We start from the raw sequence: 72,089 nt of genomic DNA, 5'->3' as shown, positions 1-72,089 counted from the left end.
CCATGAGATCATGTAAATCACCTACACCGGAAGGATGCTTTGATTACATAAAACGCCATTGCGTAATACGGTGGTTATAAAGATGGGATTAAGTATTCGGAAAGTGTGAGTTGAGGCATATGGATCAAGAGTGGGATTTGTCCATCCCGATGACGGATAGATATACTCTGGGCCCTCTCGGTGGAATGTCGTCTGATTAGCTTGCAAGCATGTGACTAGGTCACAAGAGATGACATACCACGGTACGAGTAAAGAGTACTTGTCGGTAACGAGGTTGAACTAGGTATGGAGATACCGATGATCGAACCTCGGACAAGTAAAGTATCGCGTGACAAAGGGAATCGGTATCGTATGTAAATGGTTCAATTGATCACTAAGTTATCGTTGAATGTGTGGGAGCCATTATGGATCTCCAGATCCCGCTATTGGTTATTGCTCGGAGAGGCGTCTCGACCATGTCTACATAGTTCACGAACCGTAGGGTGACGCGCTTAAGGTTTGATGTCGCATAAGTAGATTCGGAATGTGAGATGGAGACGAAGTTTGTTCGGAGCCTCGGATGGGATCCAGAACATCACGAGGAGGTCCGGAATGGTCCGGAGAATAAGATTCATATAAGGAAGGTTGATTTCTAGGTTTCGGAAAAGTTCGGGATTTTTCCGGTGAAAGACCAGGAAGGTTCTAGAAGGTTCTAGGGGTCCCACCAGTGGGCCCACGACCCTAGGAGGCCTAGCATGGGCCGAGGGGATGCTCCCTAGCCTAATGGGCCAGGGGCACATGCCCCCCAAGGCCCAGCCGGCCAACCCCTTAGGGTTTCCCCAAAACCCTAGGGGGATCAACTTGGGGGGGGAAGAATTCCTTCTTCCCCCCACTTGGCCGCCGTCCTTAGCCCTAGATGGGCAAGGGGGACCACCCCAACCGACCCCCCCCCTATATAAAGAGGGGAGGGGCAGGGGCGCAGCCACCCCTTCATCCCAAGCTCTGGTCGCCCCCCTCTCTCCTCCATAGAGCTGCTCCGGCTTAGGCGAAGCCGTGCAGCTTTTCTCCTCCACCACCACCACCACGCCGTTGTGCTGCTGGGATTCTGAGGAGATCTACCACACCTCCGCTGCCCGCTGAAACGGGGAGAGGACGGGCTTCATCGACACCGTACGCACGACCGAGTACGAAAGTGCTGCCGGATTGCAGCACGGACGATCGACTACATCAACAACCAGATCTAATCTCGTAGGCTTTGGAATCTTCGATGGTTAGTCTCGCAATCTTCTCGTTGCTTTGATCTTGGTAGATTAGATCTTGCTTCTTCCTACATTGGATCTTAGTTTTTGTTCATGTTCACGGTAGAATTTTTTTTTGTTTTCCATGCAACGAACCCTTCAGGTTCATGGGTTCACTTGACTATTTTCTCTCTTTTCAGTTGTAGTGGACAATAACAATTCATCCATGAGATATGAAGATGCAAAATAATAACATGTGAAAGATATAACATAGAGATGATGCAACACATCTCTCTTATACTCCACGAGAAAGAGAAAACTCCATACAATCTTGTAGTAAGAATTAACAGAGCATAGCCATAAGTACTTTGACATGATGTTTGAATATCAAATATGCTACCTTGAGCAAACAAGATCATCACTTTTATCACGTGACGAACATAGCACATGCATTCAATTTATCCCTAGTGAGCTAGAAAAACAAAACAAAAAACCATAATAGATCATGAATTTGTTATCACTATTCAATCATTAAAACTATGCGACTCCATCTAATACACACATCACCCCACACACGTTCTGGCATAAAAGTTGGATCAGAACAAATACTTAAGAACATGGTACATAATATGCATCTATCAATACATCTTGCACATAATATGATCAGATCTCATAGCACAATATCATAGAATAAGGATCCACCGCATATGTATTAAAAATATGGCCATAATCATGTTGGGCAGCTCATATGGCACTAAGAACTATGAAGAACCATGAGAGAAATAGATCAAGCTACTGCCACAAACCCGTAGTTCAGAGGTGTACTACTCCCCCTTGATCACGGTGATGATGATGAAGATGTTTTAGAAGGTGGAGATCCCTCCGGCGGTGATCCCGGCAGAGTTTGCCCCTCCAATCTTCGCTGCTGCAACCTATGTTTTCGTGTTTTTGTCTTCTGCGGCGCTCTCCTCCTGAGAACTCTTCGGGGCCATCTATATAGTGATTTTTTAGGTCAAAATACTTCAGCGAGCGAAAGAATCAAGTGATTTGGATGATCGACGGTCGAAAGAGGGTAGGTGGCGCGCCCTACATGTTTGGGCGCGCCACCAGGGCTCTTTTGGGCCTCAGGCCCATCCAGGCGTGCTTCTAGGTCCCAGGGTGCTTCTCCCGATGAAATAATGAGGCTCCAAAAATCCAAGCTCAATTTGACTTCATATAGGTCTCTGTAAGTAAAAAATACACAAAACAGGAAATTTCTGTTATGTAGAGTTATAAACCAAATAAAGGAGATCATTGGTAAATCCCCATAAATCAATGTAAACCATGGTATTATCATCATATATGTTGCAAATATGTGGAAATTCAATATGATAAAGGACAAAGTTCATCTATGCATTTTACATGCATCAACACGCTGGCTGCTATGATCTCCAAACCGAGTGCTGCGAGACATATTCGAGGGTAGTTTCGCATCTCATTCCAGGGGGAGTGACGCACCTGTAATTTGCAGATGATACTCTGATCCTTCTTGAACCCACTATGCTTGGGATTGCGAACCTGAAGCTACTTCTGCTCAGCTTCAAAAACATGTCAGGGCTCAAGATTAACTTCGGGAAGAGCAAGGCCATCGTGGTTGGGACCACGGAGCCGAAGAAGGCTAGGTGGGCTAACCTCCTCAACTATAGATTCGGAAGCTTTCCCATCTCTTACCTTGGCCTTCCTATGAGTGACAAACCTCTCTGGGTCTCGGACTGGGAGTTTTTTATCGAGAAGGTCACACATAGGGTGGAGCCTTGGCACGGGCTGTTCCTGGCCTCAGCGAGACGGCTGGAACTGACGAACTCCTGCCTTTGTAGCCTTCCACTACTGATTATCTACATGATCTTTGACGTGAATCACACGTGCTTTGATAAGGTTAGGTCTCGGTTATTTTGGGAAGGATTGAGTGGGACATTCTAGAAAATACAACATGGTTGACTTGGCAACGGTTTGCAGACCGAAGGCCTTTGGGGGTCTGGGGATCTTGAACACACGCCTGATGAAAATTGCGCTCATGCTCAATTGTGTGTGGAAGTTGTACCAGAACGCGGAGGGTCTTTGGGTAGACCTTCTCCGAGCAAAATACTTGGGAGATGAGGATGTTTTCCCCCTCCGTCTCGAGGAAAGGCTCGCAATTCTGGACCTCTGTCCAAAAGATCAAGTAGTATTTCAAGATGGGAGCTAATCACAAGATCAGTAATGGGAAGCGCTCTCACCTCTGGTTGGACTGGTGGTCGGGCTCCTCTCCCCTGCGGGAGTGTTACCCTAACCTTTTCAATTGATGTGTCTTGCCATTTCTATCGGTCCACTAGGCCAGGGATGGGGATGGGTGGAGGGTTCTCTTCCGTCGACAGTTTGGCCTTGCTAAGGTGGTTGAATGGGACAACATACCTAGGGAGTTGAGGGAGTCCCACCATGCTGGAGAGGATATTATCTCTTGGAGTCTAGATACCCTGGGGACCTACTCCACAAATTTCATGTACCTTCGGCTTTCGCAGGCGCAGGCCGTCTTGCACTTTAAGGATGTGTGGCGCACCAGGGTCCCGCCTAAGATCAAAGTTCCTCTGGCAACTGATCCGCGTGAGCAGGTGGCCAAGAGGCAGGATCCCTCGGATGGGAATTGCGCTCTTTGCGGGGAAATCGATGATTGTAGTCATATTTTCTTTGGTTGTTCTTTAGCAAAGTTCATGTGGGCACGGGTCAGGGAGGATCCTCCACTATGACTGGAACCAAGCAGGGGTCGGGAAATTTCTAGTGATCTCTCAAGGGCTATCTGTCCAGTATCGTAGACTCGTCTGGTTTCCTTTCGCTACGCAATGTTGTGCCCTGAGGAACGTTAGGAATAAGCTTACTATTGAAGGCTCGCTCATTGGTACGTACTCGCTGATGTCCTCTTTAAAATGCTTAAGTATATGCAGCAATGGCGGAGGCTAGTGAGATCGAGGGATAGAAGCTTTCTGGACGCTGCGATGGAGGAGCTCCGGCGTCTGCACACCACTTGACTTCGTGCTAGTCCTCTGGATGTTTTCCTTGTATCCCTGTTTAGGCCTGGCGTTGTATGGTGCTTGCGTGCGTTGGGACAGGGTGTCCAAACTATGGGTGTTGGTTAAAACTTGTGGTGCTGGTGTGTGTCCTGTAATCGCATGTACTCGGTTGTAGCTTTATTAATTTAAAGCTAGATCGAGGCCTTACCTCAAAAAAAAAGGACCTGACTTCGGAAGGACCCGACTTAGGAATGCCCAATCCAAACAGTCATAGGCATTCTGAAAATCCAGCTTCAAGAAGACGTTCTTCTGGTGGTGTCGACTCTTAACCTCATGAAAGATCTGACTGTGTTAGTAATCTCTGGAAAACCAAACGACAAGGCTACGACAGGTTGACCTGTGAAGTACAATAAGGAACAAGTAGAGAGGACGTACACATGACGCGTATGTACGGCGCGTGTTACCTAACATTACGAAATCCAGTTGGTGCGTCTAGCTAGTATCACTTCCAGGAGCCTATTCCAGAGACAGACACACAGACAGACGTACGTGAGAGCTAGCTCCACTTGACCTTGTTGCCGCAGCAAATTATTGCCTGATCCTACTGATTCCATGGAACGGTCGGTCTGCTCACTGTAGAAGTGTGATGTGTCATGTAACAGAAGCAGCTACTGTACAGTACATTTACTGGTCATGGATTAGAAGATCGATTAGCACCGATGGTAGCACCTTTTCAAACTACTTCCTCGGTCGACGAATAAGCGAATGTATAGCTTTTATATTAAGTTAAGCTTTCTGAAATTTGACCATAAACGGCTCCCGGTGCATATGAACTCTCTACCAAAAAAAAATATTTTAAAGTGTCGAAAAATTGTGACAACAAATTCTAGATGTATATCTCCATGATATATGTACGTTCGTCAAGTTTTGCGAAAAAATATATTTTTTGTGATCTATGTAAAAGAGAGAAAATTTATCTTGTAAAAAACCTTATTTTTAGTATTGATTTTTGTCTTTTTTACACATGCCACATGACAAGTCGATATTTCATGCATAAAACAACTTTGTAAGCACATAGCACGTGTAGAAGTACGTGCAGAATTTTTATTTCATTTTTTAACATTTCAAAATATGTATAAGATACATTTTAAAATAAAGGGAGCATATGCCCCATGTGTCAAAATATCACTCCCAAATTTGACAAACTTCTTAACGAAGTAGTTTTATAGTATAATAATAATTTAGTGTCACATATGTTGTTATTTTTACGTTAAGTTATGCAAACTATTTAATACTTTTGAGTTAAGACAAAATCTAAAATCTAAACTTATTCACAAACGTGATGAATATTAGCCGGCTTGTCTAGGCGAAAAAGGTTTGTTTTAATTCGAGAAAATCATCCGGAGTGTCATTCTTTTTTCAACAATTAATACTGTGATGTATTTATAGTAGTGAATAGTGCATGGTAAAGAACTAGAGATACCTAAGTTGTCTCTAGAAGATACAAAATAAAAAATAAAAAATAAAAAATAAGTAAATAATTGAGGTCTTTAAACTCTTTTCTTTTTAATAACATAATCTTATACTTTTTTACATGTAGCATAGACCAAATCATAGAACCGAGAATACCAACCAGGGTTGCGATTCTTTGCTCCGCTCCTTACATGCTTTATACGGTAGATAGATCAATATTTTTTGAGGGGTCTTAGGGTATGTTTGTTTAGGCTACAGCTTTTGAGAAGCAGCTGTAGCTGTTGAGCTGTGAAAAAGAAGTTGTGAAAAGTAGCTGTTGGAGGAGAGATTCGATGTTTGACAGTAGAGCTTTTAAGGTTGTTGTTGCTGGTACGAAGGATGAAATGTCTGAAATGACCCTGAAGGCTGAAGAAGTTGTATAAATGCTAATTTGATACGAATTAGCTAATTCTGACTGTTTTAACGTATTTTTATGTTTTATAAGAGTTAATTACCTTAATTTGAATTTTGATGTGTTCATATTAAATATAAAACATCACATATATTCAAAGATAATACGAGTGTTATGACATTTATATTACAAGAATTATCCATATAAACCCAAAAGAGCAGCATGTTTCGTCTACACATATATTACAAGGCTTGTCCACAATAACAGATTTACCTCAATTTACCTTTTTTTTGCTAAAATAATTATAAATACAATTTTGCATCGGAATAATTTTAGAATGTCTAGCTAGAGTTTATTATGCAAAACAAATTAACATATGAAGTCTGTCCAAGTTCAAGATTCACATATGAAGGGGGGAGCACCCTTGGCCTAGCTTTCCGTCCGAGCGACTCGCTCAATGCATATTGCACAAGCGCTTCTTACCAAGGCTTTTCTATTTTATGTTGTTTATTTGAGCTTCCGCTTTTAAACTTCGAAAAACTCCAAAAGCAGGAGCCGAAACAAAGCAGAGCATTGGTCTTAGATGTGTTTGACTCAGAAAATGGGCTCAGCTCCTTTCCACTCCTAACGAACAAATCGGGGGCAGGAAGCCAGGGACAAACATGCTCCAGGCGAAGATTGCTCCTAACATGACGGGCCACTTGAATACCAGCGGCCCATGAGAACTTTCTGCGCTGAGCTAGCAAAGCACTGCAAGTCTGCAACTACTCTATCCCTAATTATAAAACGTTTTGAAAGGTTAAAATAGTCTAACAAAATTAGAAACTCAAAGCTGATCTGGTTGCATATGCACCCGGTATATACAAAACATATTTAATAAAATGAAAAAAAAACATTCGCATGTAGAAGAACATGTTTTATGTGCACATGTAAAGTGTCCCATGAAATCGATATTTTTATACCCCGTGTAAAAACGACAAACAATGTCTCGAGAAATAGATTATTTTAGCACCAAAATTTGTGTTTTTCGCACAAGACACAGAACATGTCGATTTTTTGCTGAAACAACTTTGTGAGCATGTACATGTCAAGATATACGCGAGACATTATTATTTGTATTTTCTGACATTTTTAAATATTCTTTTTTTGACACAAATATTCTTAAAACATTCTTAAAACACATTTCAAATAAAATGAGCATATGTATCCGGGTGCAAAAAATACCCAACTAACAAGATGTCTTATTATATAAATAAGAACATAGGTGATAGCATGCATGGTTGGTTTATCTGCTACCGCAAACCAAAACGAAAAATCCCCAAACGAAGGGGCATCTTTTTTCGCTCTTCGGAGCATCTCCATCAGAAAGCAAAAAAACAAACTCCAAAAAAAGTGTTTTTGGGAGCGGAGAGAGATGGTTTCGGGATTTCATGGACCGCCTACCGCAGCAGATGGAGAAAACTGAACACCCCAAATTTTTCGATTGACTATGAATTTACGAAGATATGAATGAACCTATGAGTGCTATGGAAGTATAAATACTAGTTTCAGTTAACAAATTCAAACATAGATCATTTTACACATTAAAATAGAAATCCTACATATGTTGGTACTTCTTCGATGCATTTAGACTAGATCATACGATATAGTTCGATAACCTTTTTTGAGTAATAGTTCGATACACCTATAACAAAGATAAAGCCTACCATGTCGATCATCTGCATTTGAACATAGAAGCAACTAGTTGTCTCCTTCCTGCAATAGGCCTTCCCAATCCACACCTTGATAGAATGGATCGTCGATGTATTTTTCTTCCTCCTCTTCCTCCTTCACCGTCGAGGGGCCATCCTCATCTTGTTTCTTCTCCTCCTTGAGTTTCTTCTTCTCTGCATCCCCCACAGCGAAGAACTCTAACTCCGCATGTACATGCTCCGGATGGGTTTCTTTGAACCTTTCCATGGCGAGATCATCGGCCTCATGGGCGAAAAGCTGCCGCATGGCAAGGCGGTCCTCCTTCTCTTCTTCGACTGTCACAAACTACACCCCGGGAGCTAAGGACTCCGCCTCATGCCAGTGCTTGACGTCTGGGAAGTTGAACTCCCGCTTCAGTCCGCCGAACCTCCAAGAAGAAATGACGTAGGCCTCGATGCAGCGTTGTCAAAGGTGCCAAGACAAATCCGTTGCAATCCGACGTTATCTCCACTACTTACTGGCCAAACTCCTGCAGCCGAACACCGCGGAAGCCCGTGGCCCTCTCGTTGCGGAGGCGAGGTAGCATCGAGCATGGGCAACAAAACTAGGGATGGCGTCAGAGCTTCCCGCGGGGTGGTGATGACCGTGGGCGGCATATATGAGGGTGACAAGGCGGTACCGGCGGCGTAGGGATGCAGAATGGCGGCGGTGCGCCCGAATCGTAGCTCTCCCCATCAATTTTGTGGCGGCGGATGGAGCGCACAAGTGACCAATTCGTTACAGGAAGATTGCAGCAGGGGTGGGGAATGGTGGCGGGAAGGAGGCGGGACGATGGGGAAACCGATGACTGCCGGATTTGGCCAGAGGGCAGCAGGGTGGCGACAGCGGCTGCGGGGGAAGGAGGCGGAACGTTGAGCGCGGGAGATTGGTTTGTCCCGCCCGTGGTTTCTAGGTTTTGGGGCCATCGTCGAGGCCCTCTATAAAATGAGTCTAGGGGTGTTTTTTCTCCATCCCAAATTATTTTTGGGTTTGGGAGCTGTTTTGTGTATGACCCATCGGTTACCCACTGTTAACATACCTGGTGCAGCGCAACTGGAAGCCCAAGATAATCTGGTAACTATGAAGCATTCAAAGCCCATGTTCCTGGCGTGTCGAATAAGGACAAGCACAAGATTAGGAAACCCTAGAGTTCTTCCCTACCATGTAACCGACCCAGCCACGGTACCTGAGACTTAGCCTCCTAGGAAAGACTAGGAGGGGTCGCCGGGGAGGCTCTCGAATTCACCCTAATCTGCCCTAGGCAAGAGAGACGACCATGGAGCATCACCATAGTCATCACGGCGAGATTGTAATCTTCATCAATAATAAGAATCAGACAAGCAGAATGTAAGATATTACCCAAAATCCAAATCAATCAACCATGAGCATTACCGTGTATACCCCCACGTCACACAGTTTTAAGAGATGAAGAGTCATTTATCATCTTCTCAAGGAGATGCTCCGAGTACAAGAAGACCCTATAATTCAAATCCTGACATGGTCATATGGACCAAAATGCTAGAAACATTATATAAACTTCACTCACGGGAACCGAGGATAATTAATTAGTCGTATGTTTAAGGCCAGGGGCTACATATACATATCGCAGTCAAGATCAAGCGGTTGGCGTAAGTTGGACAAGTGTGTCTAGTCTATATGCATGGTCAAAGAACAGGGCAGCGACGTCGTAGGCACGATGTGCGGGTCAAACAATTAGAATCAGGATTCGATCGGCGTGCAACGCATCTCCTTGCAAGCGACGCACTTGCACGTATGCATGCCCGTGCGTGTCACACTGTCACTGCAGCATGTAGCTAGGTAACTAATGTAAGCCCAGATTACGTACGGACAGGGGCTAATTATATGACTACGTGACGTTATGCGGGTCTTCTTTATCAGGACGCAAGCAATGGGTTTTCATAACTTTATTTAAATTTAGATGTATCTAGATAATTTTTAGTGTATAGATACGTTTAAATTTAGGTAAATTTCTGACTTTTTTTTATAGATGGAGTATTTTCCGCTCCCAAGCAGAGTTGTGAAGATGATGCCGAAACAGGAGAGAGAAGATCACGGAGCTCATCTTCAAGACTAATGCCAATCGGAGGAAGAAATATCTACATATGATCAGAGAATATTGGAACATACTGTATTTGAGTTCAGTTAAGTGTAGTGTAGCAGATTGGTATGAGCCATGTTGGGAATAAGATGGGATATAACAAGCACATCACGAGACTACCAACAAGCATCACCCCAAATAATAGTTTACAGTAAGCCCCTATTATTAGTAGAGCCCTTTTTACTACTCCTTGAGCAAACAAGCGATAGAGTTCTTCCCATGTGCTTTATTTTCTTCTACTTTTCTTCCTCTTCTGTATATGCACTCCAATTAACTTCATTCTCACATCACATTAGTTGAAGTTTCTATGTTTCTACCAAATACAAGTCAAAGCAATTTTCTTCTACTTCTCTTACTCTTCTGCATATCCACTCCGATTTAACTTCATCCTCACACCACATTAGTTGAAGTTTCTATGTTTCTACCAAATACAAGTCAAAGCAATTTGAAATCCATAATACTCCTTGAGCAAACTAGCGATAGAGTTATTCCCATGTGCTTTATTTTCTTCTACTTCTCATCCTCTTCTGCATATGCACTCCAACTTAACTTCATTCTCACATCACATTAGTTGAAGTTTCTATGTTTCTACCAAATACAAGTCAAATCAATTTTCTTCTACTTCTCTTACTCTTCTGCATATCCACTCCAATTTAACTTCATTCTCACATCACATTAATTGAAGTTTCTATGTTTCTACCAAATACAAGTCAAAGCAATTTGTTACCTCAAAAAAAGTCAAAGCAATTTGAAGTCCGTAACTTTTGAAATTTAAATTCGTTCTAATTTGTACGAGCGGTGAACCAAATTATGCCTCATGTTACATCCATTTTCTCAATCATCAGGTAAAAATTTCATCCAACATAGTTCTTCCAAAAGAAAAAATCATGACACCAAAAAGTTCATCCAAATTGCTCGAATGTAGAGCATCACACACTCTCACCATGTCGAAATTCTCCGTTATCATCCGCAAACTCACCAATCTTTGCTGCAAAGGTATGCTCCATGAAGCTGACAAAGGCATCACCTTCATTTTGTCAATGTGTGTTTTGCCAGCTAACAATCAGCAGGGTTACGTGCCGGGGGCCAACAATGACAACAAGGTCGGGGTGCGTTGCCTCCTAGAGCTGCTTCTCCTCCATGACGTGCACGGTGGAGCGGTGTAAAGGAAGCGGGGAGGGGAAGGAAGTAGTAGGAACAATAGAGAATTGGCAAGTGCGGCTAGACTCAAGGATGGTGTCACGCCTCCCACCGAGTTGGAGCTGGAAATTTCAGCCGTCCCAAACACACGGAGACGGTGTTCACTCTATATGGAGGGTGATGACTTAGATTATCATGAACTCATAGAATTTTAGTTATAAGGATAGTTACGAGTATTCTGCGGGGCATAGATGGGCTGGAGTTTGAGCGGAGTGGAGCCAGCTCACTCGACTCGATAGAACCCATTAAGAATACGAGTTATCTCTACCTGGTTGTTAAGATACCAAGTTTAAAATTGAAAATAGCCTGACTCATGTAACTAATGAGTTAGCTCGTTTAACTCATTAATATTTAAATAAACTAGCTTATCTCTAGTGTCGCCTCTCGTCTACGCGGACATTGGGGATGAACACACCCCATTTCTGTTGGTTAGTGGGCACGAAGATCTTCGGCCTCAACACCGCCTTTGGATCATTTCGAGGCGGAGGAAAATCATACACAAAGACACACGATCATTTTTTACCCAGGTTCAGGCCGCCCTTCTGCTAACAGTCATACGTCCTGCTTTGGTGGATTATCTTGGATGCACAAAGTACAAAATGATGAACTCTCTGGTGCTGGGAGGACGCTTTGATCAGCTCCTACACCCCCCGGTCTTCCTTTTTCTTTTCCACTCTTCCCGTTTCTCTAGTTCGAGCTAGTCCGAATCGGACTTTCCCTCTCTCACTCTGAATCTTGACCCTGACATTCTCAAGAACGAAGCCCAGGCTCTCTCTTCTCTATGTTCTCTCTCTCCCAAAGACGATCGATCTCACCAAACTGAACCTAACCTAACCAGACTAAACTGAGCCTCTCTACAAAAGGTGATCCATCCTCTTCCTCTTGTCAATTCCAGACATATATACCTCCGGAGATGATCTCAACGACCGGTCCGAGCACCGCCCAAGAGCGTTCCCGGGCTCAATCGGGAGGAGCAACGCGGGCGACGAGCAGATCGGTGGTGCGCGTGACCAAATGGATGGCCACGGGCGGTGTGCTGACGTCTGTGATGATGGCGTGACATCTCGGGCAGCGAGCTGTCACTCCTGTCCACGGCGTAGGCCTCTATCAGTCTGCGCCATGATGGCGCATTGGGGTGCAGGTGCCTTGCCTGTTCCCCACGCAAGTCTTGACTTTTCCAATCAAGCCCAGCTGTCTCGTGCTCCCTAGCCTCACCTGGCCAAGGAGAGGAGGCTCTTTAGCCCTTCCGGGGCGATCCGAGCCATACGCCTTGGCCTAGGTTCCCCGCTTCCTCGTCCTTAGCCTTTCTCCACGTGACATTCCCGGGAGGAGGCCCTGGGCAGCTCCTTGCACATCTTGTCATGTCTGTTCGTCCAGACATGTCTCCGTCTGGGAGTGCTTGTTCACCACTGGGTTGCCTACGTCAAAGGGTAAACCTTAGTGCAGTTATGCCGTTTTTACCACGAGTCATACTTGGATTGCTTATCGTGGTTGCATCCGATATGCCATGGGCTGGAGCCCGCGCGCGCCGCGGTGTAATCGTGTGGACCATGGTCCCATTACGCCGACATCTAGAATAAACAATATGAGCAAGTATGATGTATCAAAATTGTTATAATTGGATTGCATAGTGAACAAAAAAACAGAGACACAACATTCTATATTACTCAAGTACCAATGAAATGATTTCATGTCTAGATGGGTTGGGCTTGGGGACGTTGACGTTAACCGAGCTTAGCGAGTTTTGTGTAACTCGTTAACTCATAATGTTAAGCTTGGTTAGTAAACAGCCTTAGATATTAAAAGTTGGCTCGGCTTGTTAGGGAGCTCGAGCCGTGTTATGAGTTACCTATTTAGATCACAAGTTTCAACTTTTACTACCAGCCTTAGAGGGGAACCAAAAGATTTGGCAGTCTTTTGGTAATCTCATGTTGTAGCTGGTGTTATGATATTTGTCTTTTTGAGTGGGGTTTTGATGATCTTGAGGTAATGGCTGGCTTAAGAATTTATGGGCATACAACTACCATAGCACATTCAGTTTTGTTTTTCGATGGGGACTTTTCCTGAGGTAATGGACACATATTGCTCGATGCGTGTACCCATTTAGGATTACCCATGTTGTGATACTCAACAACATATTACTTTTTATAAGGGAATCTTTTATTATTCAAAACACTACATCATAACGTACAACAAAATCAAATCCAAGTTTAACTATTGGCTTAGGATTTTTGAGAAAAGGGGAAGTACCCGGCCTCTACATTGAAGTGATGCATACGACCTTTATTTCATTTATTCAACAAAAAACTTACAATGAACATACAAAATGAAGCCGCCAAAAAAAGTGACACCATACTACCAAATAGCACAATGATAGGGAAACAACGGGGCCTAGTTCCCTAGCAACAAGCATCGTTAGCTCACAAGACAAACCTAGAGAGATGGTGCCTCATGCACACGTCCCGGAAGTTTTCTCCGCCATCTTCCGCAAACCCATCTCCGGGGTATAGAACTCTAAGTGAAGGCCCTCACCAGGATAGCCACCGACAACACCAAGGTGCCAAACATTACCACCGCCCAGTGCACGATCACCTAATCATGCACACTTGTCACTGAGACCCCTCGCCACCATGCCATCCAGTCCCGTCAGCCAACACATCTTGAAGCCTCCGGAAGATCTGTCATGCATATCACATGCGAGAAACAAGCATGCCTGATAGTAGCACCTACCATCTAGGCATGACCTGACACTTCGCTTAAGAGTTCGTGCAACATGAAGCTGCTCCACCATTTCCACTGATGTACCAGTACCACAGGACCCTCTAGATGTGTTTGATTCAAAGAGGGGCATGGCCTCGATATCATCATCATTTGATCCGGGGACCGGTTCTAAGGTTTCACCGGGAGAAAATTGGGGAGGGGGGAGCACTTGATGGCACGATAATGCCTCAAGAGGGAAGAGATGCCCGTAAGCATGAGCTATCGGCTCAGGTAAAAACCAGGATCAAAGCATCGCATGCCACGTCTCACCGACATCTTTCGCTAGGTTGTTCCACCATCTGAACATTGTCATTGGCCAAGCTCGACTGACCATGGTGGCCCAATCCTTATCGCCGACCAAGCCTGACTACCCAGATAGCCCCATTATTTTGAAAAGGAGAATGAGACCTCTGACCTCTGCATCGAAGAGATGCATATGAACTTTCAGATTTTATTCAACAAAGATATGGCAAAAACATACATCAAAATATCTGAAGCCACCACTCAACACCTACAAATTTGACAATGCGTGAAGAACATGTCATCACGGTCTTCTGCCCTAACAACACAAGCAACGACCGACCAATTAATTACAAGGGAATCACTAAGTCACCCTATGGCGAAATAAGAGCATACAAACATCTGGTCTAGCACCTCATATTATCACTTCAGAATACGTCATCACCCGTAACTGTGGATCCCTATTGAGGGCTGATGTCTACGCACGCTTCTATTCCTGTAGACAGTGTTGGGCCTCCAAGAGCAGAGGTTTGTAGAACAGCAGCAAGTTTCCCTTAAGTGGATCACCCAAGGTTTATCGAACTCAGGGAGGTAGAGGTCAGAGATATCCCTCTCAAGAAACCCTGCAATTAAGATACAAGAAGTCTCTTGTGTCCCCAACACACCTAATACACTTGTCAGATGTATAGATGCACTAGTTCGGCGAAGAGATAGTAAGATGCAAGTGATATAGATGGTGGTAATATTGCAGGAAGTAAAGATGCAGTAAAACAGTAAACAAGCGATGCCAGAAAATAGCTTGCTAGCGTGGGAAGCAATTCTCTATGGTGTAACTTTCTATTCAGAAACAAGGCCTAGGGATCATACTTTCACTAGTGGACACTCTCAACATTGATCACATAACTGAATAAACAAATACTACTTTCTCTACACTCTCTTGTTGGATGACAAACACCATTCATTGTGTAGGGCTACAAGAGCTCCCTCAAGCCGGAGTTAACAAGCGCCACAACATTCGGTGTTCATATTTAAGTAACCTTAGAGTGCATGATAGACCATTGCAATTATACCGAGTACCAACGTAGCATACACACTGTCACCTTTAAGCTATGAAAGGGGGAATAGATCACATCAATACTATCATAGTAATAGTTAACTCCATAATCTACAAGAGATTACAATCATAACCTACGCCAAGTACTACATGGTGCACACACTGTCACCATTACATCATGAAGGAGGAATAGAGTACTTTAATAACATCACTAGAGTAGCACATAGATGATATTCAACTAGATCACAAAGCTCATGATCACATAAAGATCACATCGGAGAGAGAGATGAACCACATAGCTACGGTACAGCCCTTAGCCTCGGGGGATAACTACTCCCTCCTCATCATGGGAGACAGCAGCGGTGATGAAGATGGTGGTGGTGTCGATGGAGATGCCTTCCGGGGCATTCCCCGTCCCGGCGGCGTGCCGGAACAGAGACTTTTGTCCCCCGAATCTTGACTTCGCGATGGCGGCGGCTCTGGAAGGTTTTCCGTATCGTGGCTTATTCGTGTCGAAGTTTTAGGTCACGACAACTTATATAGGCGAAGAAACGGAGTCGGAAGGGGTCTGGGGGCTCCACACAGTAGGGGGGCGCGCCCCCCCCCATCTGGCCGCGCCGCCACCATGTGTGGAGGCTTCTGGCCCCTCTTCGGTGTTCTGGAAGCTTCATGGAAATATAAGATCGTGGGCCTTGATTTCGTCCAATTCCGAGAATATTTCCTTACTAGGATTTCTGAAACCAAAAACAGCAGAAAACAGGAACTGGCACTTCGGCATCTCGTTAATAGGTTAGTTCCGAAAAATGCATAAAATCATCATAAAGTGTGAACAAAACATGTAGGTAATGTCATAAAACTAGCATGGAACATAAGAAATTATAGATACGTTGGAGACGTATCAAGCATCCCCAAGCTTAGTTCCTACTCGCCCTCAAGTAGGTAAACGATAACAAGGATAATTTCTTAAGTGACATGCTACCAACATGATCTTGATCAATACTATTATAAAGCATATGAGATGAATGAAGTGAATCAAAGCAATGGTAAAGATAATGACTAAACAACTGAATCATATAGCAAAGACTTTTCATGAATAGTACTTTGAAGACAAGCATCAATAAGTCTTGCATAAGAGTTAACTCATAAAGCAATAAATTCTTAGTAGAAAGTTTTGAAGCAACACAAAGGAAGATATAAGTTTCAGCGGTTGCTTTCAACTTCAACATGTTTATCTCATGGATAATTGTCAACATAAAGCAATATAACAAGTGCAATAGGTAAACATGTAAGAATCAATGCACACAGTTGACACAAGTGTTTGCTTCTAAGATAGAAAGAAGTAGGTAAACTGACTCAACATAAAGTAAAAGAATGGCCCTTCGCAGAGGAAGCATGGATTACTATTTTTGTGCTAGAGCTTTTCATTTTGAAAACATAGAAACAATTTTGTCAACGGTAGTAATAATTCATATGTGTTATGTATAAGACATCCTATAAGTTGCAAGCCTCATGCATAGAATACTAATAGTGCTCGCACCTTGTCCTAATTAGCTTGGATTAACACGGATTATCATTGCATAACATATATTTCAACCAAGTGTCACAAAGGGTACCTCTATGCCGCCTGTACAAAGGTCTAAGGAGAAAGTTCGCATTGGATTTCTCGCTTTTGATTATTCTCAACTTAGACATCCATACCGAGACAACATAGAAAACAGATAATGGACTCCTCTTTTAATGCTTAAGCATTCAACAACAGATAATATTCTCATAAGTGATTGAGGATTAGTGTCCAAACTGAAACTTCCACCATGATTCATGGTTTTAGTTAGCGGCCCAATGTTCTTCTCTAACAATATGTATACTCAAACCATTTGATCATGATAAATCGCCCTTACTTCAGACAAGACGAACATGCATAGCAACTCACATGATATTCAACAAAGGTGTAAAAGTTGATGGCGTCCCCGGAAACATGGTTACCGCTCAACAAGCAACTTATAAGAAATAAGATACATAGCAACATATTCAATACCACAATAGTTTTTAAGGCTATTTTCCCATGAGCTATGTATTGCAAAGACAAAGAATGAAATTTTAAAGGTAACACTCAAGTAATGTACTTTGGAATGGCAGAGAAATACCATGTAGTAGGTAGGTATGGTGGACACAAATGGCATAGTTTTTGGTTCAAGGATTTGGATGCACGAGAAGTAATCCCTCTCAATACAAGGCTTAGGGTAGCAAGGTTGTTTGAAGAAAACTCAAGTATAAACCGGTACAGCAAAACTTACATAAGAACACATTGCAAGCATTATAAGACTCTACACTGTCTTCCTTGTTGTTCAAACACCTTAACCAGAAAATATCTAGACTCAGAGAGACCAATCATGCAAACCAAATTTTAACAAGCTCTATGTAGTTCTTCATTAATAGGTGCAAAGTACATGATGCAAGAGCTTAAACATGATCTATTGAGCAAAACAATTGCCAAGTACCAAATTATTCAAGACCATATACCATTTACCATATGAAGCATTTTATGTTTCCAACCAAATAGCAATTAACGAAGCGGTTCTCAACTCCGCCATGAACATTAAAAGTAAAAGCGAAGAACACTAGTGTTCATATGAAAAAGCGGAGCGTGTCTCTCTCCCACACAAGCATGAATTTATTCAGAGAATGAAAATAACAAAACGAAAATAAAAGCACACAGACGCTCCAAGTAAAATACATAAGATGTGACGGAATAAAAATATAGTTTCACTAGAGGTGACCTGATAAGTTGTCGATGAAGAAGGGGATGCCTCCCCAAGCTTAGATGCTTGAGTCTTATTGAAATATGCAGGGATGAACCACGGGGGCATCCCCAAACTTAGACTTTTCACTCTTCTTGATCATATTGTATCATCCTCCTTTCTTGACCCTTGAAAACTTCCTCCACACCAAACTCGAAACAAACTCATTAGAGGGTTAGTACATAATCAAAAATTCACATGTTCAGAGGTAACACAATCATTCTTAACACTTCTGGACATTGCCCAAAGCTACTGAAAGTTAATGGAACAAAGAAATCCATCAAACATAGCAAAACAGGCAATGCGAAATAAAAGGCAGAATCTGTCAAAACAGAACAGTCCGTAAAAACGAATTTTTCAGGGCACTTAACTTGCTCAGATGAAAAAGCTCAAATTGAATGAAAGTTGCGTACATATCTGAGGATCACGCACGTAAATTGGCAGATTTTTCTGAGTTACCTACAGAGAATTCTACTCAAATTCGTGACAGCAAGAAATCTGTTTCTGCAGTAATCCAAATCTAGTATCAACATTACTATCAAAGACTTTACTTGGCACAACAATGCAATAAAATAAAGATAAGGAGAGGTTGCTACAGTAGTAACAACTTCCAAGACACAATAAAACAGTAGCAAAATAAACACATGGGTTATCTCCCAAGAAGTTCTTTCTTTATAGCCATTAAGATGGGCTCAGTAATTTTAATGATGCTCACATAAGAAATAAGAATTGAAGCAAAAGAGAGCATCAAGAAGCAAATTCAAAACACATTTAAGCCTAACCCACTTCCTATGAAAAGGAATCTTGTACACAAATAAATTCATGAAGAACAAAGTGAATAGCATAGGAAGACAAAACAAGTGTAACTTCAAGATTCTCAACATAAAGAGGGGAAACTTAATATTATTAAGATGCATATAACCATGTTTCCCTCTCTCATAATAAATTTTAGTGGCATCATGAACAAACTCAACAATATAAGTATCACATAAAGCATTCTTATTCACATGCATAAAAGTATCATTACTCTCCACATAAGAATAATCAATTTTATTAGTAATAGTGGGGGTAAAACTACCATAACCATCATTGTAATCATCATAAATCGCAGGCATGGTATAATCATAATAACCTTTATCCTCCATAGTGGGTGGCACCAAAATACCACTATCATTATAATCATCATAAATAGGAGGTAAAGTATCATCAAAGAAAATTTTCTCCTCAAAACTTGGGGGACTAAAAATATCATGACCAGCTTCCCCAAGCTTAAATTCTTCCATAGCATTAGCAATAATAGTGTTCAAAGAGTTCATGCTAATAACATTGTTACAACTATTTTGCAAACAAAATTCCATGGGTTTTTTAATTTTCTCTTCAAACACCTCATGTCCTAATTCAAGATAAAGTTCATAAAGATCTCTCATTTTGTTGTTGTTTTCCATTAAGCCTTACTAGTGAAAACAAGAAACAAAAATATATAATTGCAGGATCTAAAGGAAATACCTTCGAGCACTCACACACCGGCAACAGTGCTAGGCAATAGCTTAGTAGTCGGAGGATGTGAATACCTTTTACCTTACCTCCCCGGCAACGGCGCCAGAAAATAGCTTCGAATAGAAAGTTACACCACAGAGAATTGCTTCCCACGCCAGCAAGCTATTTTCTGGCGCCGTTGCCGGGGAGGTAAGGTAAAAGGTATTCACATCCTCCGACTACTAAGCTATTTCCTAGCACTGTTGCCGGTGTGTGGGTGCTCAAAGGTATTTCCTTTAGATCCTGCAATTATATCTTTTTGTTTCTTGTTTTCACTAGTTAGGCTTAATGGAAAACAACAACAAAATGAGAGATCTTTATGAACTTTATGTTCAATTAGGACATGATGTGTTTGAAGAGAGAATTAAAAAACCCATGGAACTATATATGCATGCTAATGGGAATGTTATTAGTATGAATGCTTTGAACACCATTGTTGCTAATGCTATGGAAAATTCTAAGCTTGGGGAAGCTAGTTTTGATGAGCATGATATTTTTAGTCCCCCAAGTTTTGAGGAGAAAATTTTCTTTGATGATACTTTACCTCCTATTTATGATGATTATAATGATAGTGGTATTTTGGTGCCACCTACTATGGAGGATAAAGGTTATTATGATTATACCATGCCTGCAATTGATGATGATTACAATGATGGTTATGGTAGTTTTACTCCCACTATTACTAATAAAATTGATTATGCTTATGTGGAGAGTAATAATTTTATGCATGTAGCTCATGATAAGAATGTTTTATGTGATACTTATATTGTTGAGTTTGTTCATGATGCCACTGAAAGTTATTATGAGAGAGGGAAACATGGTTATATGCATCTTAATAATATTAAGTTTCCCCTCTTTATGTTGAGAATTGTGAAGTTACTCTTGTTTTATCTTGCTATGCTTGTCACTTTGTTCTTCATGAATTTATTTGTGTACAAGATTCCTATGCATAGAAAGTGGGTTAGGCTTAAATGTGTTTTGAATTTGCTTCTTGATGCTCTCTTTTGCTTCAACTCTTATTTCTTATGTGAGCATCATTAAAATTGCTGAGCCCATCTTAATGGCTATAAAGAAAGAACTTCTTGGGAGATAACCCATGTGTTTATTTTGCTACTGTTTTGTTGTGTCTTAGAAGTTGTTACTACTGTAGCAACCTCTCCTTATCTTTATTTTATTGCATTGTTGTGCCAAGTAAAGTCTTTGATAGTAGGGTTGATACTAGATTTGGATTGCTGCGCAGAAACAGATTTCTTGTTGTCACGAATTTGAGTAGAATTCTCTGTAGGTAACTCAGAAATATCTGCCAATTTACGTGCGTGATCCTCAGATATGTACACAACTTTCATTCGATTTGAGATTTTTCATCTGAGCAAGTTAAGTGCCCCAGAAAAATTCGTCTTTACGGACTGTTCTATTTTGACAGATTCTGCCTTTTATTTCGCATTGCCTGTTTTGCTATGTTTGATGGATTTCTTTGTTCCATTAACTTTCAGTAGCTTTGTGCAATGTCCAGAAGTGTTAAGAATGATTATGTTACATCTGAACATGTGAATTTTTGATTATGCACTAACCCTCTAATGAGTTTGTTTTGAGTTTGGTGTGGAGGAAGTTTTCAAGGGTCAAGAGAGGAGGATGATACACTATGATCAAGAAGAGTGAAAAGTCTAAGCTTGGGGAAGCCCCCGTGGTTCATCCCTGCATATTTCAAGAAGACCCAAGCGTCTAAGCTTGGGGATGCCCAAGGCATCCCCTTCTTCATCAACAACTTATTAGGTCACCTCTAGTGAAACTATATTTTTATTCCGTCACATCTTATGCGCTTTACTTGGAGCGTCTGTGTGCTTTTATTTTCGTTTTGTTATTTTCATTCTCTGAATAAATTCATGCTTATGTGGGAGAGAGACACGCTCCGCTTTTTCATATGAACACTGGTGTTCTTAGTTCTATCTTTAATGTTCATGGCGGAGTTGAAAACCGCTTCGTTAATTGCTATTTGGTTGGAAACAGGAAATGCTTCATGTGGTAATTGGTATAATGTCTTGAATAATTTGATACTTGGCAATTGTTGTGCTCATATAGATCATGTTTAAGCTCTTGCATCATGTACTTTGCACCTATTAACGAAGAACTACATATAGCTTGTTAAAATTTGGTTTGCATGATTGGTCTCTCTAAGTCTAGATATTTTCTGGTTAAGGTGTTTGAACAACAAGGAAGACAGTGTAGAGTCTTATAATGCTTGCAATGTGTTCTTATGTAAGTTTTGTTGTACCCGTTTATACTTGAGTTTGCTTCAAACAACCTTGCTAGCCTAAACCTTGTATTGAGAGGGATTACTTCTCGTGCATCCAAATCCTTGAGCCAAAAACTATGCCATTTGTGTCCACCATACCTACCTACCACATGGTATTTCTCTGCCATTCCAAAGTACATTACTTGAGTGCTACCTTTAAAATTCTATTCTTTGTCTTTTCAATACATAGCTCATGGGAAAATAGCTTAAAAACTATTGTGGTATTGAATATGTTGCTATGTATCTTATTTCTTATAAGTTGCTTGTTGAGCGGTAACCATGTTTCTGGGGACGCCATCAACTTTTACACCTTTGTTGAATATCATGTGAGTTGCTATGCATGTTCGTCTTGTCTCGAAGTAAGGGTGATTTTCATGATCAAATGGTTTGAGTATGAATATTGTTAGAGAAGAACATTGGGCCGCTAACTAAAGCCATGAATCATGGTGGAAGTTTCAGCTTGGACACAAATCCTCAATCTCTTATGAGAATATTATTCGTTGTTGAATGCTTAAGCATTAAAAGAGGAGTCCATTATCTCGTTGTCTATGTTGTCCCGGTATGGATGTCTAAGTTGAGAATAATCAAAAGCGAGAAATCCAATGCGAACTTTCTCCTTAGACCTTTGTACAAAGCGGCATAGAGGTACCCCTTTGTGACACTTGGTTGAAACATATGCTATGCAATGATAATCCACGTTAATCCAAGCTAATTAGGACAAGGTGCGAGCACTATTGGTATACTATGCATGAGGCTTGCAACTTATAGGATGTCTTATACATAACACATATGAATTATTACTACCGTTGACAAAATTGTTTCTATGTTTTCAAAATGAAAAGCTCTAGCACAAAAATAGTAATCCATGCTTCCTCTCGCGAAGGGCCATTCTTTTACTTTATGTTGAGTCAGTATACCTACTTCTTTCTATCTTAGAAGCAAACACTTGTGTCAACTGTGTGCATTGATTCTTACATGTTTACCTATTGCACTTGTTATATTGCTTTATGTTGACAACTATCCATAAGATATACATGTTACAAGTTGAAAGCAATCGCTGAAACTTATATCTTCCTTTGTGTTGCTTCAATGCCTTCTACTTTGAATTTATTGCTTTATGAGTTAACTCTTATGCAAGTCTTATTGATGCTTGTCTTGAAAGTACTATTCATGAAAAGTCTTTGTTATATGATTCAGTTGTTTAATCATTGTCTTTACCATTGCTTCGAATCGCTGCATTCATCTCATATGCTTTACAATAGTATTGATCAAGATCATGTTGGTAGCATGTCACTTAAGAAATTATCCTTGTTATCGTTTACCTACTCGAGGGCGAGTAGGAACTAAGCTTGGGGATGCTTGATATGTCTCCAACGTATCTATAATTTCTTATGTCCCATGCTAGTTTTATGACAATATCTACATGTTTTGTTCACACTTTATATCGTTTTGATGCATTTTCCGGAACTAACCGATTGACGAGATGCCGAAGTGCCGCTCTCGTTTCTCGCTGTTTTTGGTTTCAGAAATCTTACACAGGAAATATTCTCGGAATTGGACGAAATCAAGGCCCACGATCTTATATTTCCACGAAGCTTCCGTAACGCCGGAGAGGGACCGCAGGGGAGGCCCAGGGCCCCCACACAGTATGGCGGCGCGGCCAGAGGGGGGGCGCCCCCTGGTGTGTGGGACCCCTAGACCCCTTCCGACTCCGTTTCTTCGCCTATATAAGTCGTCGTGACCTAAATCTTCGAGAAGAATAAGCCACGATACGAGAAAAGTTCCAGAGCCGCCGCCATCGCGAAGCCAAGATTCGGGGGACAGAAGTCTCTGTTCCGGCACGCCGCCGGGACGGAGAAGTGCCCCCGGAAGGCATCTCCATCGACACCACCGCCATCTCCATCGCCGCTGCTATCTCCCATGATGAGGAGGGAGTAGTTCTCCCTCGAGGCTAAGGGCTCTACCGGTAGCTATGTGGTTAATCTCTCTCTCATGTACCTCAATACAATGATCTCATGAACTGCCTTGCACGATTGAGATCCATATGATGAGCTTTGTATCACTATTAATCTATGTGCTACTCTAGTGATGTTATTAAAGTAGTCTATTCCTCCTTCATGATGTAATGTTGACAGTGTGTGCATCATGTAGTACTTGGCGTAGGTTATGATTGTAATATCTTGTAGATTATGAAGTTAACTATTACTATGATAGTATTGATGCGATTTATTCCCCCTTTCATAGCTATTGTTGACAGTGTGTATGCTATGTTAGTACTCGGTCTAAATTGCAACGGTCTATTATGCTCTAGAGGTTACTTAAATATGAACTCCGAATGTTGTGGAGCTTGTTTACTCCGGCTTGAGGGAGCTCTTGTAGCCCTACACAATGAATGGTGTTTGTTATCAAACAAGAGAGTGTATGTAGCACAAGTGAGGAGAAGTTATTTATTTGTTATGTGATCAATGTTGAGAGTGTCCACTAGTGAAAGTATGATCCCTAGGCCTTGTTTCCAAATACTGCAAACATCGCTTGTTTACTGTTTTACCGCATCTTTACTTCCCGCAATATTACCACCATCTATACAACCTCGTGTTTTACTATCTCTTCGCCGAACTAGTGCACCTATACATCCGACAAGTGTATTAGGTGTGTTGGGGACACAAGAGACTTCTTGTATCTTAATTGCAGGGTTGCTTGAGAGGGATATCTCTCGACCTCTACCTCCCTGAGTTCGATAAACCTTGGGTGATTCACTTAAGGGAAACTTGCTGCTGTTCTACAAACCTCTGCTCTTGGAGGCCCAACACTGTCTACAAGAATAGAAGCACACGTAGACATCAAGCTATTTTCTTATGTTCCGGTAGACAGTGTTGGGCCTCCAAGAGCAGAGGTTTGTAGAACAGCAGCAAGTTTCCCTTAAGTGAATCACCCAAGGTTTATCGAACTCAGGGAGGTAGAGGTCAGAGATATTCCTCTCAAGCAACCCTGCAATTACGATACAAGAAGTCTCTTGTGTCCCCAACACACCTAATACACTTGTCAGATGTATAGGTGCAATAGTTTGGCGAAGAGATAGTAAGATGCAAGTGATATGGATGAATATGAGTGGTAATAGCTGATGCGTGCAATTAACACACGTCCGTTGGGAACCCCAAGAGGAAGGTGTGATGCAGACAGTAGCAAGTTTTCCCTCAGAAAGAAACCAAGGTTTATCGAACCAGGAGGAGCCAAGAAGCACGTTGAAGGTTGTTGGTGGCGGAGTGTAGTGCGGCGCAACACCAGGGATTCCGGCGCCAACGTGGAACCTGCACAACACAACCAAAGTACTTTGCCCCAACGTAACAGTGTGAGGTTGTCAATCTCACCGGCTTGCCGTGAACAAAGGATTAACCGTATTGTGTGGAAGATGATTGTTTGCGAAGAACAAGTAAAGAACAAGTATTGCAAGTAGATTGTATTTCGGATGTAAAGAATAGGACCGGGGTCCACAGCTCACTAGTGGTGTCTCTCCCATAAGATAAATAGCATGTTGGGTGAACGAATTACAGCTTGGGCAATTGACAAATAAAGAAGGCATAACAATGCACATACATATATCATGATGAGTACTATGAGATTTAATCATGGCATTACGACAAAGTACATAGACCGCCATCCAAAGATGCATCTATGCCTAAAAAGTCCACTTTCAGAGTTATCATCCGAACCCCTTCCGGTATTAAGTTGCAAGCAACATGCACAATTGCATTAAGTATGGTGCGTAATGTAATCAACACAAATATCCTTAGACAAAGCATCAATGTTTTATCCCTAGTGGCAACAAAGCACATCCACAACCTTAGAACTTTCTCGTCACCGTCCCGCATTTAATGGAGGCATGAACCCACTATCGAGCATAAATACTCCCTCTTGGAGTCACAAGTATCAACTTGGCCGAGCCTCTACTAGCAACGGAGAGCATGCAAGAACATAAACAACTCATATATGATAGATTGATAATCAACTTGACATAGTATTCAATATCCATCGGATCCCAACAAACACAACATGTAGGATTACAAATAAACGATCTTGATCATGATAGGAAGCTCACAAGATCGAACATGATAGCACAATTAGGAGAAGACGACCATCTAGCTACTGCTATGGACCCATGGTCCAGGGGTGAACTACTCACACATCGATCCGGAGGCGATCATGGCGATGAAGAGACCTCCGGGAGATGATTCCCCTCTCCGGCAGGGTGCCGGAGGCGATCTCCTGAATCCCCCGAGATGGGATTGGCGGCGGCTGCGTCTCTGGAAGGTTTTCCGTATCGTGGCTCTCGGTACTGGGGGTTTCGCGACGAAGACTATATGTAGGCGGAAGGGTAGGTCAGGGGGCGTCACGAGGGGCCCACACAACAGGGCCGCGCGGCCAGGGCCCAGGCCACGCCGCCCTAGTGTGGCGTCGCCTCGTGGCCCCACTTCGTTTCCTCTTCGGACTTCTGGAAGCTTCGTGGAAAAATAGGCCCCTGGGCGTTGATTTCGTCCAATTCCGAGAATATTTCCTTACTAGGATTTCTGAAACCAAAAACAGCAGAAAACATCAGAATCGGCTCTTCGGCATCTCGTCAATAGGTTAGTGCCGGAAAATGCATAATAATGACATATAATGTGTATAAAACATGTGAGTATCATCATAAAAGTAGCATGGAACATAAGAAATTATAGATACGTTGGGGACGTATCAATAGCAATCTGAAATAAAGATGGCAGCAAGTAAACATGCAGTGGAACAGTAAATAAACGGAGTTTCGATATTCGGAAACAAGGCCTAGGGATCATACTTTCACTAGTGGACACTTTCAACATTGATCACATAACTGAATAAATAAATGCTACACTCTCTTGTTGGATAACAAACACCATTCATTGTGTAGGGCTACAAAAGCACACCTCAAGCCGGAGTTAACAAGCTCCACAACTTCATAAAGGAAACACACACGATGCGCACACCGTCACCGTCACACCGTGGAGAGTGAATCCGGAGTTCATATTAAAGTAACATCTAGAGTGTATAATAGTGCTACTCTGGATAACTCTCCTAATGGAATCACTAATCGTGTAGTGGCTACAAAAGCTCGCTCGTAGTTCATCAAGTACTTGACAAACACCACTCATAGGGATATCCATGTCAAATCATAAATCCAAGATAATATATTTATCATAGTGATAGTTAACTTCACAATCTACAAGAGATCACAATCATAACCTACGCCAAGTACTACATGATGCACACACTCGTCCACTTTACATCATGAAGGAGGAATAGACTACTTTAATAACATCACTAGAGTAGCACATAGATGACATTCAACTAGATCACAAAGCTCATGATCACATAAAGATCACATGGGAGAGAGAGATGAACCACATAGCTACCGGTACAGCCCTTAGCCTCGAGGGAGAACTACTCCCTCCTCATCATAGGAGACAGCAGCGGCGATGAAGATGGCGGTGATGTCGATGGAGATGCCTTCCGGGGGCACTTCCCCGTCCCGGCGGCGTGCCGGAACAGAGACTTCTGTCCCCCGAACTTGGCTTCGCGATGGCGGTGGCTGCGTAACTTTTCTCGTCCCGTGGCTTATTCGTCTCGAAGTTTTAGGTCACGACGACTTATATAGGCGAAGAAACGGAGTCGGAAGGGGTCTGGGGGTCCCACACACCAGGCCCCCCCCCCTCTGGCCGCGCCGCCATACTGTGTGGGGGCCCTGGGCCTCCCCTCTGGTCCCTCTCCGGTGTTCTGGAAGCTTCGTGGAAATATAAGATCGTGGACCTTGATTTCGTCCAATTCCGAGAATATTTCCTTACTAGGATTTCTGAAACCAAAAACAGCAGAAAACAGGAACTGGCACTTCGGCATCTCGTTAATAGGTTAGTTCCGGAAAATGCATCAAAACGATATAAAGTGTGAACAAAACATGTAGGTATTGTCATAAAACTAGCATGTAACATAAGAAATTATAGATACGTTTGAGACGTATCAAGCATCCCCAAGCTTAGTTCCTACTCGCCCTCGAGTAGGTAAACGATAACAAGGATAATTTCTTAAGTGACATGCTACCAACATGATCTTGATCAATACTATTGTAAAGCATATGAAGTGAATGAAGTGATTCAAAGCAATGGTAAAGACAATGACTAAACAATCGAATCATATAGCAAAGACTTTTCATGAATAGTACTTTCAAGGCAAGCATCAATAAGTCTTGCATAAGAGTTAACTCATAAAGCAATAGATTCAAAGTAAAAGGCATTGAAGCAACTCAAAGGATGATTAAGTTTCAGCAATTGCTTTCAACTTGTAACATGTATATCTCATGGATAGTTGTCAACATAAAGCAATATAACAAGTGCAATAGGTAAACATGTAAGAATCAATGCACACAGTTGACACAAGTGTTTGCTTCTAAGATAGAAAGAAGTAGGTAAACTGACTCAATATAAAGTAAAAGAATGGCCCTTCGCAGAGGGAAGCATGGATTACTATTTTTGTGCTATAGCTTTTATTTTGAAAACATAGAAACAATTTTGTCAACGGTAGTAATAATTCATATGTGTTATGTATAAGACATCCTATAAGTTGCAAGCCTCATGCATAGAATACCAATAGTGCTCGCACCTTGTCCTAATTAGCTTGGATTAACACGGATTATCATTGCATTACATATGTTTCAACCAAGTGTCACAAAGGGGTACCTCTATGCCGCCTGTACAAAGGTCCAAGGAGATAGATCGCATTTGATTTCTCATTTTTGATAGATCTCAACTAAGGACATCCATACCGGGACAACATAGAAAACAGATAATGGACTCCTCTTTAATGCATAAGCATTCAACAACAGATAATATTCTCATAAGAGATTGAGGATTAGTGTCCAAACTGAAACTTCCACCAGGATTCATGGCTTTAGTTAGCGGCCCAATGTTCTTCTCTAACAATATGCATACTCAAACCATTTAATAATGATAAATCACCCTTACTTCAGACAAGACGAACATGCATAGCAACTCACATGATATTCAACAAAAGTGTAATAGTTGATGGCGTCCCCGTAAACATGGTTACCGCTCAACAAGCAACTTATAAGAAATAAGATACATAGCAACATATTCAATACCACAATAGTTTTTAAGCTATTTTCCCATGAGCTATGTATTGCAAAGACAAGGAATGAAATTTTAAAGGTAGCACTCAAGTAATTTACTTTGGAATGGCAGAGAAATACCACATAGTAGGTAGGTATGGTGGACAGAAATGGCATAGTTTTTGGCTCAAGGATTTGGATGCACGAGAAGAATTCCCTCTCAATACAAGGCTTAGGCTAGCAAGGTTGTTTGAAGCAAACTCAAGTATAAACCGGTACAGCAAAACTTACATAAGAACATATTGCAAGCATTATAAGACTCTACACTGTCTTCCTTGTTCTTCAAACACCTTAACCAGAAAATATCTAGACTCAGAGAGACCAATCATGCAAACCAAATTTTAACAAGCTCTATGTAGTTCTTCATTAATAGGTGCAAAGTACATGATGCAAGAGCTTAAACATGATCTATATGAGCACAACAATTGCCAAGTATCAAATTATTCAAGACAATATACCAATTACCACATGAAGCATTTCCTGTTTCCAACCAAATAGCAATTAACAAAGCGGTTTTCAACTCCGCCATGAACATTAAAGATCGAACTAAGAACACCAGTGTTCATATGAAAAAGTGGAGCGTGTCTCTCTCCCACATAAGCATGAATTTATTCAAACATAAACAAAAACAAAAGCAAACATACGCTCCAAGTAAAGCACATAAGATGTGACTGAATAAAAATATAGTTTCACTAGAGGTGACCTGATAAGTTGTCGATGAAGAAGGGGATGCCTTGGGCATCCCCAAGCTTAGATGCTTGAGTCTTCTTGAAATATGCAGGGATGAACCACCGGGGCATCCCCTAGCTTAGACTTTTCACTCTTCTTGATCATAGTATATCATCCTCCTCTCTTGACCCTTGAAAACTTCCTCCACACCAAACTCGAAACAAACTCATTAGAGGGTTAGTGCATAATCAAAAATTCACATGTTCAGAGGTAACACAATCATTCTTAACACTTCTGGACATTGCACAAAGCTACTGGAAGTTAATGGAACAAAGAAATCCATCAAACATAGCAAAACAGGCAATGCGAAATAAAAGGCAGAATCTGTCAAAACAGAACAGTCCGTAAAGACGATTTTTTATGGGGCACTTAACTTGCTCAGATGAAAAAGCTCAAATTGAATGAAAGTTGCGTACATATCTGAGGATCACGCACGTAAATTGGCAGATTTTTCTGAGTTACCTACAGAGAATTCTACTCAAATTCGTGACAGCAAGAAATCTGTTTCTGCGCAGCAATCCAAATCTAGTATCAACCCTACTATCAAAGACTTTACTTGGCACAAAAATGCAATAAAATAAAGATAAGGAGAGGTTGGTACAGTAGTAACAACTTCCAAGACACAACAAAACAGTAACAAAATAAAGACATGGGTTATCTCCCAAGAAGTGCTTTCTTTATAGCCATTAAGATGGGCTCAGTAATTTTAATGATGCTCGCACAAGAAATAAGAGTTGAAGCAAAAGAGAGCATCAAGAAGAAAATTCAAAACACATTTAAGCCTAACCCACTTCCTATGAAAAGGTATCTTGTACACAAATAAATTCATGAAGAACGAAGTGACAAGCATAAGAAGGCAATACAAGCGCAACTTCAAAATTCTCAACATAAAGAGGGAAAACTTAATATTATTAAGATGCATATAACCATGTTTCCCTCTCTCATAATAACTTTCAGTAGCATCATTGATGAAATCCACAATATATCCATCACTTAAGACATTCTTATCATGGTTCATGTGCATAAAAGTATCATTATTTTTGGCATAAGAAAAACTCTTGTCATTAATAGTAATTGGAGCAGGATCATTATCAAGAATTTGAACATGGTAAACAAGTTGCATACTAAGGGAATGGTTTTTGGCAATCCCATCATAACTATGACAAGTTTCATAAGGTTAATTATAACATGTGTCATATCCATCTCTATAACGATTATCCAAACCAGAATGTATAATATCATCATTTTCACTAAAAGTAAAGGTCTCAAATATAGGATCTTCAAGCACAACATCCCCAAGCTTAGAGCTTTCAATATCAACGTTTGAGGGAACATGAATAGTGCTAACATCATTACTTTCATAATCAGTACCAAAGGGATTTCCAATATCAAAGGTAGTGTGCTCTTCCAAATCATGATCACTAATATGGGTAAAGGGCATAGGAAGATCATTGTACTCAGATTCATTATCATAATAATCATTAGGAGCAACATACTTGCGATTACCTATCGTTATCTCATACACGCGGGGATATGCCGTTACCTCTTTCTTTTTATTCCCCCTCTTCTTCTTCTTCTTCGTTCCCTTCTTCTTCTCATTCTCCTCGTTCCCTTCTTTAGGAGGGAGAGGCTTGATGGAAGGCTTCTCCACATAACCTGTTTTATTTCCAGAAACAATAGAAGAAACTTGGGAGGATTCCTCCTTTTCATTAATAAGTCCAAAACACACAGCGGTCCTATCATACTTTGGCAAAGTGTCATCTTCTAAAATATTTTGTATGTAACTATTTGTATGGCAATTATCAATGCAATAAGAAAGAAACCCATGCAGGACATCATCAATATCAAGATCGTTAATATCTAACAAAGAAATTTTTCTTGATAACTCTTCACACTTCGAAAATAAAGTAAGTTCATCATGCTGATTAGGAGTAATTTCATCATCACAATACAAATTTGCAGCACTTACGGGGTTCGAATTATCATTGGAGGAGCATTGAAAATTAAAATGACCCACTTTATGGCAAAGTTCACAAATAAAAGGATAGAGGGCACAAACTTTTTCACCAAGATCATCTAGAGCCCTAGACCACTTTCTAGTTTTTTTCATTCCTATGATGGATACAATATTCATCTTCGATTTCATTAATTCCACAAGGTCTATGCATTCCACAAAAATTAACATGCTTATAGGAAATAGCATTTTCAGAAGTTTGAACGTGTTCATTGCAATCATTAATAACAGCTTTCATCCTTCATGCAAGCATCTTTAAAAGGTTCATGATACTTATCAAAATTCTTCCTAGGCAATTCAAAATGAGAGGCAAAAGCTTTATAAAGATTTGCAACAACTTGAGAGTCAAGACCATAAGTAGCACTCATATTTCGAATTTTATCAGTATCCATAAAAGTTTCAATGCATTCATAAACATAATTTATACCTGACTCTCTACCTTTGTCGTTCTCCCAATCTTCAGCGTTCTCCTCAATCCGATCAAGAAGGTCCCTTTTAAAATCTTCTTTGTTGCGCGTGAATGATCCAGAACAAGTAGTATCCAACAAGGTTTTATCTTGAAAAGAAAGTCTTGCATAGAAATTATCAATGATGATATTACCAGGAAGCTCATGAATGGGGCATTTGAGCATTAAAGACTTCAACCTTCCCCATGCTTGGGCAATACTCTCTCCATTGAGGCCAGAAATTGTATATGCGGTTTCGGTCTTTGTGAATTTCACTTGGAGGGTAGAATTTAGAATAAAATAGAGGCACAATATCCTTCCAATCAAGAGAATGCCCATCCTTCAGCAGTTTATACCAATGCGCCGCTTTACCAGACAACGACATAGAGAATAATTTCTTCTTCACTTCATCCATAGAGATACCGGCACACTTGAATAACCCGCATAATTCATGCAAAGAGAGTAAATGATCTCCAGGATGGACAGTTCCATCCCCTTCATAGCGGTTATCCACAACACGTTCAATAATTTTCATGGGTATCTTGAAAGGAATACTTTCAGTAGGTGGATTTAAAATGTCACAAGCATTATTAGAGTTATCGCATATGGGAGATAAAGCATTATCAGAGCAAATTTTCTCCCCTAAAGATGGGAAGCTAAAAAGATCATGAAAACTAGCTTCCCCAAGCTTAGACTTCTCCATAGCATTAGCAGTAATTGCATTCATACTAATAACATTGCTACTAGCATGCAAATAAGGTTCCATAGGTTTTTTAATTTTCGCATCAAACAATTCTAACTCAGGAAAAAGATTAAAAAGCTCACCAAATTTTTTGTTGTTTTCCATTATGCCTAACTAGTGAAAATAAAAACAAGAAACAAAAAGATATAATTGTAGAATCTAAAGGAGATAGCTTCGAGCACTCACACACCGGCAACAGTGCTAGGAAATAGCTTAGTAGTCGGAGGATGTGAATACCTTTTACCTTACCTCCCCGACAACGGCGCCAGAAAATAGCTTGATGTCTACGCACGCTTCTATTCCTGTAGACAGTGTTGGGCCTCCAAGAGCAGAGGTTTGTAGAACAGCAGCAAGTTTCCCTTAAGTGGATCACCCAAGGTTTATCGAACTCAGGGAGGTAGAGGTCAGAGATATCCCTCTCAAGCAACCCTACAATTAAGATACAAGAAGTCTCTTGTGTCCCCAACACACCTAATACACTTGTCAGATGTATAGGTGCACTAGTTCGGCGAAGAGATAGTAAGATGCAAGTGATATGGATGAATATGAGTGGTAATAGCAATCTGAAATAAAGATGGCAGCGAGTAAACATGCAACATAACAGTAAATAAACGGAGTTTCAGTGCTTGGAAACAAGGCCTAGGGATCATACTTTCACTAGTGGACACTCTCAACATTGATCACATAACTGAATAAACAAATACTACTTTCTCTACACTCTCTTGTTGGATGACAAACACCATTCATTGCGTAGGGCTACAAGAGCTCCCTCAAGCCGGAGTTAACAAGCTCCACAACATTCGGTGTTCATATTTAAGTAACCTTAGAGTGCATAATAGACCATTGCAATTATACCGAGTACTAACATAGCATGCACACTGGTCACCGTCGAGCTATGAAAGGGGGAATAGATCGCATCAATACTATCATAGTAATAGTCAACTTCATAATCTACAAGAGATCACAATCATAGCTTATACCAAGTACTACATGATGCACACACTCGTCACCATTACATCATGAAGGAGGAATAGACTACTTTAATAACATCACTAGAGTAGCACATAGATGATATTCAACTAGATCACAAAGCTCATGATCACATAAAGATCACATGGGAGATAGAGATGAACCACATAGTTACGGTACAGCCCTTAGCCTCGATGGAGAACTACTCCCTCCTCATCATAGGAGACAGCAGCGGCGATGGAGATGGCGGTGGTGTCGATGGAGATGCCTTCCGGGGGCAATTCCCCGTCCCGGCGGCGTGCCGGAACAGAGACTTCTGTCCCCCGAATCTTGACTTCGCGATGGCGGCGGCTCTGGAAGGTTTTCCGTATCGTGGCTTATTCGTCTCGAAGATTTAGGTCACGACGACTTATATAGGCGAAGAAATGGAGTCGGAAGGGGTCTGGGGGTCCCACACACCAGGGGGGCGCCCCCTCCCCCCCCTCTGGCCGCGCCGCCATACTGTGTGGGGGCCCTGGGCCTCCCCTCTGGTGCCTCTCCGGTGTTCTGGAAGCTTCGTGGAAATATAAGATCGTGGGCCTTAATTTCGTCCAATTCCGAGAATATTTCCTTACTAGGATTTCTGAAACCAAAAACAGCAGAAAACATGAACTGCACTTCTGCATCTCGTTAATAGGTTAGTTCCGGAAAATGCATCAAAACGATATAAAGTGTGTATAAAACATGTGAGTATCATCATAAAAGTAGCATGGAACATAAGAAATTATAGATACGTTGGAGACGTATCAAGGGCAGAGATCCGCATAGCCCTTGCGAGGCCCACCGTTGACGCCGCCAGACAGCGCCCCTGCCCTATGGCACACGCTACCGCTGGAGGCCGAACTGACTAGGACTCTCCAGCCCACCACGCCGGGAAAGCTTCCATGGTAGCCGCACAAGAAGCCACGATAACTGCTAACACGAGAGGTCGTCGCCCCTATCTGATCCACCCCACTCCTCCGCAGGTAGACCAGGATCCAGATTGTCTAACATGACATAGAAACCAATGGCTCGTGGATGAGATATCTCGTGTTAAACCGAGATGGTGCACTATAGACTATTTCTCAAGTTTATGCTCTAGTGATTTAGGTATAGGGTGATCTTAGATCTTCACGTTTGTCCCTACCGCTAGAGGTGCAGGCACCACTTGTCCTCGATGCTTAAGCATGTGCTCAGCGTTTTTGCTTCCATTGTTTTGTTTCCTCTAGTTTAATTTTGTATCTTGCATGCTGAATATTCATGTTATGCCATCTTTGTTGGCCCCGTCATGGTCCGCATCACATGTTTTTTTTGATATGGAAGTTCTTCTGATCCTGTGTCGGGTTTACTTCTTGTCCTTCATGCAAAGGAAGTTCTTTGAACCTTGCATGTCATGTCTTAAGCCACCCGTTGTTTGTTATCTTTTCTATGTGATTCTCTGACTCCATATATGTTGTTGTGTTTCTTGTAGGCCAACGGATATCGAATGCTCAAACCCTTCTTACAATGAACAAGGGCTCACTCCAGTTGTCGGCCTCCCTGTGCCAACCAAAGAGCTTATCGTTCTCTGTTCTCTCCTCTTACCATGAAGAAGACAACACCCGCCACAGACAACCCCACCAAAAAAGCACAAAATAAGATCACCAGTCCTACTATGCTACCTATTCACCACCTCCACTAGTGTACGCATCGTCTATAGGGATTCGTAGCATAGAAAACAAAAATCTTACTGCAAGAACGAATAACAAGCCAAGATATAATCTAGTAGATGGTAGTAACAAGGTGAAGATCATCATACCCTTGAAGATCGCTAAGCGTTAACGAGATAAATCTTGTGGTTGATGTAGTCGATCACTTGCCGCTTGCAAAAGCGCGTAGAAGATCTTGACGGTGCCACAATCGGGCAGCACCTCCGCACTCGGTCACACATTCGGTGTTGATGACGACGTCCTTCTCCCTGTTCCAGCGAGCAGCGGATATAGTAGATCCTCCTCGGAATCCCGCCAGCACGACGGCGTGGTGACGGTGGTGGTGGAGATCTCGGCAGTGATTCGCCATAAATACCGCGGGAAAAGATGGAGGAGGGAGTGGCTAGGGTTTGGGATAGGGGGGCACTTGGGGCGCCGGCCTTGGGTGCCCTTGGGTGGTGTGGCTGCTGTGATGGCCGCACGCTCCCCTCTCCCTCTCTTTATATAGGTGGAACCTACTAGGGTTGCCCCAAAACCAATTTGAAGTCCAACTCTGAAAACTGCCATAAGGGGGAAACCTAGGGGAAGTGGGATTGCTCCCTTTCCTTCTCCTTTGGCCGGCCAAGGTGGTGGAGTCCACCATGGACTCCACCTTCCCTCTTGGTTGGCCGGCTAGGGTTGGTGGAGTCCATCCGGGACTCCACCTTCCATAGTGATTTATTCCGGAAGTTTCTAAAACATTCTAGCGCCTTCCATAAATGCACCGGATCATTTCCAAACTTGGAAAGTGTCTTCTTATATATGAATCTTATTCTCCGGACCATTCCAGAACTCCTCGTGATGTCCTGGATCCCATCCGAGACTCCGAACAACATTCGAACTCCATTCCATATTGCATATCTACTTAAAACGATATCAAACCTTAAGTATGTCACCCTATGGTTCAAGAACTATGCGGACATGATCGAGACTCTTCTCCGATCAATAACTAATAGTAGGACCTGGAGATCCATAATAGCTCCCACATATTCAACAATGACTTCGTGATCGAAAGAACCATTTACATCAAATAACAATTTCCGTTGTCCCGTGATATTTTACTTATCTGAAGTTTGATCGTCGGCATCTCCATACCTAGTTCAACCTCGTTACCTATAAGTACTCTTTACTCGTACCGTGATATGATATCCCTTGTGAACCAGTCACATGCTTGCAAGCTAATTGGATGTCATTCCACCGAGAGGGCCCAGAGTATATCTATCCGTCATTAGGATGGACAAATCCCACTATTGATCCATGTGCCTCAACCCTATACTTTCCGAACACTTAATGCCACCTTTATAACAACCCATTTACGAAGTAGTGTTTGGTCTCATCAATGAGTCCATCCGGTGTAGGTGATTAACACGATCTCATGGTCGAAGGATTAAGTTACTATGTATTTTAAAGCTTGAAGCATAATGAACTAAATAACTTGATCATATGCTACGCCTACTATGGGTGTATGTCCATCACATCATTCACCCAATGATATGACCTTGTTATTAATAACATCTAATGTTCATGATCATGAAACTATGATCATCTATTAATCAACAAGCTAGTTTAACAAGAGGCTTACTAGGGACTCTTTTATGTTTACAAAACACACATGTATTAATTTTTTCGGTTAATACAATTATAACATGGGCTGCAAACATTTATCATAAACACAAAGATATAATAATAACCACTTTATTATTGCCTCTTGGGTATATCTCCAACAGTCTGAAGTTTATCGAACATATTTGGAACACTGAAGAGGTGATACGTCAAATCCATATATATTCATTCTGAAGTTTGATGTCATATTTCTGATGTTATTTACCGACTTCATTAATTATTTTGGCAATTGTACTGATAATGACCACGAGAATAAGAACTCTTTATACGTAATTTCTGGAACGAGAAAAATTGGGTAAGTTTGGAATCCCTTTTGGAAGCATACGAGGAAGGAGCCAGCCGAGGCAAAACCTGTGAGTTCTAAAACCACTTGGCATTGAAAGGTTCACCCGTGTGAGGAGGTCTCTTGGGCACACCATGTGTCCGCCGTCATCGATTTTGGCCAAGTGACGCAGTCAACCATAAAATCACCCTCTTATTTACACGTCATATTTCCCTGCTACGCGAACACCAGAGAACTATATGTAAAACCAAAGAAACACATACTACTGCAGCTAGGACAAGATTAGAGGAGGGTCCTCACCAGAATCATTGTCTGAGGCATCTTCACCGCCCTCATCGACACCAAGATCGCGACCCCGTAGGTCGGGGCTAGACAATGTGGTACTCCTCCATGCATAGGGAATAGTTCACAATGACTATTGGTTTATGGTAGAAGCTTGTATCATATCTCGCTATGTGCTTCGCTGTGTATAGATTAACTGAGTTGTCTTATCTGAATATAATCAGTTTTATGTATCTTTGATGGTGGATCCTTGTTCATGTGATGTATTTTTCTATGCACTTCTGTAGTATGGTTGGTTGTGAGATATTTATATGTGCATATTGTTTGCTCTGTTGTTGGTACTAGATATGATGTTATGATCAATTTAGATGATAAACAGTAGCGGGCGCAATGTGTAAGATGGGGTCAATTTTTTTTTTTGAGAATTTCTCTGTATTCATATCACGAAAAGATACAAAGTTGTTGACCCTTACAACCACAGAGAAACACAAACACAAAGGACCAAGAACACCTAGAACACCCTAAGACCACCATAACCCATGAAGATCTCCGGAGCCCTGTGTCATCATCCCATAATCTTGAGAGAAGACCTCTGCAGCAGAAGAAAGAACTACAACCAAGCGCAAGCAGGTCATCATCTTCGACCACGGTACAATTGCCACCACGCTGCTTCCTAATTCCTTGACACCAGTGCCGAGAAGGCATGGACACCAATCCAACACGCCTGCAGCAGCCGTCGCCATCTTTGGCTTTGAGAACAGCGAAAAGTGTCCCTTCCGGAAGGGAGGGAACTCGAGTCAACCGACCGAATCAGCACCGCGGCCGGGCCATCCGCCCGGGCAAACCAGGAACTCCCTCCAGCATCAGCGCCGAGGAAGAAGAAGAACAACAACAGCAAATCATACCGAGAAGGAGGAAGAAGGGTCTTTCTCCCACCAGCAGAACGCTCAACCATCTGGCCGATTTTGGTGTCGACACGTCGAACCGCCTCCTCCCCTCACCACCAAGGCCGGCCGGAAGAAACTGCACAATGTGAAAGCCGCAAACCACCAGAAGAACACAAACCCTAAAAAGGAAGATAGTGGCGCCATCTCCTTCCTCTCCCTCGCCACCACGGCCGGCCAAGGAGAAGGCAACAACATCAGCACTCCTCCGACTCCAGAACAGACTCCGCAAACTCCACGACAGGGTCGAAATTCGACGTGCCCGGGGAATCCACCCTCTCCCGATCCGCAGATCAGAGAGGAAACCAGGCCAGCAGCTCGCCGGCGCCGCCACAAGTGGCCTTGCCGAGATGGGGATCGAGCTCCAGCATCCTTATTCCGACGCGACGTCGCCTCCACCATCTTGACGCCGTCCCAGTACAGCGAGCGAAGTCTAGGCCGGGCGCTACCCGGCGCAGCAGAGGGAGGCCCCCCGCCGCCGCCACGCCACCGGGGCTTTGCCCGGCGGCGCCACCGGCGGGAGGAGGGGGTGTGGTGGGGGCTAGGGTTGGAGTCTTCTGCGGAGTTGATCCCACACCTAAGGATCTGACTATACAGTTTTTGCATGTTTTTAAGATGGGGTCAATTGAGGTGTGCAATTAGCCCAATCATAGAAAGGTTAAAATGTGTCTGATGGTAGTTTCTTGAGTCGGATCGTTAAGGATAAAAGGGTATAGGTATATCTTCCTTAGTTCCTCGACATATGCTCACGTGGATGCGGACTGTGTGAATTTATGGACTCTGATGTCTATATAGATGTTGTCATAGTTTTTTTCAATCACAATGTTTGCGTGCATGAATAAATCATTACTCATATCTATGCTTTGTTTTCTGTGTCAGTGTATATATGAGAGATATGTGAAGTGAACCCTAGAACACTGTCAGTTTCCTCCATAAGAAACCTTGTTTACTTTGCACTACGTATATTTATATTTTCCAGTTTTATTTAATACTAAAAACAAAAATACATTTATCTTGTTATCTTAGATCTTTTCAGCTCATATAATACTATGTAATTAACATCTACACTTGTACCTGTTGGGGTCGGTAATATATTTCTTTACTTTAATTTACAGGTTTCTAGATGGAGATAAGATTCTTTACCCTCGTTGATCCATAAACACAGAATCACTATTCCAGAGAAAACTAACGCTATCAACAGCACTTCACATTGGGACTCCCAACTGATATCACTCATTGCAGATATATAAATTAGATTTTTAATCACCAAATCATTTTGACGAAAGGAATTTGGGTGGTGTACTCTTTTGATCCAAAGTACTGCATTTATAAGAAAAGATTTTTGAAAATTACAGTCGTACAAGAACCCAAAACTTGCAAACTAAAAGGCATAATTATTTTAGCTTTTCCGAGGAGCATGCTTGGGGGAGCTAGATAGCAATTCGGTTGGATCCGTTTCTTTCCAAAATTCCCACAAATTAGGCTATAGAGAGCCATATAGCATACTACGTTGCAATTGCTTTAACAACACTAATTAACATGTGCTCATATGAATATATATACATAAATCATTGATTCTAAGCGACTACTGGTCTAAACCTTTTTCTTGAACATGTCCATATCTATATCTTTTTTAGGTGGTATATTTAGTACTACTTCTAACATAAAAAATTCAGTTGCTGACCAAAAGAAAACTCAACTTATTGTTGAATGTGGACTTGAATGTGGACACTTGTAAACAATGTCATTGTCCTCTAAAAAAATGCCATTATGTGTGTCACCCCTTTTTTTTTTGTTGAGTATTGGAAATGCTAATGTCAAGTTCATACTTCAGTACCAATGTATATAGACGAGTACATAAGGAAATGTAAGCTATTATTTTGTTTAAAGTCCTTCTCTTGTGGAGAGACGATATAAAGTATTTTCTCCTAGATGGGATCTTAGATGTGAAGAAGCGTGCCAATATGCCTTCTACAGCTAATGCCAAGAGGGAAAGAAAAAAACAAAATCAAAATCACATGTAGACCTGGAGTCAAAAAGAGAATCTATAAGCTGGCTAACTACAACCCTAGAAATGTGCCTAATGTTGGGGAGAGTATTTAGGGCCTTGTTCCTTAGAACATTATTAACAACTTCTACAGTACTTCAAAGATTTTTTTTATCCAAATACCACCTATATTTCAACTATTTATGTAACTACCAGTGCTAATAGTTTTCTATCAAAACATCTAAAAAATGTAAATATGAATTATTAATTAATTAAAGTATGTATATGTCATTTCAAACGTACAGATTGTTATATATGCATGATCAATACCCACAAAGTTCCCGCTATTACATGAGCACAAATAACTAATGAAAGTACTTCAATGAGAATTTGTGTTGCATAATTAAGTTGTCGTAATAAACTAGGTAATGTAAGTTTGTTATTTCCAAAATCACTTCATATATATGTACTCATCTTGTCCACCAACAACCCAGTTTATTTAAAAGTCATACCCAGTTCCCAAAACATTTCATGTGATCAATAATGACTTCCAAGATCTATTGGCTATTGCTAATTCTAATATGAATGGAAGCAGTAACACAGAGTTATTTTACACTTAGAAGATTCCAGCATTCCATATGCACAGACATACAAATAAATTAGCCGCCTTGTTAAACTATTTGCAACAAGTCAACACACATCAGGATACCTTCCAAATGGTGCAAGACCTACACTACACACATCTCGTAGTACAATCTCTCTGACAGCAGGAAGCATTTTCTTCCAGCATCTCTCTCTCTCTCTCTCTCTCTCTCTCTCTCTCTCTCTCTCTCTCTCTCATTAAGCGGCACAGACACACAACCTAGAAGACACTTTTTCCAAAGCATCTCACTTCCATCCCATGTCCGTCTCCTCTCTCTCTCCCTCTTGTCTTCATGTCCACTGCAAGGTATGCTCGGAACTCAGAACTACTTGCCAACATATCAAGCTAGCTCAGAAAAAAGAAAGTCCGTTTCGGCATAGCTAAATTCATGCACTATCTCTAGCTACAATTCTCTGCACAATTTCCTGTATTCATGGTGGATGGCAGTGTGTGACAATAGAGTTAGTTGGAACCCTAACAATGGGGAATTGGTGATCTCATGATATATGCATCTTCTTCTCCAGTGATTGGCAGCAAGACCATGAGATAGGGAAGAAGATCAAGCGGGAGTCATCAGCATCTGAGACTGGCCGGATGATGGCGGCGCGGAGGAGCAGCAGCCTGCCTACGGCGGGCGCCGGGCCTGGGTCGGCCCCATCGTTCAACACGATGACTCCTTGTGCAGCGTGTAAGCTGCTCCGGCGGCGTTGTGCGCAGGAGTGCACTTTCTCACCCTTCTTCTCGCCGATGGAGCCGCACAAGTTCGCCTCGGTTCATAAGGTCTTTGGTGCCAGCAACGTCTCCAAGATGCTCCTGGTAATGTAATCCCCATGGCCAACTCTCTCTAACTAATTCCCCCCTTTCCCTTTTGAGATCGAACAATGAATTGATTTTATGCCGTTGATGGTAAAGAGATGCAGCTTAATTGATGTCACATGTCAGAACATTTTTATTACTTAAGATGGTGTTTTCCGGAGTTTCATTTGTGATACTCTCACAAATCACAAGTCACAAGTCAGAACTCAGTAGTCAATGAAGTATTACATGTTCTGGTAGATCCAAACCCTAAATTCCAACGAATCTCCTCTCGTCCCATTCTGTTTAGAGATCAGTCACTAGATATTAATGTTTAAACTGAGTGTCATTTTTGCATCTTTTGTTTATAACAAATGAGTGTTAGACTAGAAAACTTCTCAATACAATTTTTTCTCACAAATTCCAAACTGCCGATCAAAGCCTTTCCCCACTTTCCACTTAAGACAAGTGTGCATCATTATGGGATTTTTAAATAGAAAGATTGATCGTACATAAGTACCATTTCAATTTCTCACCTGCAGTAATCTATTTCGGATTTCGGTTTCGGAAATATTTTGATCAGAACAGAAATTCATTGAATTTCATGTTTTCGGTTTGCATTTGGACCAAAGGACCGAAATTTTCACTTGAAGTTGACTGAAATCCAACAAAATCTTGATGATTTTTTTAAAATTAATTAATTTAATTACTACAGAAATGGCTGAAATATTTTGATCAAACGGCAAATATGTACTGACATTTGGTGAATTTATTTGAAAGTAACAACCTCGCGACTCATCCTGCATCAGCTTAGGCGTGCTTTGATAGCCTTTTGAGCTTTATATCACATTTTCATTTTTTTATTTTTTGTCCAATTTATGCGGCTGTGTGCATGTTATGCGGAGCTAGTACGTGTAAACTCTTTGAATTGTATCATCGCGATACAAACTTTTGAGTATTAAATCATCCTTTATCGAAAAAGATGAGCGGTGCTGGTAAAAAAATGCTTGTTTGTTACGGAGTAATTAAGTTGCAAGTTTGCAACTACTGATCCGTATGAAATCAGCACAAGTTGAACCAAAGTTTTTTTTTCTTCCACAAATTAATGCAGGAGGTGCACGAGAGCCAGCGCAGCGACGCGGCGAACAGCCTGGTGTACGAGGCGAACCTGCGGCTTCGTGATCCCGTGTACGGCTGCATGGGCGCCATCATCACCCTGCAGCAGCAGGTGCACGCCCTCGAGGCCGAGCTCGCCGGCGTCCGCGCGGAGATCACCAAGCACAGGTACCGCCCATCTGCCTCCGCAGCCGTGAATGTGCCACCCTCTTCGCACGCATCCCAGCTCCTCGCTGCGTCGGCAGCAGGAGGCCAACGGCAGGCTGAATCGTCCTTGGGAGTGGGCGTCGCTGCTGTGGCAGGGCCTGTGGCTTCCGCGTCGTCGTCGACGACGGTGTACGCCGCCGCGTCGAGCTCCACTGACTACAGCTCCATCACGCATGAAAATGTTCCATATTTCGGTTGAGGTTGTGCTAGCCTTAATGGAGAGTTTCTTGGTTGTAATTTTGTTGCCTCTTCCTTTTATGTAGACCTTGTGAAAATATTGGAATAAAAAGGCTTTTCCTCGAAAATATTGGGAACCCTGAGAGAGAAGCACTGATTTCCTTTTTTTTTTTTTTTTTTTTTTTTTTTTGAGGGTTTAAAACGGCTTTATTCATCGAAAGAAATAGTATGAGGTACATGATCAGGGGGGTTCAAAAGCCACAGACGGCGCCCCACAACATCAGAAACAGCATTGCGAGCAAGCATGTGCGCCTCTGTATTATTCTTTCTACCTTCGTGACAAATTTGTACCTCATCGAAAGCCGCTTTCCTTGCCTTGATCTCCTTTATAATTATACCGTACTTTCCCATAGATGAAGCCATCACACTCTGCACCACTTCTAGACAGTCTGAAGCTAGACAAATACGCTGCAGTTGTAGATCTTGAGCCAGTGACAAACCTTCAGCACACGCCATCGCCTCCAGGATCGCAGGGTCAAAAACCCCGTCAATCACCCTAGTTGAAGCACCAACAAAAACACCCTGCTCGCTTCTACACAAAGCACTCACTGATCCCCTTGTTCCAGTACGCAAGACAGCAGCATCAACATTAATCTTCATAAAGGATGGAGGTGGTCGTATCATTTTGGTTGATGAAGTGCTTCTACTTGCCTCCACCTTACTTTCCACCTTTGCTGGTATCAGCTGAAGATCTTTGAGATAAGATTGAATGAAACCAAAGGTAGTCATAGGACTTTGAAACAATTCTTCATGGAGAGCCTTTCTTCTAGCTGTCCAGATCGCCCACAGGCTCACAACAACAGTGGTGAAATCCTCATGACTCATGGATTCATTCAACATGAAGAGCCATTGCTTTGCATCAGGTATTTCGTTTACTGAGATATGCTCCACAAGACCCTCATCCATGAGTGCCCATACACTTCTAGCCAAAGTGCAACTCAATAAGGAATGACGCCAAGAATCAGTGGTCGCATGACAGAGCTGACAACCAACTGTGGTGGACATGTTGCGCTTATGTAGAACATCAGCCGTTGGAATAGAGTGGCGTGCCAACCTCCATAGGAAAACTTTAATTTTTGATGGCACTTTCAACTGCCACAGTTTAGTCCATGCCCCTTCTTCTTCCTGAATATTGGAGATACCCGCTTGATGATCCAACCACATCTCTCTCCTCCTTTTTATCGAGTTGATCATACGATAGGCCGATCTAACAGTGAAACTCCCACTCTTCTCAAAAAACCATGCCCATTCATCATCAAAAGGTATCGAACTCAAAGGAATCGCCTGAATATACTGAATATCCATCGGCAGGAAATGGGCTTGTAACTTTGCTTGATCCCACGAAGCCGAGGTATGATCAATGAGCTCCGAAACTTTTATAGGAGAGTTTGTCTTTCTTACGGAGTAAGGTCTGAGCCATTCCTCACGTGGTATCCAATTATGCTCCCAGATTTTTGTCAGTTGTCCATCACCAATACACCGGATCAGGCCTTGACGTAGGATACCAACGCCCTCATGCACAGCCCTCCAAACCTGCGATGGGGAGCCTCCAAGAGAAGCTGACAGAAGATCACCTTCAGGAAAGTAGATCGCTTTTAGAACCTTTGCACTGAGACTCTCTGGTGTAGTCAGAATTCTCCACGCTTGACGAGCAAGGAGCGAAAGATTAAACAGTTCTATATCCTTAAAACCCATACCTCCACAATTTTTTGGTTGTGTCATAACGTCCCATGAAACCCATGCAGGTTTTCGGGCCCCATCTTTGCTTCCCCACCAAAACTTTCTGATGATAGCATTGATGTGTTCACATAGGCCTCTGGGCAATTTGAAACAAGACATCGAAAAGGTTGGGATTGATTGAACGACAGACTTAATAAGTACCTCCTTCCCTCCGACCGATAGGCATTGCTCGATCCATCCCTGTACTTTCTTCCAAATGCGGTCTTTCAAGTATTTAAAAGCCCCACTTCTTGATCGCCCAACATCTGAAGGCATACCCAAGTATCTCTCATTTAGAGATTCATTCATGACCTCAAGAATAACCTTGCAGTTTTCTCTCACCGCATTAGGACAACCTTTGCTGAAAAAAATGGAAGATTTGTCCCTGTTTATACGCTGCCCCGAAGCTTGGCAGTAAGCTTCTAAGGTTGATGCCACGTCGTTAGCACCTTCTGAACTTGCTTGAAAGAAAAGGAGACTATCGTCCGCGAATAACAGATGATTTATAGATGGCGCCGAATTCGCCACCTTGAGTCCCTCTAGTCGGCCTGTGCTACCTCTGTGTTGAAGCAAACACGACAGTCCCTCTGCAGCAAGCAAGAACAGATAAGGAGACAGCGGGTCTCCTTGACGAATACCTCTTGAGGGTTGAAAAAATTCTGTCTTCTCTCCATTAAATAAGACTGAAAAAGAGACTGACCGAACTCCCCTCATAACTGAATCTATCCAGTTTTGCCGGAAGCCTAAACGTTTCATAATGGATTCCAAATAAACCCACTCCACCCTATCATAGGCTTTCATCATGTCCAACTTTAGAGCTCCAAAAGCTCTATTCCTGACTTTCTTCTTCTTCATGAAATGCAAGCATTCATATGCTGTTATTATATTATCTGTTATCAGACGACCAGGGACAAACGCGGACTGCTCATCGGATATAATCTCTGGAAGTACTAGCTTCAAACGATTTGCCTGTACTTTTGATGCAATTTTAAACAAAACATTGCATAGGCTAATTGGCCTAAATTGGGACAATTGACTTGGGCTTGCTACTTTCGGAATGAGTACTAGCAAAGTGGAATTAATACTTGCTGAATCATCCTCTCCTATTAAAATGCGCATTACAACCCTCGTAATTTCCTCTCCACATAAAGCCCAGTGTCGCTGAAAGAAATGTGCTGGAAAACCGTCTGGCCCAGGAGCCTTGGATGGAAACATTTGAAACAAGGCCGTTTTGACTTCCAGTTCAGTATATGGGAGTCCTAACATCTCATTCATTTCCTCTGTGACTTTGGTCGGTACACAGTCAAGAACCTCCTGCATATTAGACACCCCTTCCGATGAATACAAATTTTGATAGAAAACTTTGGCCATGTGCTTCATCTCCTCCTGATCTTCAGTTAATGATCCATCACTGCGAGTCAACTGTGATATAAAATTCCTTCTCCTTCTACCATTCGATCGGTTGTGAAAAAAATTTGTATTCTTATCCCCTTCAGAAAGCCACTGAATTCTTGACCGTTGTTTCCACATGATCTCTTCCCGATGGTTTAACTCCACTAACCGATCTTGTATTTTAATCTCATCTCTAGATGGACCAACTCTAGTAGGAACAGACCTCAATTCCTCCAGCTTTATTTTCAGAGTACGCAGCTCATGTCTAACACTGCCAAACGTGTCTCTGTTCCAACTATTCAGGGTTGACGTCAGATTTTCTAGTTTTGATTGGACATCTGCCAAGCAAGTGCTCTCTCCCGCATTCTTCCAGGCTTGTTCCACCACTGAATAAAATTCTGCATGTGTCTCCCACATCAGTTCGTACCGAAACTGTTTGTTTTGCCTAGGTACTATATCAGTCCTCTCGGGCGACAACAAGATGGGGCTATGGTCTGAGCAAGCTGCTGTAAGATGTCGAAGAGTAGCGAAAGGAAAACGACTGCTCCAGCTCGGTGAAACCAGGGCTCTATCGAGCCTAACTCTACAGTAATGCCCTCCCGCCACTTTCTTCTCGAATGTCCAGTCAAGGCCGATATAACCAATATCACATAACCCGCAGATATCAACTGTTTCTCTAAATTCCCGCATCTGACTTTCATTTCGATCGCTTACACTTATATGTTCTTCCCGCCTGAGAACCTCATTAAAATCGCCTATACAAACCCATGGAAGATCCGAGTCAGCTTTGACATGCAACATCATTTCCCATGTTTTGTATCTCATATTTCTATTCGCATCGCCATACCAACACGTGAGGCGCCAAGGATCCCCACCATGCTCAGAAACTACGGTATCAATGTGATATTTAGAGAATTTTGTGACTGTAAGATTGATATCACTTTTCCAAAAAATGCACAAACCTCCACTCCTTCCCGAACTACTCACTCCATATGCATTGTCAAAACCAAACGTACGACTTAGAGCTTCAACTCTTTTCTTGTGCACTTGGGTCTCCACCAAACACAGAACCCGAACGGCAAACTGTTTCGTGAGATCACGAACTTCTCTAACTGTCGCGTCGCTGCCAATCCCGCGACAGTTGAGACTCAAAGTATTCATTGATCCCGGCGGTACCCCCCGAGGGAGCCCGCCGATCCAGAATTTGTATTGTTCATCCCCTGACCTCCTGTGTTATCACCCTCCAGAAGTGCTATTTTACTTCTTTTTGGATCTCGTTTAGGTGGCGGACTCGGTGGAACATTAGTCAATGAGAGCTCCGATCCTTCAAACTTGTTAAGAATCTCTCCCACCTTTCCACTATTAATGTCACCAGGTACTACTTCCGGTGAAGGCAATGCACCCCGTTTGCGGTTCAGGTCTAGTAATGGATCATCCTCCAACATATCCTCAGTCTCTTTGTCAGATTTATTTCCTTCCCAAAAGCCTGGATTACCACCCTCACGGCCCCTACCCCGGCCACGACCTGATCCACGTCCTCTGCCACTTCCAGGCGTCCTCGAGCCCGGGCGCCAGTTGAAGCTTGCCTTCAGATCCTTAAATACTTCAGCCTCCAGTGCATGGATACCATCACCGTGCTCCTTGCTAATGTGGCCCAGCATGCCACAAACTGAACACCAATCAGGGATACGTTCGTATTTAACAAAGAAAAGTTCCCTCTTGCCATCACGGATGATCGAAACCACCACTTTCAGCTGCTTGCGTACATCGATCTTAACTCGGACCCTATAAAAGTTTCCGACGAAATCTACCGACGGAGGCTCCTGCTCCACATATTCTCCAACCTTGCTTGCCAAAGTTTTCACAAGACCTTTATACCCCACTGGGAGATCGTGGATTTGTATCCACATGAGAATTGTATTCAACTCTATAGTCGACGGTTTTGTGAATCCATCATAGGGAGCGATCAGCACTGATTTCCTAGGCTGTAGTACTTGCAAAGTCCATGTTCATGCCGACATGCATAGGAATATGAATTAACAATTAATTGAGAAGGTTGAGCACATGATACTCCATATGAGGTGGGTTTGGTTGACTGCATTTGGATCGCTGCATATGCATTGCTTGGGACTCTCCTCACATGCTTGTCTGTGTATTTCATTATACGCTACTCTTAAGTTTTTCTCATTTGTGTAGCATGAATTAGAAACGGGGCTCATATAGTCATGTGAACCGCTTCATTTGGACAAGTGTCTTACTGCATTACACTTAAACGGCAAGTTCACTCTGTACATAAATGTTGATAGAGTAGAGACGTTTGGAGTACCACTTTTCAAAGTCCTAAAGTGTAAGATCTTCTGTGGCGTGTGCATTGGCGTGCGCTGAGAGTCTGCTTGACTGGATGTGCTTCTCACCTGCTATTGAGCGGCTTGGGAAGGCATTTGGTTTTTTGGATGATGTGAGTTGGTGTATTGTCACCCCCTTCATTCCACTGTAGGTTTAGCGAGGTGGCTTCGAGGTTGATCTTTTGTATTGCTCTTGTAAGGTGTTGTGAATAATCTAATTTTAAAAAGCCGTGTGCATCCCTTGGATGCAGAAGCTGGGGTGATATTCCCCCATTTCGAAAAAAAAAGTGCAAGATCAGATATAATATACAATCTTAATATACCATAGAAGATAATCAGAAAAAAAATATTACAACAAAACCTTGCAAAACAAATCCACTTTTCTATATACAGAACAACTGAGCTAGTATAATTTTCACATGACTACTCAAAAAGTCAAAATTAATGTTGATGACGCCAATCCCATGAGACCTGTATTTTGTGAACAGAGTACAATTTAGAACGTGGAAGAAAACTTCATATCTGAGAACTATGAATGGCCTCTGTGAAGTGCAGTACACTCACCTGAGAAAATCTCGAGGTATTTAATTCCAATGACCTACCTCTAATGGATTTTAGCTCCTAAGCTCAATTGCAGCTGTTTTTCAGAACGTTTTAATCACACTAGAGCACCAAACAAGTCACACTTCTGAACAGTTCGGTTCAGAGACTGCAGAAGGCCAGCTAGTGCATTCATGATTAGTGAACGTGCAAAGTGCTCTCCAAATAGGAACCATCATTTTGATAGCAGGACGGGATGTCCGCAACTTATGCTTTACTGGATCAGTGAGATTTATCTGAAGCATCTAAATTTTTACCTGGAAAACTAACTTGAGTTCATCTTCATCACGCAGAAGCAACTCCAGTAACAAGTCACTGGTGTCACACACTCATTCAGTAGAGGCTTTAGAATCTTGCCAGTGGACACAAAATGATGAACAACTAATCCACTAAGAATCATACATTTTAAATTTAGTGTAAGAATCAATAGCTAGAACCGGAGTTCCAATAGCATTGCTACTATTTCCTATGCAAGAATTCTGAAGCAAAACACTTGAGCAATATTTACTAAGTTTGGAACAGAGGATGGTGTTTGGCAACAACTACTGCGGAAAAAGTATGTTGGCTCAAAGACGATCTCCCAGGTTCTTTGGAAATCAGGCGATTCACACTTTTGGGCTGACATCATGGCAACTAAAAAGCATTTTTTTTCCATTTGGTTCTTTCTCCATTAAGAATGGGACGGAGATACAGTTCTGGGAGGATAAATGGTTGGGACCAACCACTCTTTGTGAACAGTATAGTTCGCTATAAATGGGATACCTTGCAGAAGGCGTTGGAATCTTCCCCTCCCTCTATGACGTTTAGACGTGATCTTATATTCTTATTGGTCCCAGACTAGATGCTTGGAACGAACTGCTTCAAGAAAATACAAGGAATTATGCAGCCATGACATGTTCACCCGTTCTAATTTCTGAATAAGCGAAACATTTAAGCCTGTCTTGTCTTGTAGAAACAAAATCAACAATTGGACATCAGCTTTTTTACACAATTTGATAGACACAACTCTGACTAGTCTTAGACCAATAACTAGGCAATATTAACTAGACAGCTTTTAAAATACATATCTGAAATTTTTGTTCATTCACTTAACCTCCTTCTCAATATCTTGTACTGATTTACAACAGAAGCGTACCATCCCCAACAACAATGGGCAGAAAATTGCGAGAGACAAAATGACTCCAACATACAACAGTGGGACACGTGTTCTGCTCATGTTAACCAAAATCTCATGGATATCAACTCTCTTGTCACCGCAATGCATTAGTGACGGCACCAATGTAACTAAGACGAAACCAGAAATCGTCCACGATTCGCAGGGGAGGATCTAGATGGTGTTGTGGGTGTACCGTGAAGTTGTGAAGGTCACTGAGCAAAACGTCTATAGAGCTTGAGATCAACGGTGTGCATCAACAGTTGTGTAGAGCTTGACATCTGCTCTCGAACCAATCACACGTTAACAACCAATCTTGCATCTGGGCATTCTCTTTGGGCTGACATAGTATATACTAATAAGAACAAGTAGCTGGATTTCTTAACATGCCAAAGTCTGTTAACAAATCAAAGTGCAATAATCATATCGGAGACTAGATGCTTGATATAACAATGGACTTGCTCAGAAGTCCAAATTAACTAGACAGATGAGAAAGCAAGTGGCTTATTCAGATATTGCGTCGAACAGGTCAGCATCCGCGGACGAGAGGAGGGTGGTTTCCAGAGAAACCGAACCTGCGGGAAGAGATGGGCGAGGAGGCGCGTCTCCATTTTGCGAACATGCGCTGCCATCGAGAAGGAATCTTGGGACGATACCTCCGTGGGCCACCTTTCCGATGTGCCATTTCTAGTCTTGTGGTGGTCATGTGGCAAATAATAGACACTTTGGAAAAAAGTGTGGCAAATCATAAAATATTTCTGCCGAGCAAGACCTCGCCGCATCTTCTCCCCGCGCGCGGTCGCTGGTGTGCTGCTACCTCGGGCCGCCACGACCTCCCAAGAAAGTGAGGCGGGTTAAAATTTCTAGTTGTTCGGGTCATAGGCTTATTGGGATTTTATCATTTTATACATACTTTATGCTATGTTTGAAGTAAACTTTAGACACGTCATTTAGTGAAACTTCAAAAGTTTGATTGCCAAAAGTTGTTTGAATATTTAGATTAGAAACTTGAAAATTTGTTTGAATATTCAGATATGAAAGAAAAAAAACCAAAAAAAATTCATTAGTGCTGGTCATAGTTACATTTTAGACTGTCAATATCCAAAACTTTTTAGTGTTTAGATTTAGTCTGCCAGTCTCCCACAAGCTCGCAGGTTCAATTATTTTGCTTATTCAGAAATCACAACATGCACATGTCATGGCAGCATAATTTGTTGTGAAGTCATCAATCATCTTTGAATTACGCTCTTACTGTTGCTCTTGCTTGTCACCTTCCTACTTAATATTTCACTGTCAAATGCAAGACGATCATTGTTGGAAACTAGTAGGTTATCTTTTGGATGTAAGATGACCAGTTTAGATAGTCAAAATGGGTGGATGCTTTAGCTGTCGAATGCACTCATCACCAGTTATTCAAGTGTGAACTGACCCAAATAAAGTAGGGGCGTAACTGCCTACTAGCAGAGAGGGTATAGCCACACATGGTGTCATTAGCAAGCAATTTCTTCTGAACAAAAAGTCCTTATGTTATAGAGGTTATTTGTTTTCCTTTGGTGGGGAACAAGAGAAACGTCAATAATCAATTGATTCATCTATTTATCACTGGCTGTGAGATCACGATATATTGTAAGAGGATTCAATTTGCGATAGACTCAACAGTTTTCTTTTGGAGAAAGTTCTAGCAATATAGAGTAAAACAAGACCCTGTTCCTAGTGGGTAAGACCTTGCAGTTGTTAGTTGCAGATCAAGTTACTGAGCAATATTGTTTATGATTTTGTTTATGCATTATGAAACTCCTTTTTGCTTGAAGTACTTTATATTGTTACTCTCAGAAAGGCTGAGTTGAACTAAATCATTTCACTGCTACGTGTGCTTCATTCTTTTGCGAAATTAGTGAACATTGCTCAACTGGTTTCCTTCAGAATTCTTTCGTCGGAAATACTATTAGCCAGGCTACTAGAACTGGAGTTCCAGCTATTGATTTCTTACATTAAATTTAAAATTTATGACTTTTAGTGGAAGAGTTTATCATCATTTTTTGCCCATTGGCAAGATTCTAAAGCCTCTACTGATCAAGTGTGTGACGCCGGTGACATGTTACTGGAGCTTGGTTGTTCTTCTGCGTGATGAAGAGGAAGTCAAGCTAGTTTTCCATATAAAAATTTACATGCTTCGCATGTACACTTAGTTGGTGGATAAATCTCACTAATCCAGTAAAGCTTAAATTGCAGATTTCCCGTCCTGCTGTCAAAATTATGGGTCCTATTCAGAGAGCACTCTGTACGTTCACTAATTCTGAATGCACAAGCCGGCCTTCTGCAGTCCCTGAACCGGACTATTCAGAAGCTGTGACTTGTGTGGTGCTCTAGTGTGATTAAAACGCTCAGAAAAACAGCTGCAATTGAGCTTAGTGGCTAAAATCAGGTAGAGGCAGGCCATTGGAATGAAATACTTCGAAATTTTCTCTGGTTAGTATTCTGCACTTCACAGGTTCTCAAGTGGAGTACGTCACATTAAAGATCAGTTGAGGTTAAACAGGCGCCCACACAGAGTTGCATTCCGGATAGAACCGATATGCTAGTACACGTGGTCAGAAACCTCGGGCGGATGTTACGTAGCCAACGGGTCGCGACCATGGCCGCTCCAGGTGAGACCGCGCCGCCGCCGCGCTGATCTCTCTCCTCCGGCCACCTCCATCGTCTCCGCGGCCAGATCGGGAACCACCTCCGCGTCCTCTCTCTTCCCCCGTCGAAGCCCATCGCTGCTATCGCCCGGGTCGCAGCGGCCAAGCTCTTCTTCATCCATTCCTCAGCTCAATCTTCAGGAGCTTCTTCGCCGGCTGTTTGTTCTCGCGGGGAGGAGATAGCTGGGGAAGCTGGTGTTGGGCGGGCGGAGCAAGGCTCGCGACGCTGCAGCTTTTGAGGCGACTCGCCGCAGCTGTCGGGACTGCCCCTGCATTTGACTGCGGACCACGGAGCCTACGCGTCTTCCGTCCCCCATGGGTGGCCCTGGGTGAGTTCGGCCCGGCATCCAGTCCTCGGCTGGCATGCTGCCGCCCCCTCCGGCAGTCCCATCCGCTGGGCTGCCCGTCGACGGTGCTCCAGAGGACACGGCGGCAACCTCTCCACCTCCAGCGTCCTCCTTCGTGCTTGCTGCAGCTGCGCTTGCTTGCCGCAGGTCAGACCCGGCCTTTGGTGGCCACATGCGTCGCACTCGCCACTTCCGCAAGTCCTCGATGGCGAATCTTGCTGCTCCTTCTGATGGGCATCTGCGTGACCCTGGTGTGGTGGTTGAGGGGCTTGGTTCCCTGTCGCTGCCATCACCTGGGCATCCCTACCTTCCCAAGCAGCTGACAGCCACCTCGATACCCCAAGCTCCTCTACCATCGTTGTCTGTCACCGAAGGAGTTGTTTCCGGCAAAGTTCAAGGCACGGACAATATGCGCGACAATATGCGCAATGAGGAGAAGACGCCAGAGGAGGAGGTTCGTCTGCTTGATCCTTCTTCAGTGTCGACCGGTGGCATTCTCCCTGCTGCAGCAGTTGCTCTAGAAGCCGAGGGGGACTGGGAGCATGCGGGTCGTGGACGCCACTCCAGCCGGGCCACTCCCCCTGAGCCGTCGAGGGAAAGTCTTGAGCGTAGCCTCGCCTTCAAGCGGTGGGCTCGAGGAAGGTGTTTTCGTTGCCTCGAGCGTGGCCACCAAGTCAGAGCATGTCGTGAGCCCTTCAGATGCATCCGATGTCGCCATCCTGGTCATCGGGAGCGCTTTTGCCGTGCACGGTTTCCCGCCGCTCGTTCTTGCTCTCCGGACGGTCGTGCACGTTCTCCGGACGCACGTGATCCTTGTTCGCGGCGCCGCTCTCCGCCCGCACAGCCACGTCGTCCATCGGCGTCCCGGAGTTGGGTCGACGTCGTGTGCCACTCGTCGTCTCCTGCAACATCACTGTCAAGGCCCTCTCCAAGGTGTTGTGAGGAGTTCAATGTCAGCGCTGGTTTGGACTCCCGCTTTCAGTGCCAGCTTTCCTTGCTACGCATGGAGCTCACACAGTTGGTTGTTACGCGCGTCGAGGAGGCGACTCGCCCCCTCCGTGAGGAGGTGGCAAGCCTCAAGTTGTTGTTGGCACATGTTGGTGATTCGTTGGAGCCGACGGAGGCATGTTCTTCAGGTGGACATGAGCTCACCACCGTGCGGGTTTCACTTGCACTTGGCTCGTTGAGGAGAAGTCATCCGTGGTCGAGGAAGAATATCTCTACAGCTGTTTCTCTCCTCGTGGCAGCCCCGGCCGGTCGCCGCAACTCTGTTGTGTCGGCTGCCTCGGAGAGCGAGGGCATAGACGAGACCTTGGCTCCGGTGTTGCAGATCACGCCAGAGCGGCTTGAGTTGCTTGGTGATTCTCCTGTGGTGCTTCCGCTGGCGTTATGCTCTTTTGAGACCTTGGAGGTGGCCATGACACCCCCGCCACCACAGTTGGAGCCTTGCCATTCCCTCTCCTCTTTGGACCGTGGAGCGGTGTTGGCGCCTAGTTACGAGGCTCTTTTTTGCAAAAGAGCTTTGCGGCTTGCTCGCTAGTTTGGAGGCGGCTAGCCCTGGATATGGCAAGGACATTGATTGCGTCTTGGCGGGGAAGGCCTCGGAGGATATGTTCAGGAGGGTGCAGAAGTCTCTCAAGAGAGTATCTATCAGGAGCATAAGAAGGAAGAGGGCCGGTTAAGTGGGACGTTGTGCTCTTCTGTGTCGGTTCTAGTTGGTTTAGAGGTTGCATTCTTTCGATGTTTTTCTCTTGTGGGTGTGATGTTGGTATGGGCTTAGCCCTGTTGTTGTAGGTTTTCGCTCGGTTTTCTCCTAAAAACTGAGCAACTTTTTCTTAATTAATCGATGGGGCAAAGCTTTTGCCTCCGTTTCAAAAAAAAAAAAAAAACCTTGCAGCTACTACTTAAGCTCTTCGTATCCGTTACAATGTTGAGGAAATCGCTTATCGGTGTCAACTCGGTCAGCTGGCGATTAGCGATTAATAAGAAAATCGGCCGATTAATCGGACGATAAATGAGTTAATCCGGGTGATAAATGAGTTTATCGGCTAATCGGTGACCATCAAGTAGCGATTAATCGTCCGATTAATCGTTGAATCGGACGATTTTTGGAATAGTGATCCGTTATGTATCATAAGAGACATGCAAGATTGTTTAAACTCTGCATCTCCTCATACAGCGACTGATTTATATATACAGCAACAAAGGCAAACCATGCACGAATCATGTAGTCATGTGAACCGTTTATCCTCATTCTACAACAACAGTGTCTTGCTACATTACATACAAATGGCAAGTTCCCCCTGTCCATAAATATAGACAGAGTCCGGCTTGTCAGAGCCCTAAGTGCAAGATTTTGGCTATAACTTACGACTGTTATATACCGTACAAGATAATCAGAAAAAACATGCTAGAAGAAAACCTTGCAAGATGATGAACCCATGCTTTTCATATATACAAAAGAATTGAGCTATATTTTCATATGACTAATCAATATACTTTTGCATATGCTAGTAATCAGAACTCCAAAAGGTTGACTGGGCAGCGAACCTGCATATGTGGACAAACTAGAATTTAGAACATGGAAGAAAACCTCGCATTTGAGAACCATATATGAATGGTCACTGTTAAGTGCGGTACACTCACCTGAGAAAATCTAGAGGCACTTTATTCCAATAACCTACCGCTGGGCTCTAGCTGAATTTAGCCTCTAAGGGCATCTCCAGCGGCGCGACGCAAATGGTCGCTGACCGGAAATGCGTCTGGGCCCTGCTCCAGCGAGGCGACGCAAAGTGACCGACCCGTCCGCGGAGACCGGAAATGCGTCTGGGCCCTGCTCCAGCGGGGCGACGCAAAGTGACTGGCCCGTCCGCGGAGACGCAAACCTGGCCCAAATATGCGCCAGGTTTGCGTCTCCGCGGACGCTTGCCGAACGCGCCGAGCGTCCTCCATTTCTTACCCGGTCCCGCAAGTCAGCGAGAGCAAAATCGACCGCTTCGACCTGATTTCTTTTTTCACCCTCGTTGGTGCCCTAGTGTGACGCCCCCGCCCCAATCCCCGCCGTCCGCCGCAGCGCCGCAGTACTCACTGCCGGCACCGTTGTCGCCGCGCGGGAGAGCAGGATCGTACTCGGGGTTGGCTCCGGCGCGAACCTGCCGGCTGTTTTCGGGCGAAACGTTGCCGGTTGCGCCGCCCTTCCGCGCCGCCCACGACCGTTCGACCTATTGCGCCGGTAGGTTCCTTCTCGTTTTTCGGCGCGATTTGTGCGCGGCCATTGATCAACGGTTCGTATCGACGCGGATGGACGCGTGGCATATGGTGGAGAAGTTCCGCGCGGAGATCGTTGACTCCTCTTCGGACGACGAGTCCGATCGGTCCGCGCACACATTGGCAACTACTGCGGCCTCCATGATCCACGAGTTCACCTCAAACCCGGGGCCGCGGCACCGGGGCTCCGTGAAGGGGCGCTCGAAAAACCCGCCGCGCAACGAGTGGCAGGGCGAGGCCCGCCTCCACAAGGACTACTTCCACCTCACCAATCCGATCTTTCCGGAAAAATTGTTCCGCGCCGATACGAGATGTCAAGGGACCTGTTCTTGGTCATTCTACGGGGCGTCGGGAACTACGACCCCTACTTCCAATGCAGGCCCGATGCAACGAGGTGCGCTAGGCTTCACCTCCTACCAAAAATGCTCTGCGGCTATTCGCATGCTCTCATATGGAATGGCTGCCGATATATTCGATGAGTATCTTCGAATGGGTGAGAGCACCTGCCTTGAGTCCATGTACAGGTTTTGCCGAGCCGTGATTGCCGTGTTCGAAGAGTATTACTTGTAGGGAGCCAACCTGTTGAGGATACAAGGCGCCTCCTATCTATCAACGAGTCTAGAGGCTTCCCGGGAATGATTGGCAGCATAGATTGCATGCACCGGGAGTGGAAAAGCTGTCCATTTGGATGGCGGGGTCGATACGACGGGCATGAGGAGGGACGGATTGTCATTCTTGAAGCTGTCATATCTCAAGATTTATGGATTTGGCATTCATTCTTTGGCATGGCCGGTTCCAACAATGATATCAATGTGTTGCACCGATCACCGGTTTTCGAAAGGCTCATGCAAGGCAAAGCTCCCGGGTGAGCTATGAGATCAATGGAAATGCATATGACAAGCCATATTATCTTGCCGATGGCATCTACCCTGACTCGGGCCACATTGGTGAAGATCGTCCGTAATCCAAACTCCGAGAAGACGAGGAGGTTTGCCAAGATGCAAGAGGCTTGCAGGAAAGATGTGGAGCGTGGATTTGGTGTGCTCCAAGCTCGGTGGGCAATTGTCCGTCACCCGGCAAGAACATGGTCGCTGAAGATTATGCATGAGGTGATGACATGCTGCGTGATCATGCACAACATGATCGTTGAGAACGAGCGTCCTGATGGCCGCAATGAGAACCAGTGGAAATTCCAAGGTGAGTTGGTTGCGCCAATTCCTGGAGCTTCTACTTGGGAGGACTATCTACATATGAATGTAGAAGTCACAAACGATACCGTCTCCAAACAGCTGCAGACGGATCTGATTGAGCATCAATGGACCATGGCTGGCCATGAAGATCATGCCTAGAGGACTAGTATCTTATTTTCATGTAGACTTTTCAAAATTTAAATGTAATAACTATGACTTCGTTGAAATCCTATTTGTTGTTTCAAAACTTCATATTTGATGCAAACGAGGAAATGTGTCACGCCGCTGGAGCCACCCCAGGGTGCAAACGGACGCGCGGACAAAAACGGTCTGTCTCGCGTCCGCCGCGCGACGCAAACGGACATTTCGGACGTCCGAAATGCATCGCGCCGCTGGAGATGCCCTAAGCTCAACTGCAGCTACATTTCTGAACGTTTCAGCCACACTAGAGCGCCAAACAAGTCACGCTTATGAACAGTTTGGTTTAGAGACTACAGAAGGGTGGCTTACTCATTCAGAATTTGTGAATGTGCAAAGAGCTTTCCAGATAGGAACCAACATTTTGACAGGAGGACGAGATTTCTGCAATTAAAGCTTTATTATTGGATTACTGTCATTTTTACTGGCCAGTTAAGTCGTAGATAAGAGGCATGCAAACTTTTACCTGAAAAACTAGCTTGAGTTCCTCTTCATCACGAAGAAGCAACACCAAGCTCCAGTAACAGGTGACTGGTGTCACACACTCGTTCAGCAGTGGCTTCATAATCTTGCCAATGGGTATGAAACGGCGATCAACTGCTCCACTAAGAATCATGAACAAAAATATTAATAAAGAAAACATACATCAGGAACCTAGGATCTCAGTAGCCCACTCTTTCCTAAGCAAGAGGAGCTGCAAAAGAACACTTTAAGCCGCGTTGTCTACGATATCGCAACACACATGCAATGATGCACCCATGAAATGATTTTGCTTGCTTTAGTACCAAACCTTTCTGAGAGTAATGGTACAAAGTACTTGAAGCCAAGCAAAAGATTTGCAGTTTTCTCCATTAGAGCATCTCTAGCAGATAAGGCAAACCGGGCCGTATAGTGATATTTTCCGGATTTTGGCCAAAAACGGCACGAACAGAAGCGGCATCCCAGCCCACATCGGAAGACTCGATGCGGGGAACCCTATAACGGCCCGCGAAGCCAGTATATATGGCGGGCTCGAGGGTATGGATGCGGTATTCCGCATCCATTTCTCCTCCTCAACCGCCCAACGCTCAAATCCGGCCGATTGTCATCGATTCAGGTCACCATTTCCAAATCGCTGCCGCCGGTATTCTCCTTTGCACCCGCTCTACCTCCTCCCGCGATGGCACCGACCAATTCCTCACGTGGAGGGGAAGTGCGGCCGCAGCTCCGCGTCGGCTAGCGCCGGAGACCGGCCGAGCACAGCGCGCGCATCTCCGAGCAAGCGCGCCGCAACCCAAGGTCCCCCGTGTGGAACAGGATTCTACCGCGCACGCACAACGGCGAGGCGGGGCCGTCACGGGTGCTTGTTCCGGCGGTGCGCGGGCCTCCTTCGCTCCCGCCCATCGAGCTCGACAAGTAGGAGGACGACAACGCGCGGGAGGAGCGCCACCTCGCCATGTCCCGGCGCAAGTCCCTCATGACGTCGTCACCGACGTTTGGGAGAAGGCCAAGAGCCGCCGCCGAGGAGCACAACCGTGATCGTCGACTACGACAACGAATCCGACCTCCCCGACGACTCCGACGCCTTCACGTGAAGCTCCGTCCCCGTTGCCATCACGATAGCCCCAAAATCCTGGTGTAGTTTAGTACTATGACTAGCTTATTTTAGGTTTAGGAACTAGTTTAGGTTCCTCTTTTGCAAAATCCGCATGTAAATTATGCTATGACAATCGACGAACTTTCAAAAATATGGCGCGAATGTTTGGTTCCCCGATTTGCATTTCTTGTTTAGCATATCTGTTTTGTCGCGGAGTTTTTCAGTCCGCAAACATGTCATGCAGCATACCACAAATGCCATTTGGGGTTCGGGCGTTTGCGGTATCTTCTAACGATGCTGTTAGGAGAAGAGTTCTGCTCTACTCTACATTGTTAGAACATTGTCCTACAGGAAACTGTTGAGGCTACAGCATATTATATCCATATCATTTATCATCCAGAGTAACTAGTAATTGATTATGTAATCAACTAACTGTTGCAATTTTCCTTGTTTACCCCAAAATAAAACACATTCACCTCTGTAACATGAGGATTGTTTGTTCATGAGGGAACTGCTGCGAACGACACCACATCTGTCTCTACCAATTCTTCTGCTGGGTAAGCATGTCCCCATGAGATTTGGGTCAGTTGTCGCTGGAATAAATGGTGCTGAATATATTCAATAGCTAAAGTGGTCATCTATTTTGACTACCTAAACTGTTCATCCTACACCAAGCAGTAAGATAACCTACTAGCATCCACCATTGATCCAGCTGTCAGCAGAAATAAACAATAATATGGCGAGCACAAAGACCAACTGTAAGAGCACATTGTGAATAATGATGATGGTTTTAGATCAGGATGCTGGTATACCTCCAAAAATGTATTTCTAGCTGAACCCCAAAAGATGGCATTATCACTACCGACTCTGCACACAAATGGAACAGGGAAACACAATAAGAAACAAGCTTTTCATACTTGATAGTTCAAAACTTCATAATCATGTGTAAATCTCAAGTATGGACTGTGGAGGTCAGGACAAATGGATACTATGCTTTGGTGCAAACAAGAATTCAACGAATCATGTCTATATTCTGTACAAAGCCCATGCAAACATGTATCTGAGGAAGGATCCATTCACCTTTCATCACGGGTTTGTATTGCAAACATTTGGCAACCAGAACTCCAAAGGTAATACTCCACACTGATCCGAGGCATAACCCCTCCTGCAGTATTGAAGCTAGTCAGTGCTAAAATATGCGCCAGTCGTGCGATAAGCAAAAAGGCCATGCCTTTCATCACATCGAATTTTATGGATCCAGGGTGCTAAAACCTCATAAAAAGGATTATCAAAGAATCTGGTAAATTTCTTCAGTTCAATTCCTACAGTTACACAAGAATGAAACGCGCAACTGTTCTGAATAAGTAAAACTTGTGTGAAACCGTTTTTTTCTTCTCAGCAAATACTAGCTGACAATTAGGCATCTTCCAGCTCATTCTTACACAGTTTGATGGGCCTAACAATTAGACAAACAGCTAGGAGATATTTACTGAACAGCTCCTAATACTACTATATCAGACGAATTTTCTCATTCACTTAATAGTCCCAGAAATTTTCTCATGTACTGATTTAAAACAGAAGTGTACCTTCGCCAGAAATGACTGGCAGACAATTGCGAGGAGGAAAACGACTCCAGCGTAGGACAGCAGGACACGGGTTCTGCTCCTCTTGACAAAAATCTCGTGGGTATCGACTCCCTTGTCACCGCGATGCTTGTAAGTGTAAATGCCACTGGAACTGGATGCTTCTTCTCCTTTCTGTTCTTGCCCCATTGGTTCCCACTAGATGAAACAACAATTGCTGCATAGGCGCCAAGATAATTAAGACGGAACCAGAAATCGCCCAGGTCGAGCAGGAGCGGATCTAGATTGTGTGCCGGGTGTGAAGGTCCGTGGGATTGAACTAATCGCTGGATCAGAAAAATAACTCACCGGAGACTTGCGGACGGGGCGGAGACAGGCAGACAGCAGGATCTCGATGCCCCGACGAGGAAGAACGGGGACGGCGATGGCGGCGACGGCTGACGGCGTGAGAGGCGGGGGTAGGAGACGAAGGGTGGGGGGAGTGGGCCGTGGGAATGGACGGCGAGGAAGAGTCTGCACATGCACTGTTGTGTGGGCCTGTCACCCGAGCTTCGGGGGAAGTTCAGCAGTTGCCAGGCCCAGGTCGTGTGGGCCTCCAAACCCACTCATGCACTGTTGTGTGGCTGGGCACGATTTACTCTCTTTTTTATGGCCCAATGAATACACCAAGATACATACCACTAGGGATGTAAATGGTACGGATAATTTCCGCTCCGAATCCGCTTCCATATCCGTTTTTGAGGATATGGTATGTATTTTTAGAAATCCGCCGGATATGGATACGGATGCGGATAGTGATCAAGCGGATATCCGACGGATATGGTAGAGGATATGGTATTGATACTATCCGACGGATACGGATTATCCGCCATTTTTTGCGGATTATCCGAGATCTACAAAGAGGATAATCCGAGAAAATTAGCCCAACCCTAAATATTTAGACAATATAGTTAGATCATCGGCCAAAATATGTATGCTATTAGTACACAAATTGCTTTGTTGTACGAAATAGTGTGTACAGTTAGCTATATTCTATAATTACAAGCATATTTTACATAGAAAAGCATACTTTTAATTTTTTATGTGTATATTTTCTTAATAATCCGTTTCCGATCTGAGTCCGGTCCGAATCCGCTCCATATCCGTAATCCGATATAATCCGCATCCGAATCCGAATCCGCATCCGACCATTATCCGCTCCGCTCCGAATCCGTTACAAAAATATGGTAAAGGATATGGTAAGAGCAATATCCGATCCGATCCGATCCGTTTACATCCCTACATACCACTTTCAACTTTATCACTTCTTTTGTATGATTTTTTTGTTTTTGGTTCAAATTATTGATAAGTTGGAAGAAGTGGACTGATGAAAATTACAATTCATTCATTCAGCTAAAAAATTCAAATTTAAACAAGGAACTTGTTTTCTTAGTGAGATGGCATCGTGACTATGCCAAGATACATGACATGATGTGTTCAATTTAATCTTTTTTTAAAATGTTGTGTGTATTTATATATGCAGTTCCTTTTTGTTTTCATGTATTCTGAAAGAATAGTTCCACCCATCATAAGTGAACACTATAGGTTGAGCGACGCCCATCAAGGGTTTGGAGAGTGGCGGTGAGATTGTACATTACGCACTTAGCTTTTCTCATTTAGTGTTTCTCATTTGGTTTTGTTATACCACATTCGGTGTTTCTAGATCAAATAAACTTCGGGGTTTCTTCTAATTTTGTTTCTGCGTTGTAGGTGTTTTTGAAGTATGTACATGCCAAGAGCTCGGCCAGGGCAATGAATGATGAACATGAGGAGATACCATAGGAAAGAGATGGTCATTGTGTTCTTCCTAGAGAACAAGTTCTCTGATGGAGACTACGACAAATAGGTAAAAAAAAAAGTCTCGCATATTTGCTCTTTTTAGACTTTGAGTACATTTAGCAACAAGTTTTCATGAAATTTACTTAAATCTCATGTTACTATAATAGTGGTCTATACATAATTGCATTCCGGTGATGGTATGGGAAAATAGCAGCCTGTTTTATCGATCACATGTAGTTGTCTTTCTCTAAAACCGCAGCAAGTTTTTGTAGATTAACTTTTTTTCTTCTTACCTTCTATTGCTCTCCAAAAAGAAACCATAGTGTTAGTTATTCTAATATATTTCCCTAACTGTGTATAAGCATAGTTGTTCTGTTATGATTTGGTTTGTTCAATTCTAATTTCGTCATACTGACTTTGTTTTCTATAGGCTCAGTTCTTTTGGCGGCTTCTCCGAGAAGCTGCCCTCCCCCCAGCTTCTTGGAGAAGCCGCTCCAAAAATTTAGGGAGGCTTCCAGACTAGTCTAGGCTAGATCATTTCGGAAGCCTTTCTAAATTTTGGGGGCGGCTTTCCCAGGAAGCTGGGGGGAGGGCAGCTTCTCAGAGAAGCCGCCAAAAGAACTGAGCCTAAATCCTATAAAATGTGTTCACATTTACATGTAGTTTGGTTCGAGTTCCAAGGGATCGTGCGCCAAGACGCACCTCTAAATCTAGTGGTATCGGAATTTTGGAGGACTATGGAAGAATGCAATGATAGTTATAATAGTAATACAATTACCCCAAAGTAGCTTATAATGAACACAAAATAAACCAACAAGTTTTAAAGTAAACACTATGCCCTTAAATTTGTTAAAAATAAACATTACAAATAATATAATTTGAATTCAAACTAATAATGTGTATCTTAGAAAGCCAATGATAGCAAGTAAAAGAGAAATTGGCTGATTAGGTTCCAAGAAGCATTTTGTATGCATGGTTTATTTCTGTCACTTCAAGGTCCTGTTTCTATAACCAGAATGAGTAAACAGCATAACACAGAGATATATATGAAGGATTTCTCATGATATTTATATCCCTTTCCATAGAGTATAAACCAAGAAAAAGTACATATACTAGAGATCCATTGTAGTACTACTCCGTAACCACCACCCTAACCCCTAATTATGAGCCATAACAGAATATAAACATCATCATAGTCTGCAAAAACACCAATGCTCTACTTCTAATACTCCTCTTGCAGCTACCAGGGCCAATCCAATCATTGACTAATACTGAAATCCCAAGCTAACTATCATTAGCTCCTCCTCCTAGCTGTCTTTTGGAAGTAAACAAACGCAAACAAATCAAGGCAGCGTGGGAATCTGCGTATGATTTGGTCTGCACACCTTAATTCGTGCAGCAGCATGTGTGCATGGGCTTTTTTTTTTCTTTCCTTGCTCGAACGATGTGTTGTTAGCTTCTTGTGATAGTACCTGATCCAAGAGCTCACGCAAGTCTATTCTATATTCAGATCAAAGTCTGCATGAGCTGTAGAAGCAAACAAAATATGCAATTCATTTACTACTGATGCATGCACCAATGAATGGAATAAATCAAATGGTGATCCTGCCAAATGCTCTGAAAATTGATATGCTTTAATTTGTCAGACTCGGCTACTTACAGGGGAAGCTAAGCATGTATTTGCAAAAGTGTGTCTGAATTTAGCATGTTGTCTGAAAATGTGTATGACCCTGTGCTGAAAGCTTAATTGTTTTTTTACTCCGAATTCACAATTATCCACTACAAGATCAAAACTAACAGCCACTGAATTCGAAAATTTGTAGCTTGATGCATTGACTAGCTCAGTGTATATGTATCATTGTGTGAAGTTGTTGTCATTCTGTTGACGAGTAGAAATACTGAAGCTTTCATATCTTTGGGACAGACTATTGTATAGGATAGGATGTCTTGTATCATGTCAGGGTAAGGGTGGGGAGACTTCTAGTTTTCTGCACAAGATTGATTCCCTCTCCAATCAGAACACCAATTATTGTTGTTGGTGATTGATATGAGAAGACCACTCTACTGTGACAATGGAACTACTGTGGCTTTCTGTCGTTTCTGAAGGGATTCTATTGTATTGGCAAAATGTATGGAATTACTTATTTTGTTTGATTTCAAGAATTTATAAGCAAGGCATTTCTAATTTTCAACGGTATAGAAAAGATGATCATGAATTGTGCGACAATACTAATCAGGAATATGTTGAGGGCGTTAACAGCCAAAGTGCAATATTCTCTAGCAGAGAACAATCCAATCAGCTCTAGAACTGGAAAATCAGTGGAGAACAATTCTCAAGAAGCTACTGTAAAGTCTATTATCCAGATATTCATGATTGTTACCTGATATTTCTGAAAAAGTAGTGCAAAATTATGTGTCATTGATATTTTTGGAAAAGTAATACAGGGCGTGATCATTGACATTCTGTGTCATTTTTCTTTTTCATACTTAATTAGCTGGTAATTGTTCTCTAGTTGGATGGTTATATTGAGAGCACCAATCAAATACATTTATGAATGCCTGCACTGAGCAGTACTGGCACAGAAGGCATGGTTTCAACTTTCAAAAGGTAGAGTCATCAATAACAAAGCTAAGATAAACACTAAACTCTGGCCCAATAGCTGGCTTTACTTCAAAATGCTGCTTGCTAGGGTATCTTTTTGTCGACCTCCATATAAAAACTAAGAAAGAACCATCAATTATTCATGATCTAATGATGTATGTCTCCCACTATTAGTTAGGAAATGATGATTAGAAGCTAAGGCATGATTGGGAATTAAGGCTTCATTTCCAATCCAACTTCCGTACCTCTTGGTACATGTGAGAAGAGAGCAAACTTGTGCTTGGCTCCATGGATTGTTTGAAGGTAACCTCTGGGGATTAATTGGCACTGCCACTTGTTTGACCATTAAAGGATGAGCAGATTGAAGCTTGTATACAAGCAACTACTACACACAAGTTGCAAAAAAAATCTTGGGAAAATAGAAGCCCATATCCATCTTCATTTGTTATCTTTCTCATGTGCCAACAATAACTCACCCCCAAAAACGAAAGAGAGAATGGAACAACATTAATAGTTCAAGGAGAAACTAGAACTAGGCAGCACTTAGAAGAAGAAATAATTCAGGACACTCCCTCTCCATTTCCATCGTATATATGCAGGAAGGGGAAAACATTACATGGATGTACACTTACAAAAAAGAAGTTGCAAAGAAGCATACACATCAACCATGCGCGCACAAGAGAGAAAATGACACCCATGCCAAAGATAGAAGAGAAGAAAAGGAAGAACAAAAATTCACTAGCCCACTACTGGTCAAGTGCCTTCTACAATGCACTCGAGATGCGGCCTCCACACAGCCGTCCGACCGCCGGTGCTCGTCCGCCGCCGATGCAAAGACCTCTTCTCCGACGGCACATCGCCCACGTGAGGACGGCCACTGCCACGATCGGAAGATGCCTTGCTCTTGACATGGCCGCTGGTCTTGCCGTCGTGGCCGCCAGCGGCACCGGCGTGCGAGGTGGCCTTCTTCTTCCTCTCCGGCACTGAGGAAGCCGGGATGAGGAAGTATATCTCGCCGCGCTCCAGCTCAGACTCTGGGGAGACGATGAGTATCCTCCGCACGACGCCCTGCGAGCACGGCTTGCTCAGCACGTGGTTCGGGTTGGCGGCGAGAATCTCGCCGGCGGCGACCGGCCGGCCATACTCCTCGATGCGGCCGCTAAGGTGGACGATCCTGATCAGGTCCAGCGCGCCGCAGGGTAGGACGCAAGCTAGGCAGCATCTCAAGCTATTGCCCATTGTATGAGAATATGAGAAATCGATCTAAGAGCAACTCTCTAGCTGGAGCCTGCTGATCGATCTCCTTGAGGGAGGCAGCTCTTTCTCAATCCAAGTTCTTTTCCTTTCCCTCTCTTCACGATGTGGGGTGACCAATGCTTATATAGTGGCATTCCTACATAGCCAGAGCCCAGAGTTGTAGCATGTCCAAGGTAGCAACACATTAACTTTATTTTCTTTTTGTCATGGTCTTTGCATTGCTTCAATGGAGGGCAAAAGAGGAAATAAAAAATGGGAGGGTAGTATGCATAGTTTGGTGCGGAAGTATGAGTATTTTAGGTGTAATCAAGGTGTATCAAAAGATGGTATCATATGGTTGCTAACCTTATCTAAAGTAAAGTACTAATCAAAGGACAGGGGCAGACGGGCAGTAGAACTACAGCCCCCATGCATGTTCACTAATCACTACAACTTAAGGGAGCGATTTGTTTAAATTTGTTGCTATGATCCCTCTCATCTTGCCCCAATTATTCCCACAGCACATTCATGTCCACGCCGCTTTGCTGTATTTTGGTTGTGCACAATGAATGGTGCTCTATACATGCATGTGTAGGTAGACCAGCCGTTGCGGGTGGATGCTGGTTTTTGGGTATGGGTTTTGCATACTCTGCTATTTTAAATACAAAATGAGATACCCACACAATGGTCAAAGATTTATTAAGAAGCAGAAAATACAAAATTGTCTGTAGGCACACCTTTGTTTTGGGGAAATTGCTCATAGAGACAGACACACTAACAAAATACCACCTTGTTCAGTGCCATAACAAAAAAAAAATGGTGATTTATTGAAGACATGTTTAGAAGGATTGTTTATGTTGCCCATAAGATACATTTCCTCCACCCACAAAGTAGGTAGTCTTAAACCCCAACCAACGTAAGAGATCGAGTTTTTTTTCTTTACATTATTGAACTTCATTAAGGGTCATTGTATCTTATTTTGAAATTTGAGATGTGTAATTCACACAAATCGAAGATGTGTGAAAATTAGATATTTACATGGATATTATTTTGTCTGGCTTGGATGGAAATTAGAAAACAACCCCCACTAACCAAAAGGATGCACTTGTCATGGTGCATCTTACAATGCTTACTGGAAAATGTTTACACGGAGGCCCCATTTGGATCAAAGGAATCTCGAAAACAAAACAAAAAAGTAGGAGAAAACACTTCCTTTTTTGTCTTGGCGTTGGAATGTAGAGTGCATAAGTTGGATTGTTAACCACGGTTAAGCTAGAATCTACAAAAAAAAAACAAGTGATAGATCAATATTATACATTAAAAGTAGTAGAGTCTAGCTAGTCATTGTCTCGTCGCAGCCTAGTGGTGTCACAATAAATGGAATAGTTTGTTAATACTACCAAATAAATTTGCACTTGTGATATATTCTTGAAGTTTGATTGAAGTCTTCAATTATGTTTCTTTCTCGTTCCCCATTGTACACCTTATAACTTTATTGATACATGCATACCATACATATATTCCACATATTTTACGGCCATGAGATCATTGACATTTGAGGAAGCAAGTGAGGTGCAAGAAGGATGGGGTAGCCCCAAAAATGCAAGCACATATCCAAAAGACACTAGGTATTCAATTAAATGCTAGTAAAGGGCATTAGGACAAATCATACTCACACGACCATGAAGGTGAGTTCTACCCACATATCACCTCATCTGAAATTTTCAAAATCTTCTAGCAGCGGCGATTTGGTGTCGTGGATCCACTAGGTTCGTTCCTATGACTATGGTTTCTTTTGGTTAGCGAAGTGGACATGGGCTATCGTTAAGTTCTGCTGGAGGTTCTATAAGAACCTAAAATCTATACTCGTGAACTTGAGCCCAGGTTGTCAGATTGTACACTTATTTTCTAACCAAGTAAGCTAGGCTTATTTATTCATTTGATTCTCTTTTACTCCTCTGATATTCATGGTGAAACACACATCATTTTCCATAGTTTTGTCCCTTGCAAGAAATCCGTAGTATTGCACATATACGTACATCAATCATATGCATTGTATATGTAGCTCAAATATCAATTATTGTAACAATCGAATAGAGGTCGTAAGTAACTATATCCCGTACTTAATCCCAGAGATATACACGTACCACCGTGCGTGCGCTGTACTAGGCGTGTGGTTGCGGACCAAGTTGCTTGCAAGAGATTATCTGTCATCTGTGATCTGGTCAATGCATTAGCCCAGCTAGGCAGCGGCATTAGGTGCAACCGTACGTGATGCACCTAGATTGCATACATTGCACGGGCGAACTAAGCATGGGCTTCTATGGTTGGATACCTACATACGTATGCACACGCACGTACACTCAAATTATTGGGTTTCTTTTGTCGCGTCAAGGTATGTTTATGAGCTGTTTCTTTGGGTTCTCTAGAGGAAGCAATTGTAGTACACGCAAAATACAATTCAGATTTCCATTGGAGTATTGTTGATAGGGATTTCAGATTGCTTACCACGCTTGGAGTATTTTGCAAACTATATATTGGCATGCATCTCACTGGTGATCCTTGTAGAAAAACTGTGAACATGGTATTTGTAGAACACTTGTATTGCATCCACTTGTCAGGACATATATACCATGTCTTGTTTATGGGTTTCTTCGCTGAAAGACAGACTCAAATGCTCTGTTTCGAGCACTGATCGTTGATTTTTGAGGATGTACCATTTGATCCTTCAGCCTCTGATGCACTGATTTGCCACTTGAACGAGCACTTCAATTATAGCCAGTCTGAAATACCATGTACCGTCTTTTGTCCGAGTCGTAGGAAATGAAGAGATTCCTATTCTCCCTCTTCACAAGCTGTGTAAATACAAAAAAATGATGGTCATCAATTCAGAAAAGATAGCAGCATCTTTTATAGTGTGTTCATGTCATTTAATATGCCATGAATTGATTTCTGTAATGCATGTTTAGTGACATTTTACCTCTCATTTGGTGATCAAAATTCTATTACCACAAGGCTTTGTACTGCTACCAACTTACTGGGGAACCTCTAGCGGGTGTGCTTGGGTCGGAATTGCGAGTAACTATAGCATTTGCATTACACACGACGTTGTGCAACATATTATGACAAACCCCGTTGAATTTGGCCAAATTCTATAAAACTTGTACATTCATGCCAAAATATAAGGTGTGAATTGACTGTGTAGCTCCATGTTTTGATTTTTAAAAACACAGTCAATTACTATGTAGTTTATACACAAAATAGACCACTACAGGGGTGAAGACGGCAGCACCTTCGACTCTCGAGTGCTTGTAGTCTTCTCTAGGTGGTCCAAAAACATTTTTATAATTTTTGTTACTTTTAGATTTTCTTGCACTGATATTGAAGATTATGAATAGATCTGTGAACTTTTCGCCAAAAAAATACAATGTCACAAATATATTGAATACTATACTTATATTTAAAGTAGTTTCATATTATTGCGAATTTGTAACCGATGACCCTATACTAATGTATGAGCAATTTACGGACAAAGCATGGATTAGGACAATCAAAAATACATCATATATTTTGAAAGTAGGGAGCATCAATTTATCGAAAAAAAAATGTGACACCACACTACACTCGCGCATATTGGGCCATGTAGCTAATATGGTCGTGATTCGCCAGTAGTCACAATGTCACAAATAAGGGGTAAAACTAAAATGTACCGCATAAATTGATATGCAATCGGCTCGAGGATCGAGGATGATTGGCGCTAGTCTGAGCCAATGTACTCCTAATTGTTTAGTTAATTCCACTGGGAGTAAGTACCTGAGGATAAAAATGGGAATGAGGGAAAGAATACTGTGCTGCAATGACCGAGACACAATGACATCTCGGCGCCAAATCCGGCGAGATTGAGTCTCAGTTCATATAAAACTGTACCACAAATCATATGGATCTCAGTCGCAGGATCACCGCAAGATCGAGATATGCTTTGCGCGCACTTTGTTGCACAGCTAGCTAATTAGTTTAACAGTTAAGCTACTGGCGACCATCTTGGCATGCATGTACCAGCAGTCCAGCACGTACCAATCCATATATCTGTCATTAGTTTACTGATGGATCTGCTCGACTCTGCTTTTCTGCGTGATCTTTCTCGTGATACTGATGCACAAGAATCAAGATATGATCGACTTCTTGATTTCACTCTTTAGGCTGGAGTGATTACCTACTCACCCGAAAAAAGAAATGAAAACCCGCATCGCGTATCACGAATTTTATTTTGCACGTGTGCCTAAATGATTAGGGACATGCGACTGACGGTTCTACCAAGTTGTGTTTTAGACAAAACTATACGGTGGCCGATCGACTGGAATGGTTCGACTCTTATTAACTGCAAGCCATATAAGCTGATCTCTGGATATTTCACACAATGTTCACCTTGAACGAAACCTAATTAAGAAGTTATAGCCGTATTTTCTCTGGGTTCCTTTTCGGGAGCCCATTTCTAGTGAATCTTTTAACTAGCTTAGCGAAGGAAACTAGGAGGCGGCGGAAAGAAGCCACAAAACCCATCTAGGGTTCCGTCCTCCTCGCCGGCGATAC

General features: G+C 42.9%; 3 protein-coding genes across 5 annotated transcripts; 1 reads left to right on the top strand and 2 right to left on the bottom strand.

Moving 5' to 3' along the window:
- The first annotated feature begins 38,563 nt into the window (after positions 1 to 38,563).
- LOC124647251 (LOB domain-containing protein 15-like) lies at positions 38,564 to 43,751 on the top strand. The gene is made up of 3 exons (XM_047187217.1): positions 38,564 to 38,892; positions 41,959 to 42,250; positions 43,341 to 43,751. The coding sequence occupies exons 1-3, from the start codon at positions 38,564 to 38,566 to the stop codon at positions 43,749 to 43,751; spliced, it is 1,032 nt and encodes a 343-aa protein (XP_047043173.1).
- Positions 43,752 to 56,179: 12,428 nt separating this feature from the next.
- Positions 56,180 to 62,042, bottom strand: LOC124708592. Of its 3 annotated transcripts, XR_007005213.1 has the most exons (8): positions 61,847 to 62,042; positions 61,341 to 61,425; positions 61,073 to 61,127; positions 59,151 to 59,289; positions 58,997 to 59,068; positions 58,890 to 58,905; positions 56,676 to 56,739; positions 56,180 to 56,579 (listed from the first exon to the last, which is right to left on the bottom strand). XR_007005213.1 is itself a non-coding variant. In XM_047240274.1 (6 exons), exons 1-5 carry the CDS (start codon positions 62,030 to 62,032, stop codon positions 58,997 to 58,999), a joined length of 537 nt encoding a protein of 178 aa, XP_047096230.1. In that variant the 5' UTR covers positions 62,033 to 62,042; the 3' UTR covers positions 56,180 to 56,579. The 3 variants fall into 3 exon arrangements, 2 of the variants coding, with proteins under 2 accessions (XP_047096230.1, XP_047096231.1); XM_047240274.1 differs by lacking the exons at positions 56,676 to 56,739; positions 58,890 to 58,905; XM_047240275.1 differs by lacking the exons at positions 56,180 to 56,579; positions 56,676 to 56,739; positions 58,890 to 58,905 and having other exon boundaries at positions 58,989 to 59,080.
- A 4,974-nt stretch (positions 62,043 to 67,016) lies between these two features.
- On the bottom strand, positions 67,017 to 67,502 carry LOC124706247. The gene has a single exon (XM_047237903.1). It carries the CDS (start codon positions 67,500 to 67,502, stop codon positions 67,017 to 67,019), a length of 486 nt encoding a protein of 161 aa, XP_047093859.1.
- Positions 67,503 to 72,089: the final 4,587 nt, after the last annotated feature.

This window comes from Lolium rigidum, chromosome 4 (assembly GCF_022539505.1).
Source record: "Lolium rigidum isolate FL_2022 chromosome 4, APGP_CSIRO_Lrig_0.1, whole genome shotgun sequence".
Classification (NCBI taxonomy): domain Eukaryota; kingdom Viridiplantae; phylum Streptophyta; class Magnoliopsida; order Poales; family Poaceae; genus Lolium; species Lolium rigidum.
Note: the sequence above shows the minus strand (reverse complement) of the source record. Positions and strands in the feature narration are given on the sequence as shown.

Bases quoted from the DNA above. Each gene is read 5' to 3' on its own strand.
- LOC124647251 (XM_047187217.1), top strand. From the start codon at position 38,564: ATGGACACCAATCCAACACGCCTGCAGCAGCCGTCGCCATCTTTGGCT. The intron at 38,893-41,958 runs GTGAAAGCCGCA...CTTCTTCTCCAG, and splicing joins GCCGGAAGAAACTGCACAAT to TGATTGGCAGCAAGACCATG. The intron at 42,251-43,340 runs GTAATGTAATCC...AAATTAATGCAG, and splicing joins ACGTCTCCAAGATGCTCCTG to GAGGTGCACGAGAGCCAGCG.
- LOC124708592 (XM_047240274.1), bottom strand. From the start codon at position 62,032: ATGGGGCAAGAACAGAAAGGAGAAGAAGCATCCAGTTCCAGTGGCATT. The intron at 61,128-61,340 runs GTGAATGGATCC...ATTTGTGTGCAG, and splicing joins ATACAAACCCGTGATGAAAG to AGTCGGTAGTGATAATGCCA. The intron at 59,290-61,072 runs GTATACCAGCAT...CATGATTCTTAG, and splicing joins CTAGAAATACATTTTTGGAG to TGGAGCAGTTGATCGCCGTT.
- LOC124706247 (XM_047237903.1), bottom strand. From the start codon at position 67,502: ATGGGCAATAGCTTGAGATGCTGCCTAGCTTGCGTCCTACCCTGCGGC.